The 72,089-nt window shown below is 34.3% G+C and overlaps 2 protein-coding genes and 2 pseudogenes across 3 annotated transcripts; 2 read left to right on the top strand and 2 right to left on the bottom strand.

Moving 5' to 3' along the window:
• Positions 1-8,330: 8,330 nt before the first annotated feature.
• Positions 8,331-21,025, bottom strand: LOC141544575 (centrosomal protein of 290 kDa-like). The gene is made up of 12 exons (XM_074270941.1): positions 20,875-21,025; positions 19,377-19,501; positions 18,914-18,991; positions 17,762-17,831; positions 17,395-17,441; positions 15,088-15,231; positions 13,453-13,506; positions 12,611-12,760; positions 11,865-12,035; positions 11,374-11,463; positions 9,751-9,873; positions 8,331-8,726 (listed from the first exon to the last, which is right to left on the bottom strand). The coding sequence occupies exons 2-12, from the start codon at positions 19,470-19,472 to the stop codon at positions 8,592-8,594; spliced, it is 1,158 nt and encodes a 385-aa protein (XP_074127042.1). The 5' UTR covers positions 19,473-19,501; positions 20,875-21,025; the 3' UTR covers positions 8,331-8,591.
• Positions 21,026-21,181: 156 nt separating this feature from the next.
• Positions 21,182-21,588, top strand: LOC141543025 (ubiquitin-conjugating enzyme E2 D1-like; annotated as a pseudogene).
• A 5,855-nt stretch (positions 21,589-27,443) lies between these two features.
• Positions 27,444-27,836, top strand: LOC141543983 (peptidyl-prolyl cis-trans isomerase NIMA-interacting 4 pseudogene; annotated as a pseudogene).
• Positions 27,837-37,518: 9,682 nt separating this feature from the next.
• Positions 37,519-51,478, bottom strand: LOC141544576 (centrosomal protein of 290 kDa-like). Of its 2 annotated transcripts, XM_074270942.1 has the most exons (12): positions 51,327-51,478; positions 49,756-49,880; positions 49,312-49,389; positions 45,400-45,469; positions 45,069-45,115; positions 43,909-44,052; positions 42,442-42,495; positions 41,598-41,747; positions 40,890-41,060; positions 40,284-40,373; positions 38,772-38,894; positions 37,519-37,903 (listed from the first exon to the last, which is right to left on the bottom strand). In XM_074270942.1, exons 2-12 carry the CDS (start codon positions 49,849-49,851, stop codon positions 37,769-37,771), a joined length of 1,158 nt encoding a protein of 385 aa, XP_074127043.1. In that variant the 5' UTR covers positions 49,852-49,880; positions 51,327-51,478; the 3' UTR covers positions 37,519-37,768. The 2 variants fall into 2 exon arrangements, with proteins under 2 accessions (XP_074127043.1, XP_074127044.1); XM_074270943.1 differs by lacking the exon at positions 41,598-41,747.
• Between the last annotated feature and the right edge of the window lie 20,611 nt (positions 51,479-72,089).

Below are 72,089 nucleotides of genomic sequence, written 5' to 3' on the forward strand. Positions count from 1 at the left end.
TTATAAATGAAGAAAGCCTAATTTTTCATAATATAAACTGGTGAAAGGAAACAGTAGCAGAAAGTGGAGACAATTACATTTTCTTGAATGGAGTCTATAATGAAAAGTTTCTCTCTCTTCTAATACTGCAAATTTATCTTATTCACTCTTAGGGAAGAATGGAATTATCAAAATGGTCACAGTAAGATGCAGAGAAACTGGAGTTCAGTGATAACTTCTTCCCATCTTTTTAATGGAAAGAGGAAGGAAAGGATAATTGCTTCTATTTCAAAAGCTCTTCTAGTGGCTGAGTCTGTCAAGAAGTATCAGGCAAATGTTAGATTGAATATACCCGAATCAGATGAATTGGATCTGGTTGGCAAAGTACATTAAAATTTATTAACATATCTCTGTGTAAAGGAGTTAAAGAATTCCCAAATGATATATTAAGAGTAAAATAAGAAACAATAGAAATACAATATGATTTAATCATAAAAACTCAACTATCTGTAAAACATATGTTAAGTATTCATTTTGAGAACTAATTCTATTTGCACTAAATGGTGTCATTCCATCTGGTATGTCAATTCCTTTGAATACTACATTGGATCTTTTAGCTTTACATAAGAGAAAAATTTCTTTTTCAAGATTTTCCATCTAAAAACAAACTAGAAAAAACAAATCTTAGAATTCAATAAGTATAGTAAGACTGCTTTGTCCAGATAAGAAAACATGCAAATAGAGGATCTGGAATGAATTGAAAACATACTTTAGTTTCCACTGTGGAAAAACATACAGTCACATTTTTTTTTCAGACTCACAGACAAATTTCTACTTATGTAAATGTTTTTTGAATTCTTAATAGGAATAAGAAGAAGCAAAGGGTTTTTTTTTTAAATAAATTACCACATGATTATCTAACCATGGCTGTTTTTTTTTTAATAAATTAAAAGCATATATTTTTTCATACTAATTCAATTTTAAGTCAATCTCACTACAACTTCCTATTATCTTTTAATTTACCAAATTACACCTTTAAATTTGCTTTTGCCAAATATTGAGAGTAATCTGTAGCCTCTTTTTGAGTTTCTTTAAACTCATCTCATAATTCCTCATTTTGTCTTAGAAGTTGAAGTTCGTCAACTTGCTCTTTCAAATGTAGGTTTTGCATCAGACCTTCTCCCTCCCCTTTCCCCCCGCCCCCACCGGCATTCTTCCAATCTAGAGCCTAATACATTAAGAATGCTTTTTAAATGAGAAGATAAATTCTTAAAATATTGCTAGAATCTTGGTATAATAATCTTTTTTCCTAATACACATAACACATCAAGACTGAATAATTAAGTTGTCTGCATTTTATACCCTATTTGGAATATGAGCTTCACTAGATTGGACATATTCAATTACATAATCGACACTGAAATGTCAAAGTTGTAAAAGTATGTGTGTGTGTGATTATGTGTACATATAGATACACATACATATTATCTCACATGAAACAATGTTAAAAGTAAAATAAGATTCTATAACAGGAAACTATGGAAATGTTGTTCAATAATCCAACAATGAATACTGACTTCAACTAAATTATAAAACACAATGTAGTTGTATAACATGTACACATGCACATATATATACATACATACCCATGCCTGTTATGCACCAGAACTCTGACCTTGAAAAAAGGATTCTTCCAAGGTGGTAAGTCAGATAGAGACAATGGTTATCTAATTTAGCATGATTCAGTATGATTGCTTTAATCCTACAAGGAGATGTTACGGGCTAGAACTTGAAACAAGGTACTAAGTGGAATTGAGGAGACAATGGTTATATCTAGTTTAGCATTGATTTAATCCTACAACAAATAATGGTTTCTCAGTGATATAATAATTGATTTGTACTCAGTGTACAGCATATAAGCTAGAAGCTTCAGCCAGGGATTCAGAGACAAGCAGACAGAAGGCTGGAGGCTAAAGTCTGGAGCATAAACCCTTGGACTCAGATTCATTCTGTCTCACACCGCCTTGATGGCAGGGTCTCCTCCTTTGCTTCTCCACTGAAACTAAGATTCGGGAAGGCCTCCAGAAAATTAGCTGAGCCCCAAGTGGAGATAGGACTTTGAAAGAGACAATAAAGGATTTTGACTTTAACACCTGGTTGTATTTGTGGTGATTACTGAACTGAAATGAAGGCTGCCTCCAGAGATCCCAAGAAAACCTCAACAGAGAACATTACATTTTAGAGAGAATATTATACATGCCCACCTAATGTGTTTGAAATATAGAATACAACTACCTTTTACACCAGTTATGTGACATTTCTCCCCAGGCTGCAGACTTCCGATCATGACTTGGAGCTGGGAACATTCTTTTTTCTAACTCTCCCCCAATTTCAGCTACTTTTATGGATTCCCTTCTCCCCTTACAACACAAGCTCCTTCAGAGCAGGGATTGCCATTCTTTGTATTTGCATTTGTATTCTCAGCACTTAGCACAATATGTGGTACACAGTCTGTACTTAACAAATGCTTGTGGACTGTCTACTGACACAACAAACAAAGATAAAGATGGTGGAGATGCCAAGAAGAGAAGAAATGGGAACAGTCAGCCAAAAGAACCTATTTGTGGAGACTGAATCCTCTCACATGGAACAAAAGTGTCTCTTTTCATGGTTGGAAGAAGGAGAATGTAGCTGGAGTTGGGAGGAAAAAAGATATGGAACAATAGCTACAATGGCTGAGATGGGCATTGACAAGGAGGAAGGAGGAGGAGGAGGAAGTAGTCAGGAGGTGCAGACAAAGCTGCCTACAGCCAAACTGCAGCAAGTGAAATCACTTGACTACATGCCTATTTCCTGCAAGTCATCACCCACCTTAAACAGTGGAAGGGTGAAGTGAGCAAGTGATAAGGTTGTGGAAGCTGACAGCAAGAGCACATCAGGGCACAGGAAGTCCATAGCAGTCACTAAAAGAGACAGTGTGCCCAGAACCCACTATAGAAATAGCTGAAGCCAGAACACAAGAGGGACAAGAAGAATGAGGCCAAAGATCTATGAGTGACAATGGGGGAAAGATTGAGGTTAAGTGTGAGTGACAGATGACAGAGATGAGGATTAGGAACTAAAATTCTAAACTCTGACTATGAAATCCTGAAACTTGGAGTTCTTTCCTGTCATGGGTTCAGGCTTGATCACCAATCCTTGGGTAACAATAAAATGGAGAAGGATGTTGTTCAAAGTGAAGGAACTAAGAAAGTTTATGACTGGGCTGCAGACAAATCTTTTCAAGAGAATATGGAAGTCTGAAGAAATAACAAGGATGAGGGGGAGGGGGAAATAAAGACATCACTAGTTCAGAGAATTGCTGCTCTCCCTTGAAATGCTGAAATAAATATATGCCAAATATTTAATTGTCACATGCTTGGTGATTATATATCTATTATATATCTATATCTATCTATCTATATATATCTTTTTATTTACAAGATATATGCATGGGTAATTTTTCAGCATTAACAATAGCAAAACCTTTTGTTGTACTTTTTTCTCTCCTTCCTCCCCACCCCCTCCCCTGATGGCAGGTTGACCAATACATGTTAAATTTGTTAAAGTATAAGTTAAATACAATATATATATATATATATATATATATATATATATATATATATATATATATATATATATATATATATATATATATATATATACATGTCCATACAATTATTTTGCTGTACAAAAAGAATTGGGATTTGAAAGAGTGTACAATTAACCTGTGAAGGAAATCAAAAATGTAGACAGACAAAAATATAGGGATTGGGAATTCTATGTAGTGGTTCACACTCATTTCCCAGAATTCTTTCGCTAGATGTAGCTGGTTCAATTCATTACGGCTCTATTGGAACTTATTTGATTCATCTCATTGTTGAAGAGGGCCACATCCATCAGAATTGATCATCATATAGTGTTGTTGTTGAAGTATATAATGATCTTCTGGTCCTGCTCATTTCACTCAGCATCAGTTGATGTAAGTCTCTCCTTTCTGAAATCATCCTTCTTGTCATTTCTTACAGAACAATAATATTCCATAATATTCATATACCACAATTTATTCAGTCATTCTCCAATTGATGGGCATCCATTCATTTTCCAGTTTCTAGCCACTACAAAGAGGGCTGCCAAAAACATTCTTGCACATAGAGGTCCCTTTCCCTTCTTTAAGATCTCTTTGGAATATAACCCCAGTAGTAACACTGCTGGATCAAAGAGTATGCATAGTTTGATAACTTTTTGAGCATAGTTCCAAATCGCTCTCCAGAATGGCTGGATGTATTCACAGTTCCACCAACAATGTATCAGTATGCCAGTTTTCCCACATTCCCTCCAGCATTCCACATTATCTTTCCCTGTCATTCTAACCAATCTGACAGGTGTGTAGTGGTGTCTCAGAATTGTCTTAATTTACATTTCTCTGATTAATAATGACTTGTAGCCTGGTTCTTTTCAACAATCTTATCAATGAATAAAAACTGAAATAATATACTTATGAAATCTCCAAATAACAGAAAACTGATAGGGATTGTTAATACTATACCAAAAATATTTTAAAAGATGTCCACTAATTCTTAAAAGATTATATGGAATAGGACTAAATATAAAGTCCTACAACCTATGTCCAGAAAATGAACTTTATAGGTTTGGGATGGGAAGGAGACATGGTTAGACATTTGATATTTTTAAAAATAAAAGTTTTAGTACTTTAAAAGCTTACTATAACTTAAAAATAATATAAACTTAAGATGTTTTAACAGAAGCAAAATATCCTGATCAAGATTGGTGACAGTAATTTTATTGTATTTTAGCTTGGCTGGACCATTTTGCAATTTCTTTGTACAAGCCCAGATACATTTAGGAAGTTGACAAAGCTGTACTGCACTTACAGGAAGGTCACTAGAATGTCCAGGATGATCAAACCCAATCAATTCAAAAAATATTTATTAGCTATTTTTAAAGGACTGATTAAAGAAATTGAAGATGCTAGCAAGAAGAAAATAGTTCAGGGAGTTTACTAAATTAAAACTATTTTCATATTTTTGTGTTAATAGATAAAAGATTAGAATTGCTTTGAGGTCTTAGAAGATAAAACTGAAAACAATGGTCACAACATGCAGAGACACAGATTTTAGAGATAAAAAAATCTTAGCAAGTGGAATGGTCCACAAAAGTGGATTGGGCTAGGATTTGACTAAAATTAGCATTTACAATAGTGCTTTAAGGTTTACAAAGCACTTTATTTTTCCCCCCACATTTTATCCTTACATCAACTCTTAAAGAAAGGGACTATTATTATCCCCATTTTACAGAAGAAAAAACTCAGGCTTAGACACCTTAGTGACTTGTCCAGAGTCTACAGCTAGTAAATATGTAACATAAGATCTGAAATAAGTTCTTCACACCAAATCCAATAAGCTTTGTACTGTGCCATCAAGTTGACATGCATACTAAGAATCTCCAATTCAGATAGGGGTTATATAAGCTTATTTATTAAGTTCCTTCCAACATCTTGTAAAGAACTTTTACAATACAGTATTTTCTTCCTAATTCCCTAGAAAAATACTTAAATATAATACCTAATTCCTCATTGATGCTAGATTAATATGATAAAATTGTATCATTTATTTAAGACTACTTAAACAAAAAAATTTGTATTGCTTGTAATTAACCAAACATGTAAATAGAATAGTTCTTTGAAAAAGCTTTAAAGAAAATTTGTTAGTTATAAACCTGTGTGAGTCAATAGCATTTTGCCAATAATTTTTTAAATTTAAAATCTTAAATTTATTTAGAATATAATGTATTTTTTTATTTATAATATTATCCCTTGTATTCATTTTTCCAAATTATCCTCCCTCCCTCTATTCCCTCCCCCCGATGACAGGTAATCCCATACATTTTACATGTGTTACAATATAACCTAGATACAATATATGTGTCTAAATACCATTTTCTTGTTGCACATTAAGTATTAGATTCCGAAGGTATAAGTAACCTGGGTAGATAAACAGTAGTGCTAACAATTTACGTTCAATTCCCAGTGTTCCTTCTCTGGGTGTAGTTATTTCTGTCCATCATTGATCAACTGGAAGTGAGTTGGATCTTCTTTATGTTGAAGATATCCACTTCCATCAGAATACCTCTTCATACAGCATTGAAGTGTACAGCGATCTTCTGGTTCTGTTCATTTCATTCAGCATCAGTTGATGTAAGTCTCTCCAAGCCTCTCTGTATTCCTCCTGCTGGTTATTTCTTACAGAGCAATAATATTACATAACCTTCATATACCATAATTTACCCAACCATTCTCCAATTGATGGACATCCATTCATCTTCCAGTTTCTAGCTAACACAAAAAGAGCTGCCACAAACATTTTGGCACATACAGGTCCCTTTCCACTCTTTAGTATTTCCTTGGGATATAATCCCAATAGCAGCAATGCTGGGACAAAGGGTATGCACAGCCCGATAACTTTTTGGGCATAGCTCCAAATTGCTCTCCAGAATTTGCCAATAATTTTAACCATGGAGATGTGACAAGGCCTCTAATAGTAAGTTAGAAAATAAATGAATTTACTTCTAATTTCTAGTTAATCATGTAGAAATGTTTTAATACTGTTAATAACAATATTTATGTAATACTGTACTAAATGCTTTATAATGAAAATAATTTACTTTACAAAATGTTTAATAAAAAGTTACACTTCACAGAAAGTTTTAGACATTTTTACCTAGACATTCCCAAAGACCTTAATTTTCATCAAGGAAATCATTCATCGTTAACTCAAGTTTGTTCATTTATATAGTTAAAGATTCAATTTCTCAGTCCTTTATTTTAATTTGAGACTTACAAGTATTATTACAGCAACAGCCTCTTCTAGAACACATCACTGTATTAGAATGAAAAGAAAGCAATTAGTTTTAAAATGGGAGTTTCTGATCTAATTTTAAAATACGTAATTCATTGTTTTTTATTTAAAATGTATACAAAACCACAGTACAGTTTATAGCATTAATTCCCTGATTTTATATTGTGCTTTTCATGTATTTCCTAATGATGGTAAAGAAGAAAGAGGTTTAAAAGTCTTGGCTTTGATAAGAAGAGAATTCTAGAAGCAAAACAATGCAGAGGTAATATTGATGAAAATCTTATCAGAAACAAAAAGAAAGAAATGGGCCAGAAAATATTTCAGGGGAAGGCATTGTTATAGACATTGTTGAGATACCAAGATGATACTTAAACTCCAAAATAGAAAAAGCAAAAACAAAGGCTGTGTTTATACATCCCAGTTTCTTAAACTCTGAGTTGTAACCCCAAATAGGGTCTCATATTTGTAGAGATTGTGAAATTATGATTCATTATTAGTAAATGTTTGATTTGTATGCCTATTCTACAAAATGATTCAACTGAGATGCAGTTGAAGAACCTAGTGAGTAAAAATACAAATTAACAAATTACAACAAACAACAAATAAAAAAATAAACAAATTAAAGGATGACTATTCTTCCCTTTAAATAATGTATTAATCAAGCTCCTGTTAAATGCTGAATACAATAACTCAACAAAAATACCACATGCTTGCATTTCCCCAAACTGACAAATAACTTTTCTCTTGCAAGTTTTACAGCATAATACACAAATATTTAACTGTGTGTTTACTATGTGCAAAAGGCTAGTAATTTTTAAAAAAAATACATAAAACACAGTCATCAAAGATTTAGTCTTACTTGGAAGTATATGTTGGAAGCATGCTATATGAGTGTTATAAGTTATGCCTTCTGCGGATTTTTCTCTTATTAGAATGTAAGCTTCTTGAGGACAGGGAATAGTTTTGCCTCTTCTTTACATCCTTAACACAATCACTGGCACATTTGTTGTTGAAATGTTTCAGTCCTATCCAACTTTTTGTGACTTCATTTAACAATTTTCTTGACAAAGATACTGGAGTAGTTTGCCATTTCCTTTTTCAACTCATTTTGCAGATGAGAGACTGAGGCAAAAAGGGTTAAGTGACTTGCCCAAGGTCTCCCACCTAGTAAATCTCTGACACCAGATTTGAACACATGAAGAGTTTTCCTGATTCCACCTCAGTGCTCTACATGCTGCACCAATTTGCTGCCCCTCACTGATAGATGGTAATGACTAAATAAGATGTTCTAAGGACCTACATATGTATAGTGCAGTAAAGACTTATTCAAAATGACAAGTCAAATTACCCTTGAAAACAAGGAAGTTTTCCAAAATTAAGAATTTTTTTCTATTCAACAGTAAAAAAAAAAAATTAAATTTAAATTCAAACAGTAGGCTATGTCAAGAGTTTTATTTATTGCTGTTGATCTGGTCCAAAGGATGATAGATAATATCCAAAAGAGAAGGAATAGATTGACAAAACAGTATGCTAAAATGCTAACTATACATTTGTTTAACTAATGACATTTATGCAATAAGTTTTTATGAGAGGAAGAGAGAATTCAAATGTTTTTCAAATAAAGAAGGCCCAGATCATAAATTTGTTGAGATTTGGTATGTATTCCCATATGAATGTAACACAGTTCATCAAGAATTACAGTGATGATTGGCTAGCTCTTTTGTGCTTTCTCAGGTCTTCAATAATTAGTGTATTTGTTTCCATTTCTCTTGTGTACTGTTTTACTTGTTCAATAAGTATCTTAATTTGACCATCTCTTTCTTGTATGCCCTGAAAGAAATATTTTAAAATCATTAATTCTATAATATCTGTATATGGCTTTGCTCTCTCATTACTAACACATGAATAAATCAGCTTCCTGCGTAAATTGGAAGCACCTTGGAAGTCAGCAAAGAAGTCTTATTTTACTTTATATACCCAACACTGCCTGGAATAATGTAAGAGACATCATTGAGTAATTAATGACCTAACTGATTGAAAATACCTTTAACACAGTGTCTTAAACTTTTTTCCTGGCTTCTTTTAAATTCCTCCACTCTTTTTTCATCTACTCAAAACAAAATCAAAGTTAATTTCTTTCTCACTGATTTTTCATTTATTTTATGTCAATAAAATTTGTCACTCCATGATAACTGATTTACTCATAAAATACTTCTTTAACTTTCTGTAATTCTTTGTTATGCTTTCTGAAGAATTAATTTTCCTCGATTTCACACCTCTTCTTAAAAAGGAGTATTTCTTTTAAGTAGTAATACTTTATTATCCTTTTATACTCTAATGGTCTTTTGCTTTCATTTATACAATATCTAGAGGACAGAAATGGTGAAAATTTAACTAACAATTAAATTCTATTTGGAAATTCTTTTTGTCAATTGATTAGAGTGCAAACTTAGTCTCTCATGAAAAGATATAATCAGCCACAGTTAAAATGTTAACAACATAAAGTCATGGTTACATGAGATTAAAATATCTTATTATAAAAGGTTTTTTTTTTTTTTTACTAATTTGCAAGTTGGCAATTTCACCAGACCATGCATAAATATTACATTTTTATTACTGTTTTTTTTTCCCCTTGAGGCTGGGGTTAAGTGACTTGCCCAGGGTCACACAACTAGGAAAGTGTTAAGTGTCTGAGACCAGATTTGAACTTGGGTCCTCCTGAATTCAGGCTGTACCACCTAGCTGCCCCCAACTTTTATTACTGTTAAAAGAGAAACCATTAAAATAAATCAAAATATGGCAAAATCATCAAATTTCTGAAAATATCAGAGGGAAATGGAACTTTGGAGATTACCTGTTGTAGAGCAATAACATTATTGTTGTCACCACCAAGTTGGGTATTCCTAATTTTTTCTCTCAATTTGCACAATATTTGTTGATATTCGATTATTTTATCATCTTTAGAAGCCAAAATACTCTGCCAAAAAATGTAGAATTTGTTCAAGTCTGGAATAACACATCCTTGGTTTTTTTTTTTACTCTCTATTATATAGTAATTTTATACCTCTAAAACATAATAATTGCTAATTCCATTTAAAAAATCTAATTCACACTGGTTTGTAGTTCAATTACTTTATTATTCTTCACTTATTTAAATGGTATCTAAATCTTCATAACCCTATTTGGAGATTTTTTTTGGCAAAGACTCTGGAATAGTTTGCCATTTCATTTTCCAGACATTTTTAAGAATGAGGAAACAAGGGAAAGGGGATAAATGACTTGTCAGTTAATAAGCATCTGAGGACAGATTAGAACTCTGTAATATGAGTCTTCTTAATTTCAGGCCCAGTGCTCTATCTGTGCCACCTACCTGCTCCTAAAGTTATTTCCACATTTGTTCTTCAGTTGTTTTTAGTGTATATGTCCCATTGTGACTCCATTGGGATAGTCTTGGCAAAAATACTGGAGTGGCTGGCCATTTTTTTTCTCATTTACAGACAAGGAAATTGATGTAAACAGGGTTAAAGTGACTTGCCCAAAATGTCTGAAGTTTGATTTGAACTCTGAAACAGGAGAAATTGTAAACCTAGGCTAGCACTCTATCCACTGTGCCACACAGCTGGCAGTTAAACAAGACATAATTACACAAAGTAACCTCTTCAATCAGATATTTTTGTTCAGTTGTTTTCTACCTGATAAGATGCAAATTTTAATTTCAGGGTTTTTTTGGTGGTCGTTATTTTTGTAATGTTCAGAGCCTATCATCTCCTAACTCTTCTTAAGAAAACTCTTCTCAAAGAAAAAAATTCCTCATGATTCCTTCCTAGTCTAGTGAAAAGAGCCCTACCTTTGAGCCAGAAGTACTTGGGTTACATCTCAATTTTCAGAAGTACTTGGTTACATCTCAGTTTTGCTACTTAATGTATCACTTGTATAACCTAATTCTCAGCTTGTTTATCTGTAAAACGAGGGTGAGATGACCTGAGAGGTCTGTCCCAATGCCCAAATGAAGATGCTGCATGCCTTGATTTTAGAACCTCCAACAGAAGATTGTCTACTAAATCTGAACAATTTCTAGGAGGTCAGAAACTACCAGAGATCCATTGCTATGTAGGCACCAGAATCAAGATCAGGAAGAGGCATTATAAGAGAGTTTCCATCAAGGATAAAACCCACAAATACACACACACACACACACACACACACACACACACACACACACACACACATTATATACATGCACAAATTCATGTAGATACATTCACATTTTTTTATACAATCAAGTAAGTGGTATAAGAATTTTTATAAAAATTAGAAAATTTCAGTCTCAAACACTTAATACTTCCTACCTATGTGACTCTGGGCAAGCCACTTAACTACAATTACCTCAGCAAAAAAGAAAAAAAAATTGGAAAATTTGAGGAACACTGCCTAAACTTAGACATAAGAAAACTGTACAAATATTTTGAAGAACTACCTTCCATTCTTCAACCTTTGCATTTACAGCAGCCACAATGAGATCATCTTCTTCATTTTTTGCTTTTAGAAGTTCTGTAAGTTCCTGAACCTGAAAATTACCAATTTGACAAATTTTGAAATGTTTTATGTATAATTAAATCTGTATTTATGAGAGAGAATTCTCATCTAGGACTTTTTCTATCAAAGGTCTGAACTCCAACCCTGTTTATAATATCTCTAAAACAACTACATATTTATATATATTCATCATTGATTACAAGTACATGAAATACATATTTTAAAATTAATTCAATTTACTCTAAAAAGTTTGACCAAAGATTTTTTTCTGATGGTGCTTTGGTGATCTATTTCTGTCCATAAAGGGAAATTAATGATATTTTGGTTTCATGTAGCAAGCTTCAAAAGTCAACTGTTATTAAGTGTCAAAATCACATAGTTCCTCCATACTATTATGTAAAAAAACCAACATATATTAAACATAATTCTTACCTGAAGTCTTTCTTTTTTTAATTGATCCTTTAGAGTATCAGACTGTTGAACATTAATTTTCATTTTATTATATTTATCAATCATCTTCTCCATTGCCTGTACTGATTCTTCCAAGTTTGTTTTCATTTCTTGGTTTTGAATTTCAGTTTTTTTATTTGCTTTTCTTAAATTCTTTTAAAAATAAAAATCACAGAAAGAGTAATGATACCGTTTTGTGAACAATTAATTAAATTTAAATGTTATAATTGATTTGTATTAATAAACTTTGGACCTTCTGAATAATCACTTGAGAAAAGACAATTCTATACCCAGGTGTATAGTTTGAATGTTGATGAACATTTAAATGAAAGAAAAATGTTAAAACTGAGTAGGAAAACCCTACTAGGTGCTTCCCAGTACAGGTCCTAAAATAAACCTAAACAAGATAGGCAAAGGAGGTAATAAAAAAAAATATATATATATACACATATACATATATATACACATATACATATATATATAAACTGACATTTCCTGTTTTTAAAGTAAACATTTAAAAATATTAATTCATGTATTAATGCTAATCTGATAGGTTCTTCCATATCACTATGTGCAAGAAAAAATAAAATATAAATAATTCTTATCTGAAGGTCTCAAATAACTGAAAGTTCAAGAATATAAAGTCCAGATCAAATTCATTTTCAAAAATCAGGAACATAACTTGAAATTTATTCTTAAATAAAACCAAAGAGCACTTTTTTTTTTACCTGAATTTCATCCAGATACTGCACAAGTGCAAAATTTTTTTTAGATAATTGTAATTGATAATCACTATCTTCTCTTCCGGGCATAAGTGTTTCTTTTTGTGAATCTATTTGTTTCTGATAGTCAGTGATGTCTTGACAAAGCTGTTCATTCTGTATTAAAAACAAAGCCCCCCTCCCTTATTAAAATTACTTACAATAAAAAATATCTAAATAATGGCCCCATTGCTTTTCTTTAAATGCCCATATTTTCTAAATTCTTAGATTCTCACCTTTTTTGGAGATGTTTATTCTCCCAAAAAGAGGATCGTAAACAATTAATGGAAATAAAGGAATCAATATTTAAAGAAGAGAAAGAAAAAAAAATATAACATTAAATGTGCTACTCTAACCAAAAATACAGTATTATTATTTATTAAAGAAAACAAGTAAAAGGTGACTATCCACCTTAAAGACAGATGAGAGAAATAATAAAAACGATTAAAATATTTTAAAAATTTGTGAGATTTTAAACAACTAACTTTTAACTGAGTGGATAAAATAAGTTAATAACAAAGTAAGTTTGGTCATATGTTTAGCCTGTCATCATAGAAATTACCATATAATAATCAATCATTTATTACTGAGAGTTGACAGAACTACTTAATATCTCCATTTCTCATCTTATTTCTAAGTCTTTGAGAAATGTTCAAATTTTAAAAAATATTAAGTTTGAAAAGAATGGGTACTTGGAATACATGTTTTGAAAACAATCTCAGTTCATTGTGGTACTGCTAACTATTGGCTTTGTAGGATCACCAACTACATATATAATAATGTCCTATTTATTTACTTATTTTACCAACCTTTCTCCTTAATTTGCTATTTGCATTTTCTGCCTCTTCATAAAGAAGAACCAACTGGAATGATAAAAAAGAAAGGTATTTATAAAACAAACAAAAATTAAAAGCTAGAAGCAATTTCATTATGAAAATTAAAATAGTAGCCTTATGAAACTGAAATACAAACCTCCTTTAAACCTGTAAATTCTTACATCATGACTTCAATTCTATCTGAAATGTGGATATGAAACTGAACCTTTTGGAAACCACTTAGGAATTGGATGAAGTAAGCAAACACAAAAACTACAAAGATAGAGGGAAAATATATATACTTATATATATATACATATATATGTGTATATACTTATATATACACACACATATATGTTGTTAGGGAAATTAAAATGAATAACTGATATTAGTTTTTAGCTCAAAAACTACTGTTTTCTGCTAAACCCCAAACACTTTTTACTCTGAATAAACATTAACTAAGGAAATACTGTTACTTAAAAGGATATGCGTTTTCAGTGACATGGTTTCACTTGCTGTACAAGTAGCAAATTGTTATGATGATAACATATTATGATAATAATGATAATAATAAATTATTTTCTCATTCTCTAGAAGCCTCCCCTATAGGCTTAAGAGAATAAGAAAATATTCCTACTTAACACTTTTTTTTTTCTTCCCTCTGACCAGACACAAGATCCCAAGTGCTCATGCCAATGTGCTGCTAGCCCAATTGGAATCCATGAACTAACTCCTAAGAGTGCCTCTGGAAAGATCAAAAGTCACTATGAGTCACTATGGTTAGTGATGTATATGTCAAGGATGCTCCCCTAACACTGTCATCCACTCTGCTTTCTTTAGGCAATATACTAGGGTTTACAATAATCGCAGGAGAAGCTACATTGGTAGTGCTACCAGACATAGTCACCTTAAATGAAATGAAGACATAACCAAGATATGGGCATTCAGTGGAGGAAGGGGAATATTTTTGTAATTGGTCATGTGATTTAAACTCTCCCAAAGAATGGTGAAACACAGACTGAGTCTGGTTCCTAGTTCAATCAAAATATAAGAGGGAAGCACAGAATTCGACAAACCTTAAACAAATAAAATACTATAAGTGAGTTCTTCTTCACCATAAATAGTGAATTGGATCCCTAAAGGTCATCAGTAAAGCCATATACCCTTTATTCACTTAAGTGACATGCTTTACAAATATCTTGTATCTTTATAAAATCCCGGGGGCACATGAGGCTTCCTATCTTACCAATGAAGAAACCGAAGCAATGAGCTCAAGTGTTTTGCTTAAGAGTCCCATGGCTAGCAAGGGTCTGAAACAGAATCAGAACTCAGGTTTTCCCAACAAGAAGACCACCTACTTTGTCCTTTACATATTTTTACATAATTCCCAATATACTTATTTTTAAAACAACAATTTTAAACATTTATTAGCTCCATTTTAAAAGATAAGAAAATCAAGTTTCAGAGGTTTTAAGTGACAGCCCAGGGTTACAGAGCTACTGGCAGTGGTAGGATTTAAATTCAGATCTTCTAACTTCAAGATCAGTCTTCTTCCCAAGATCCTACTAAAATGCCAAGGAAAGACAGACTTCAGAAAAATATAAAGAATGTGAATGGAAGTCTCCTTACTTGTTCATTGACTTTTTTCTCTTTTTCCATCTCTTTTTCCAAATTCTCTAATTCTCTGTCCTTCTGCTCCAGGTGTTTTTCCAGCTGAAGAATTTCATCTCGCAAAAACTGTGTATCCTGATCATCTGCAGAATGTTGTTCCATCTTAAAACAAAATAAAAATGTTTGAATATAATTTCTGAGGATGAATAGCCAGATATAATGACAAATCAGATTTTATTTGATTAGTCCAAAAAATTTCAAAATCTGTAATGATAGAAATTAAGAAAAAGAGCAATTTAAAATTTTAATCTATTTTAGTGACTATAGTTAAATTCAAATTTAGCAGACTTCTTTTTTCTAATTTTCTTTTTTTACATAGCATTTTATTTTTCCAAATACATACAAAAATAATTTTTTGACATTCACCTCTGCAAAACTCGTTTCTAAAATTTTCCCTTCACTTCCTTCCCAAGACAGCAAGTAATCCCACACAGGTTAAACAAGTGCGATTATTCTAATCATTTATCCATATTGTCATGTAACCCAAGCAAACAATTCCCACAACAACAAAAGATGAAAATACTATGCTTTGATTACATTCAGTCTCCATGGTTTTCCCTCTGGATGTGGATGGCACTTTCCATCACAAGTCTATTGGACTTAGCAAACTTTTTAATGGCTTTAAATAAAGTCTTTGCTTAAAAGCCACTATTTTTTCAAATTATTCTGGGAAACAATGCAAATTAGTTTTATGAAGAAAAGAAGTAATAAATGAAGTGGGTTGTGGTCCCTTTAAACACCTAGTCCTTTCAGATTGATTTATTCCTTTCTGATTCCCAACCCCTCCTAGCTGATGCATTATAAATTCAAGAAGCTAGGACATTTGATTCACACATCCTGGTCAAAACCACCCCCTTTGAACTCCAGTAGGAGATCAGGGCCTATCCCAGCCCCCATCAGATCTGAGCCAACTTGGGCTCTCCCAGCCCCCATCGTATCTGAGCCAACTTGGGATTCCTAAATCTCTAAATCTCTCATTAAAAAAGAGCCAAGCTGGAGTTCTCTCTTTGCAGAGACTCTAAACATGCCAGTACCATGCCTGGCACCAAGGACTCTCTGCCCACTGGAGTACTGTTTCCAGTGCTCCCTTCTTTTTACTTAACACCTTTTATTAACTAGACTTTAACCTTACTTCCAAACCCCATAATAAACCTTTTATCAATCTAGGTTTTCGGGTCTGTAAATTCCTTTACAGGGACTCTTGTGCCACTACTAGACCTTATTTAACTCCCTATCCTTGAACATGTGGGGAATGGTGAGATAAGGTGAAGAACTTACAGGAATGTTTAAATTCTTTTTTTGTATTTTATTATTCAGTATTTCTATGTCTCTGTGACCTGCATAAGTATGTTATGTGTTAACCAATATTTACTTAAACTTTAGATATATTTACTTAACTTGAAATGATGACATTTATCACTATTCAATGTTATCAATATTTAGACTATTAGTTGAGTAATCTAAATTTTGAAGGTCTGTTGGCACCCATGTCTAACATTCAATTAAGGGGAAAGGGCACCTATTTCTCAATGCTCCCCAATTTATGATGTAATCCTTTGTAACAGAAACCTTCCATTCCAATCTCTCCAAATAGCAACAACCAATTAGATGCCTCTTCCTCCCCTTCTCAATACTCTCTTTCTTATGGTGTAATCTCTTGTATAAAAGCTATGTATCTTTACTATTTCTTTAGCCCTCCTACCATGAGCTTTCGCTTTCTTATCTCATGATGGGATGGCTCATCCTCCAGAGCTTTTCAATAAACAATTTTTCTGTCTTCTACTGAGTGATCTCTGAGTAGTCATTTTGGGTAAGGGTCTTCTACATCCCTCACATGCCGAATCCAAAGGGATTGCAGGGGAGCTCTATTTGATTCCCTGTACTCTGAAACTGCCACTAAATCTCATTTTCATTTGGGTACTCCAAATCTAGACCTCATCAACAATGACAAGTTTGTATGCCTTACAATACGTATCTCTCAGTAAACATCTTTAAACAGAAAGGGAAAAAAAAATCACTAGATTGGTCAAACCCAATTACAGACTTCAAAGAATGATTCTCAGTAATCTAGGCTCAATTTGAGCTCAATCTTGCACACCTGACAGTAAGTGGAAAAACAATTTTGATTGACAATGACAGTTTCTCCCTCAAAAGAATTTTGCTAAGTATGAAAACAAATGAGATTTATGAAATTTCCCAATCAAGAATAATAGATTTCTTATTAATGATAAAGATGAGACTGACATAATTGCATGGTAGACATACCCCAGGCTCATTTTCCAGTTTCATAACTTTAGTTTTTAACTGATTTTCTGTTGAAAGAAAACAGAACAAACATTTAACTTCATTGAATTTACTAAGAAATACATGTTAAAGTCTATTTTTCTGTCACTAGAAAAATACACTTTAGTTTTTTTTTTTTTTTCAATCAGATTAAAAGTATCAGAAAAGTTGCTAGTATCAGCTAGTAATAGTAGGTACTCAACCATAGTGCTCAGTCAAATTGCATATGCACATTTTCTGATCCCAATTAAGTGAATTCTTCTTGGAGACAGGAAATCTATTCCTCCCTCATGATTCAAAATGTCATTATTCATTTTAAACTTTTTTTTTTTTTTTGCCAGGTACTCACCAAATCTGGTCTGTTCTTTTTCAGATTTTTCTACTTCTACTTCAGCGATTTCCACTTCTTGGGTTTTCATCTAAATATAATGTAAGTGATGTAACCTGATTTGTTTTCCATTTTTAGGGGGATTGGTTGGGATCCCTTTCACATTTTACTCTATCTCTATAAATTATAAATAATCACCAAGCTGCAGAGATAATTCTTTTGTGATATTGCTCAGAACTACCATGCCATATCCTGTTAATTCTATCTCCACAATGTTCTGGGTTTCCACTCCTTTCCCCACTACTACTACTATTGAAACGTCCTAGTTCAGGTCTTCATAACCTTTCCTGGTCCACAGTGATAGTCTTTTATGAGTCTTATGGCCTCCATTATCTTCCCTCTTTGATTTCATATGACTCAAGTAAGCTTCCTAATATACTTTTTTTATTTTCACTTTTTACTTAAAAAAACTTTCTATGGCTCCTTTTTGTGTCCCATATAAAGCATTCAACACCCACCACAATCAAATTGCATGTGTTCTTTTCTTATTTAATTTCTCTAATATCCTCTATGTTCCAGTTACACTAGATTATTTACTGCTGTCACTATCTCACTTTCTCCTATCTCCTGGCCTCTATCATATTGTCCCCTGGACTAAGGGTTCTTAAACTATTTTCACTCACAACCTCTTTGTGCCTAAGAAATTTTTATATGATCCCAAGTATATTAGTATATAAAATAAATATATAAATCAAACATTTACTAAAAATAAACCACAATTTCATGGCCCCCACATTCAATTACACTGCCCCATATGGAATCAAAACTCATACTTTAAGAAACTTCCCTAGGCCAAGAATGGATTCTCTCCAAATGTATTTCTTATAAGTGAAATCCTTCTCTTGTATTCTGCAAAACCCATTTTTAAATGTTATTCATAAACAAAGTTTCCTGGTGCACTTCAATTGTAAGTGGATTTCTCCCACCTCAAATCTTTTTATCCCTATCAAATTCTGGTCTTCCAGTAATATCCATATATGTGACAATCCATTTCCCCTCCCCCCCACCTTTTTTCCCCCTCCTATTGCCTTTAAAAGTAGACATTTAATTAATGTTAATGGAGTTGAGTTTTATTAATGTGAGGTAATATGAATTATTCTGCTTGATACAAACCTTCATTAAAGACTGAGTAATTTGGAAAAGATGGATCACATTTTCTTGATTTTCATCTTTTAAGTCTTTTACTTCAACCTATGTAAACAAAGTAGCAACCATTATTCATTATTCCTTTTTAAAAAAAAATATTGAAAATTTTATTCTATCCTCTCTTCAGTGAACCTTTTCTTGAGCAAAGAAAAACAAAGTAAATAAGCAAAAGTACACAATAGAATAATGGTTTTTGATTGAGTATCTAGTATTGTGATTCTAATACTCCCTCACTTCTTCAACGAGGAAAGAAGGTATTATTTTCATTATTGGGAATTATTTTCATTATTGGGAATTATTTTCTGCATAAAACTTAATTCAATCAAAAATACTAATAAAAGGACCCCTCCAATTCCAACAATTCAGAAGTCCATGACTTTTTAGAGTATTTACTTTAACCATGAATAGTTTAATACATTTTAAAAAATACCTTAGAGAGAGAAACCAGTAAATCATCTGCTAATTCTTCTTGGTGAGGCAAGTCATCTGGGTTAACTCTCCATAATGTTTTCCAATCCAAAGGCATCTTGCCTTCTTTCACTGTTGTGTATGGATCTACAACAACATGTACAATCAGCATATCCACAGTAAATATAACAATGGATATAAAATTTGATTTCCTAACGGTCATCCCTGAAGAGGTAAAGTTCGATGATATGCTGGGAACCTTCACACAAACACACACATACACCCATACCCACACACAAAACCCAAAACAGCAAAGTGGACAAAATTTATTAAAACAAAATTAAGAGCTCAACTAAAATTAGAAGCGGTTGAGCATAGTGGAAGGAATGCTATATTTCAAGTTACAGGGCCTAAGTTCAAATCGATTTTACCATTTACCACCTGTTTCACCCTGGCTCTCATTTAACCTATTTGGGTCTTAATTTCTCAATTGTGAAATGAGGAAGTAAAATTAAATGACAGATAAGATTTTTTAGATCTAAAGCTCTAACTTTCTACTGTAGATCTGAATTTAATAAACTAGCAATGAGAATTACTGGCAAAAAAGATGAACTTGTCAAGGAAAAATTTCTTAACAGAGAGAACTATGTAGCAGCAACAATAACAATAATAGTAACAAGGCCAGATTTAGTGGTAAATTTTGCAAGAAAATGGTGCAGTGAAACATTATTTGCTGTAAAAATTCAGCACCCATGGAATATCTAGCATGACCAGTTAGCTAGAATTAGATTAGGAATCCACCATCTTTCATGGATTAACAGACAACAAATGTCCATATGGACCTGCAAATGTCCTAGAGAACTCCACCAATATAAACACTGGAAAAGAAATCATGATCAGAGATCATATTGTTGCCTATCAGGTCCCAAATATTATTCATAAATATATTTTAATAGATATCACTACCACAAATACTTAAATTCTAAACACATAAAACAAAAAGCTTTTATAACATAGAAACCTGGTTTAATCACAATCAAGTGGAAATAGGGCTAGATACTACTATTTCTTATTGTCCTTTCCTATATTACAAATATAATAGAAGGTTGTACAATTTGTACAAATGAGGGTTTTAGGATGCCAACAATTTAGATGGATAGTGTGTCAAGCCTAGAGTCAGGAAGGTAAAACCTGGCCTCAGACACCTATTAGCTGTGTGATCCTGAACAATTCACTTAATCCTGTTTGCCTCAGTCTCCCCATCTGTAAAATTAGCTGGAAAAGAAAATGACCACTTTAGTATCAGGGCAAAGAAAACCCCAAACAAGAAGATACTGAATAAACAACAACCCACTAAAAAGATAATCACAACAATATATATTCATGTTTATAATGGCAAGTTATTTATTTTATTTTGTTCTTCACAACAGCCCTGTCAGATAGGAACTTTAGTACACCGATTTTACAGATGGAAAAACTGAAGCTCGGGGCAACAACTTCAACACTTTTTGCATTTTCACCTCTCTCCAAATATTGTCCCAAGGGGCAGTTACATCTTGAGGTAGGATGACCCTGAGAAGAAAAGACGTTAAGAAGATTCCTTATCGGGAGCCGGGGGAGGGGCGGGGGAATCCACCTCTGTCCAGAAGAGAAGGAAAGAACGGCCACTTGTCTAGGAGATGAGGGAAGAAAGGGGGAGGGGAAGAGGGCGCTGCGCGCGTGCCTCACGGTTAATGGCGCTTGCACACTTAGGTTGGCCTCGCCCGGCAGCCCAGTGGCCACCGGCTGGAGGAGCCCAAAGGCACTGTAGCGGATCCAGGATGAATCTTGAGATCTGCAGCGTGAGCCTCCTGCCCATTGCTCAGCACGACTTGTAGATGACCTGTTCTATTGGCAAGCAACTATTATGGGACCTCCCGACAGCGCATATCAAGGTGGCACCTTCTTTTTCACTGTACATTTCCCAATAGAATATCCTTTTAATCCACCAAAGATTGCTTTTACAGCAAAAATCTACCACCCAAACATAAGTAGCAATGGAAGTATTTGTTTTGATATACTGAGGTCACAGTGGTCACCAGCTCTGATTATAAAAAGTTTTGTTGTCCATATGTTCACTATTTTGTGATACAAATCCAGATGACCCCTTAGTACCAAATATTGCACACATAAATCAGACAAGGAAAAAATATATCAGACATGCCAGAGAATGGACTCAGAAATAAGCAATGTAAATTGCAACCTTTTTCCGTATTATCCCTGAGTACCGGTAAATCCCCCCCCCCAATATTAGAAGTAAATCGAGCCCCGTTTGCTGTTCCGGTGTACCCTGAAACCCTTTGATTTTTACCTATTTGAAATGTGTTTTTGGAGCAAGACAAAATAAACTTCCAAAAATAACCTTGACTATGATGAGAGTGAATGAAGTGAATTGTGAATGCTGTTTAAATTGAGTGAAAGTCAGCTGTGCTCCAGCCCAAGTTTCTTCAAAAATCCCGTGGTTCATAAAGAATGGGATCATACAGCCCTTTTCTTTGTGAGACTAAGTTATTGGCATTAAAATTCCCATATAATCTAGTAATCCTAAAGATGTGGTTGGGTTAGAAGTTTTTCTTCATTTATGATTTAGAATGTGAGGTCATTCGTCCTGACTAATCAGATGTCCAATTTATGGGGAGTGCTAAGCAAGACGTGTATATAATCTTTCCTTTCTGTACCTTGCCTCTCCTTGTCTGACTGTTTGTTGTTGTGGCGGTGGTGGAAATCCCTTTTCTTGAGAGATCATAATAAAATTCCTTTCTGCTTCTATTTTAAGGAATATCTTTGATTTATTTAATCCGGTGGTCTTTGTTCCACACAAGAGTATTTATCCTTTTGTATGCTTTGCAAAAGACATTTATTATTATTTTTTAAAGAAACTCGGACGCTTGCATCTTCAGCTTACAACATCCACAATGCAGACATAAAGCAACTTAATTAATTTTTGCAAATATTAGATGTTTTTACATGAGACACTGTTTGTCTAAGATGCCATCAGTTGTATAAATTTGTATTCAGAGTTCATTCTTTGTTAGCTCACTATATAATTTGTATTTTTTTACTTTGTAGATTAAATATGTTTTATTTACTATGTAGCTCAACTCATTAGACGTTCTCTTCCTGTGCTCAGTATTGACAAAATACAACTGCTAGTAATGAAACGAATGAACGCTTTGCCTTATTCTATTGCTTAGGATATTCCATAGATTAATTGCAAATTCTTAAAACCTAACATGAACTTTTACACTATAAATCTCAGTATGCTGATTATGAGACACACTTGATTTTCTTGCATACTTTATTGGAATGGGAAGTAATTGCATTGCTAAGTAGGAAGATGTGTAACTTATTTGTTGCTAGTATCCACATTTAATTTTTTTCATACCTACGGGCAATATTCTCAGGAACCTTTTACCACTCTTACAGTAGCTTCTTGCATATAAATAAAATGCTTTTTCTACTTAAAAAAAAAATCTTCCTTAACGAATTAAATCGTGAAGCATTCATTAGGCATCTTTTAGCTGCCAAGGCATGGAGGAAAATCTGGGGAAAATGGTGGCAATTCAACCCACAGCCTTAAGGAGCTCTCAGTCTGAGCAAGGGGAGGGGCACCAGCAAAAAGCAACAACGTTACACACCAGCTACACTTTGTAACTGATTGCGGAGCTAAGGCACCCCACCCCCCCCCCCAAGCCCTGGGGATAAGATTCTGATAGAGACCTTGGAGGAAGCCTGGGGACAGAGATGAGGCAGGTGAACAGTCGGGTCCTGGGGGAGGATCAGTAAAAACTCACAGTTCGGCTCTCACCAACAGTGACTGGAGGTGGTGGTGGTGATCACTATATTAAGGAGCTTCCCACAGCCCAGGCAGTGATGCTTATAAGCATCACTCTGGTCTTCTGGGAACAGATCGCGGATTTAGAGAACAAGAAATCTTCCGAGATGCCACCGGGGTTTTACAGAGGGAAACTAAGGGACGGAAAGATTCGGGATGCCGCCTGCGCACCTCCTGCACTTCCCACTCCTCTAGGCTGACTCCTAATGAGGGACTGGAGAAGCGGCCTCCGCCGACGGGCTCACGGGCTGCACTATCCGGGCAGGGGCGCCTAGCGGCGGCAGGGAGGGAGAATCGTGAGGGCTCTCGGGCTCACTGCACTGACCTGTGTCTGGAGGTGGCGATGGGAAAGTCCGCAGGGCGCCCGCCCTTCTTCTCTGGGCCTGGGCCGCCACACCTGCGCCCCGCCTCCCCCTTGGGTCTACTCAGGAGTTCTGGGTGGTTTTCATATATTATTGCAATATGGTATTCAGTGTTTGATTTTTTTTTTTTTTAATATCTAGAGAAGACCTATAATTTTTGTTACCTCTGCATGTATGTGCTGTCTTTAAAGTCGGCTACTTTGGCTTCTATAGATGTATGTTTTGTTTTTGTTTTTTCTTTTTCTTTAAATTCTTACCTTTTCAGATAAATTTTATTTTCTGTATCTTTGTGGTCAAAATCTGTTTTGTTTTTGTTTTTTGTTTTTTTCCAGAGCCTCTACTTCAGAACTAACCCATCTATTTATTGTTAATTTTTTTTTAAGTTCAACATCAAAAGCATCTGGTTCCTGATTTCTAACTTATTTTCATAATTTTATTTCACATTTAAATCACTCCTGAATTTGTTGCTGTTTCTTAATTTTCTGGGGAGTCTGCAGAGTTTTTTTTTTTTTTTAATCAGGGATTTTTATTTTTAGTTTTTTTTCAGTTTAACAGATATTCACAAGTATTTTAACTTCTCTCAGTTTTAACATTCTTCCCTCTGTCTTTATGAGCTTGTGAATTTATCTATTTGTGAGCTAGATTTTTAAAAAGAGCTCTCTTTTCTTTGGGCCTTTTGATTATCATACATCTATTGCTTTGTATTCTTATTTACTTAATCTCTGATATCCTTCCTCATTCTCTTCAAGGAGATAGGGGTTGAGGAGGAGGGGGGAATGGAGAAGAGGGGATAAAATTATGCTCTAGTTCTTAAATGGGACTTCCACTGAGTCCCTATTATGAGGTTGTTTCCTCACTAGAAATTCCTAGAACAAAGAATCACAAGATACCATTACAAAAATCAACTATATACTTCAGCTGTTAAGAATTTCTCTTTTGTAGGAGCAGCTAGGTGGTGCAGTGGATAGAGCACCAGCCCTGAATTCAGGAGGACATGAGTTCAAATGTGATCTCAGACACTTAACACTTCCTAGCTGTGTGACCCTGGGCAAGACACTTAACCCCTGCCTCAGGGGGGGAAAAATTTCTCTTTTGTGCCCAGTAATACCAACTCTATACACAACATTCTCAAAATTTGGCTTCCTCTAATTATCTGCATCTAATGAGCTAAAGTAGAATATTCACATTTTTAATACCCATATAGGATAAAATATGACCAGAAAGTTAAGTTCAAAGATTAAGACACTGTAAAGAAAAATTCCCATTGTTTCCATTTTAAAAATTAAATTCTATATATTGAATTTCAGTAGAATGAATAATAGTTAAATCATGCATATTGGCATCCCAGCATTGTATATTTTCCAGCTAACATTGAATAGATTTTGAAAAATTACAGACATCTCTAATTTCAGATCTGGAAAAGAAGTTGAAGGTAAACTATTTAATCAACGATTTTTTATGGTCTTGTAAATGATTATCCTATAGTTTCAGAATTACATTTGATACTCTTTAGCATTTATGTTAAGAAGCCAGCCATTAATGATCCTTATTTTGATAGTGAACATTTATAAAAACAAAAGATCTGAAGAAAAATGGAAAGTTAGGGAAATATTTTTATCCAGTCATAAAAAGTTATTAATCAATCTTCTGCAAATGATCCAAAATTAAGTTCCTCATAGGTTTTTAAAATGACTGAGATGAAGTTGATCTTATTTTAGCTTCTTTTATACTATCTCAGTATATGGTTTGCATGTATGAGTTGTTTGTATTAGTAACCAAATCAAAGGAGCGAGCATTCAAAGAATGCCTAGAGAGATATTTAATCTGAGAACAAAGACAACTTTTAAAGTAAATTCTTAATTCCTCCTTTCAATTGCCTAATGCCAATATATGCAAAGCACTTTAAAATGCTATTATTCTAAAATATGGATAAGCTAATATCCATTTAATTAAGTTAGAGAAAGAATAACCAAAAATCTAAAATAAAATCTTTAAATTTTAAATTAAAAAAATAGGGTAAAATTACTTGGGCATCCCCACATTTTTTTCATTTCAAATTGTCTTAAATATCAGTAAGATGTGGAACATAATTTATACAATAGAAATTTATAGATTTCATGAATGAGGATGATTATTACCTGTTTGTTAGAAACTTGCATTTGAGAAAAGCTTATGGGAAAAAAATGTATACTTTTCACAAGTGTCTATTTTTATGTCTAATTAATTTATAAATTACACCATTTTGTGTTGTTCTAATTTTCATATTTAGTCTACTTTTCAACTTGAATCCCTCATTTTTCAAAGAAATTGAAGACCTGAAGTATAATGTCCAGGCTAACTCCCTGGAGGGGCTCTTGATCAGTCAGAATCAGGATCAATCAAAGTCCTTGGTCGTTGGGAGGAGAAGTGAAGGAGGCAGGCAAGCTGCCACATGGCTTGCCAAAGATGTATTGTGGATTTTGGAGTCTGGAGTCCCCAGCCTCTCTCCTCCTCATCCTGCATCCAAGTGCCCAGCCCTCCAATCTTTGCCTCACTGCCAAATATTCAGCAAGCGCCAATCATGAGGAAAGACATCACATTATCATATCATAAATATAAGCTTGCAGAGCTATTATCTCACATCAAATGGATAATTAGCCTTACATGCTCTGCTGTTTGATTCAAGCACATCTTTTCAGAGTTTCATCCCTCTACACTGAAGTACAATTATGAAGAAGTTAAAAAATATATAATTTTGAAAAAGAAGTTAAAAGAACTTTCTGAACAGTTCCATATAGAACTGGAGAGTGCTGCTAATATTTTTAAACCAGTTGGAAGTTGAAAATAGATAGCAATCAACTACTATTTACAATTTCTATAAAATTTGAGAATAATCAAATGACACCCTTTGAACTAAAGAGTTTACTTTTCTTGTATAGTTCCAATCAATGAAGTTATAGTAGTGAATAAAGTTTGTACGTATATGCAACAATATCCTTATATGTTTTTATGATGAGTTTCCAAAGCTATCATAATGTTCTTGAAATTATAATACACATTAAATGTTGAGCTGATATGGGGATATGCATAGGCAAGTTATGAGAAGCAAACAATTGAACATTAAAAAAAAAATAAATGCTGTGGTGTTTCTTAAATTAGATTAGCTAGTTTTTCTACTTGATTCTCAAGTAATGTGCTTCTACAGAAAACGTCATGAAATAAGATAGCCAACATTTGTGGCCTAACTTTCTGATCTTTGTTAAAAACTGTTGCCCTAATATCCATATATACCAATTAAGTTTTTAATAGACTGCTTTACTGTGTAAAGTTTCAGTATTTATACTTGAAGGTATAAGTCTGTCCCTAATTAACTTTTAAGATGTATATAGTTGAAAGAACTGATCATATTTCATTTGGAAGACTAGCTGATGGCTCTTGAGATATTTCATTTTTCAACCAGGCTAAAGAATCTATATTCAACAGTAATATAAGCTGATTTTCTATCTTTGAGTCTGCCAAAGCTTTTTGAAAACTGATTAAACAAACACTTGGAATCAAAAGCATAGTCAAATTTGGTCCTGTTCATATTGATAACTAGTCATGAATTCATGTAAGTTTCTGAAATGGACCACCATAAAGCAAGATTATGATGGCAAACCTCTTAATAAAAAAGATACTTGTCCATAAATATTAAATTCAGAAAAAGAGAAAAATAACTTAGGCTAGTTCTATAGAAGAAATGAATTTGATGAGAGGGAATTAAAAGACTTGTCATCACTGATTCAAAACTTGATTCTGAGAGTTTGGCAGAACTACTTATTCATTCCCAGTCTAAAGAAGGTAAACAGGAAGATAGTGGCAGGAAAGTGGGAAAATGGAACCTAAGGGGAAGAATTCTGGCAGAGGAGAGAAAGAGGGAGCAGCTTCTGGAAGTGAGGGTGCAGATAAGAAGGCTCAGGACCCCAAAGAGGTGGAAATTCAGTAAAGATTCAACATATTCTGTTTAAAAAGCATGACAGAATTATCGAAGCCATGGGAAAACTGAAGGCTGGAGTGAGATTCATTAAAGTTGCCTTGGAGTACAGTGAAGATAAAGCCTAACATGGAGGCAATTTGGGTTGGATGACAAAAGGCTCCATACTAGGCCCATTCCAAGAAGGAGTATTTTCCTTGCCTGTCAATACCTAAGTACATAGATCCTCCAGTGAAAACCAAATTTGGATGCCATATTAAATATAGCAGGGGGATTAATTTCTTTTTTATTTGAACTGGAAGTGGTGTGCTTTTCATTCTTTGAGTTAAGGAGAACCCCGCCCCCACCCCAAAAAATACCCTGGAGTTTAAATAAGTTCTTTTCATATAATTACCCTGATTAAACAGCCATCAAACCAAGACAAAAGGTCTTTATCCCTCAGTGTAGGTTGGTTTTTTTATTTGAAATGTTCCATGTGGCTCAAGAAGATGCATTGGATGTTTTTTGCTCCTGAAAGACAAAAAATTAACTTATAGTGTTAGTTATATGTATTAACCTATAGAAAAGGCAGCAATTACACATACACACACAAACTTTTTAAAAGAGAAGAGTTAACTTAAACAAAAGTGATTTCTTAAAGTACTCTATGATAGCATTTCATTGTTACTCTTGTTCTGTCTTCAAATATTTGAAGGATTATCATGTGGAAAGAAAACTGTATTTGGCTGGTCCTAAATGGCAAAATAAGGACCAATGAGAAGTTGCAGGGAGGTAGATTATGGATCAACTAAAAAAAAAATCTTCCCTAAAATTAGAACCATCCAAAAAATTGAAGGAGTTACATCCTAAATTTACACCCTAACAAATCCCCCATCATTTGATGTTTAAGCAACCATAGAATATCATGGAGACATTCATGTTTAGATTGACTTTTCAAATCTCTTCCAATTTAAAGATTCTATTGATTCTCACCATCTTCAAATACATTCCCTACTAAATTATAAATCTGAGAGTAAGAACCACATTTCATCGAAAATTGTTAACCTTTATTAAAGTCATTCCTTAACCCAGTTCCTGGTTCCACCACTTTTGCTTTTCAGTTTGTTTCCCTTCTCACTCTTTTTTCTCTCCACCCTTGCTGAGTCTCTTAAATAGAGGAGATATCACTATAAATCACATAAACACCCCCCACTTACATAATGTTCAAATTCTACCACTTTAAACGTTTAAACAGACTATTAAGTCTTTAGTTATTTAACCTATGGAATTTTGTCTCTACAACTAGACTGAAAAGCCTATCTAGGACAAGGGATTTTCCCTTTTTCTTTTAGACACCTCCCATCCCTCTGATGTGTTGTAGTGGCAGAGCAGAGTTGTGGAAATCCCCTTTTGATCAGAGAAGCAGGTCCTTTGTGAAAGATTGTTGGATGAGAAATCAGCTTTGCTAGGAGACTGATTTCCTCAGTGGCAAGTCCTAAGAGAGAAATAACAAAAGGTTTTTTCCTCTGAGAAGAGAGCCTCTTCACAGTGGTAGGAGTGCTGACAAGCAGGTATACTAAGCTATGAGGCATAATCCTGCTTTGGACATTCTGCAAAGAAATGAGTTTAAAAGTGCTCTTTAATAGGAAATCTGGGGACTTCCGGCCAAGATGGCGGCGTGGAGGCAGACAGCTGCTTGAGCTCCTCGTTTTCTCTCAGAACTTACTTCATGACAAGCCTCAGACTTAATGCTTGACCCAGAAAGAAATCCACAGATAATCACCAAGAGAAGACATCCTTGAAAGTCTCTAGAAAAGGTCTGTGTTTGCTCGAGGGAGGGTCAATCAGACTGGGCGCAGACTGAGGGCAGGCAAGCCAGAGCAATACAGGCATCTGACACAACTCAGACCAGAGGGGGAGGGGTACGATCTCTGCCGTTTCTGCAAAAAGACTTTTTCCCCAGAGTGGATACTCTGTCTTGGCAGCAAGCCAGGAGCAGGGAGAGGGTGTAAACACTGGAGGTGAAGATTAAAACCCTAGAAAGCCAGCCTCTCTCAGAATCCAGCCACCTGCAACCCCCACCTGGACTGACTCAGAGCATTCTCAGAGCCTCAGAGCACAGACTCAGTACAGTCATTGCTGTTCTGTTAGTGGCTCTCTGCTGCCCTACCCCCAGTCTGTAGAGGAAGCCCATTAATACCATCCAGCCCCATGCCCCGCAAAACAGACCAATTGTTTCTCTTGTTAGTTTGTTTTCTTCGATTCCTACTCTGACAAAATGAACAAAAAGTTCAAAAGGGCTCTAACCATTGACAGCTTTTGTATGGAGAGAGAGCAGACTTCAAACACTGAGGAGACTAAAAACAGACTGTCCCCAGATGAATCCCCTAAGAGGGATATGAGCTGCTCCTCAATACAAAAGAATCTCATAGAGGAAATCAAAAAGGCTCTCACAAGATAGCTGGAAGAGAAATGGGAAAAGGAAAGGGAAGCTTGGCAAGAGAGCCTCAAGAAGTCATCCCATGCATTCAAAGACAGAGTGGATAAAGAAATCAAATCATTGAGAAACAAGATTAGTGAGCTGGAAAAGGTAAACAACTCCAAGGAAAACAGGATTAGTGAGCTGGAAAAAGAAAACAGCTCTCTAAAAAATAAAATGGATAAAATGGAAAAAAATTTCATAGAAGATAAAAACTCAATTGGACAATTACAAAGAGATATAAAAAAAGTGAGTGAAGAAAATACATCATTGAAAATTAGACTGGAACAAGTAGAAATGAATGACTCAAGGAGAAACCAAGAGGGAGTCAAGCAAAACCAGAGAAATGAAACAATTGAAAAGACTGTCAAGTACCTTACCAGAAAGACAACAGACCTGGAAAACAGATCCAGGAGAGACAATTTGAGAATAATCGGACTCCCTGAAAAATGGGAGGAAAAAAAGAGCTTGGACACCATTTTCGAGGAAATTATCAAAGAGAACTGCCCAGACATTTTGGAAACAGAGGGTAAAATAGACATTGAAAAAATTCATCGATCACCTACTGAAAGGGACCCTAAAATCAAAACGCCAAGAAATATAGTGGCCAAGTTCAAGAACCATCAGACAAAGGAAAAGATATTGGAAGCTGCTAGAAAAAAACAATTCAGATATGGAGGATCCACAATAAGGATAACCCAGGATCTAGCAGCATCCACATTAAAAGAACGCAGGGCCTGGAACATGATAATCCGAAAGGCTAAGGAACTTGGTATGCATCCAAGAATAACTTACCCAGCAAGAATGAGCATCGTTTTCCAGGGAAGAAGATGGACATTTAACGAAATAAATGAATTCCATCTATTTTTGATGAAAAAAACAGACCTACATAAAAGGTTTGATCTTCAAATACAGAACTCAAGAGATTTCTAAAAAGGTAAAAAGAAATCTTGAGAACTATACTTCTGTCAAAAAAATATGTAAAGAACATATGTACAATTTGTCTTAGAAACTAGAGGTGGAAAGGAGATTATATCATAAAAAAGTGTAAAGTGGTGGTACTACATCTCATGAAGAGGCAAAGGTAACCTATTATATCTGAGAGAAAGAAAGGAGGGAGATGAACATAGCGTGTATCAATAGACATATTCGATTTATGGTGAAACTTCTTCCACTTCATTGAAAAGTGAAAGGGAAGGAGTAAGCTAAGAGGAAGGGAATACAGTAATTTCGAGGAAAAGGGGTAAAATAAGGGGAGGATCTTTAAGGTGGGGGAGGGATCCTAAAAAGGGAGGGCTGTGAAAAGCAAGTGGTGTTCACCAGTTTAATACTGGATAGGAGGGTAAAAGGGAAGGAAAGGGGAAAAGCATAAGCAGGGGTTAATAGGATGGCAAGCAATATAGAATTAGTCCTTCTAACCATAAATGTGAATGGGGCAAACTGCCTCATAAAGAGGAAGCAGTTAGCAGACTGGATTAAAAGTCAGAATCCTACTATATGTTGTTTACAGGAAACACACCTGAAACAGGGAGAGACATTCAAACTAAAAGTAAAAGGGTGGAGCAGAATCTATTATGCTTCAGGCAAAACCAAAAAAGCAGGAATAGCCATTCTCATCTCAGATCAAGCAAAAACAAAAATTGATCTAATTAAAAGAGATAAGGTATGGCATTATATCCTGCTAAAGGGCAGCATCAATAATGAAGCAGTATCAATATTAAACATATATGCACCAAGTGGTGCAACATCTAAATTCTTAAAAGAGAAATTAAGAGAGCTGCAAGAGGAAATAGATAGCAAAACTATAATAGCGGGAGATCTCAACCTTGCACTCTCAGAATTAGATAAATCAAACCACAAAATAAATAAGAAAGAAGTCAAAGAGGTAAATAGAATACTAGAAAAGTTTGATATGATAGATCTTTGGCGAAAGCTAAATGGAGACAGAAAGGAATATACTTTCTTCTCAGCAGTTCATGGAACCTATACAAAAATTGATCATATACTAGGGCATAAAAACCTCAAAATCCAATGCAGTAAGGCAGAAATAGTAAATGCATCCTTTTCAGACCACAATGCAATCAAAGTTACATTCAATAAAAAGCCAGGGGAAAATAGACCAAAAAATAATTGGAAACTAAATAATCTTATACTAAAAAATGATTGGGTAAAACAGCAAATCATAGACATAATTAATAACTTCACCCAAGAAAATGACAGTAATGAGACATCATACCAAAATGTGTGGGATACAGCCAAAGCAGTAATAAGGGGAAATTTTATATCTCTACAGGCCTACTTGCATAAAATAGAGAAAGAGAGGGCCAACGAATTGGGCTTACAACTAAAATTGCTAGAAAAGGAACAAATTAAAAACCCCCAGACAAACACAAAACTTGAAATTCAAAAAATAAAAGGTGAGATTAATAAAATTGAAAGTAAAAAAAAAAACTATTGAATTAATTAATAAAACTAAGAGTTGGTTCTATGAAAAAACCAACAAAACAGACAAACCCTTAGTAAACCTGATTAAAAAAAGGAAAGAGGAAAAGCAAATTGATAGTCTTAAAAATGAAAAGGAAGAACTCACCACTAATGAAGAGGAAATTAGAACAATAGTTAGGAGCTACTTTGCTCAACTTTATGCCGATAAATTCGATAACTTAAATGAAATGGAAGAATACCTTCAAAAATATAGCTTGCCCAGATTAACAGAGGAAGAAGTAAATAGTCTAAATAGTCCCATCTCAGAAAAAGAAATAGACCAAGCTATTAACCAACTTCCTAAGAAAAAGTCCCCAAGACCAGATGGGTTTACATGTGAATTCTACCAAACATTTAAAGAACAACTAACTCCAATGCTATGTAAACTATTTGAAAAAATAGGGATTGAAGGAGTCCTACCAAATTCCTTCTATGACACAGACATGGTACTGATACCTAAACCAGGTAGATCGAAAACTGAGAAAGAAAACTATAGACCAATTTCCTTAATGAATATAGATGCTAAAAACTTAAATAAGATATTAGCAAATAGACTTCAGAAAATCATACCCAGGATAATACACTATGACCAAGTGGGATTTATACCAGGAATGCAGGGCTGGTTTAATATTAGGAAAACTATTAATATAATTGACCATATTAATAATCAAATTAATAAAAACCATATGATCATCTCAATAGATGCAGAAAAAGCATTTGATAAAATCCAACATCCATTCCTACTAAAAACACTTGAGAGTATAGGAATAAATGGACTATTCCTTAAAATAATAAGGAGCATATATTTAAAACCTTCAGTAAACATCATATGTAATGGTGATAAACTAGAACCTTTCCCTATAAGATCAGGAGTGAAACAAGGTTGTCCACTATCACCATTACTTTTCAATATAGTACTAGAAACTCTAGCCTCGGCAATAAGAGCCGAGAAAGAGATTCAAGGAATTAGAGTAGGAAATGAGGAAACCAAACTATCACTCTTTGCAGATGACATGATGGTATACTTAGAGAACCCCAAAGACTCTGCTAAAAAGCTAATAGAAATAATTCAGAATTTTAGCAAAGTTGCAGGATACAAAATAAATCCACATAAATCCACAGCATTTTTATACATTACCAACATAATCCAACAGCAAGAGATACAAAGAGAAATTCCATTCAAAAGAACAGTCGATAGTATAAAATATTTGGGAATATATCTACCAAAGGAGAGTCAGGAATTATATGAGCAAAACTACAAAACACTTGCCACAAAAATAAAGTCAGATTTAAATAATTGGAAAGACATTCAGGGCTCTTGGATAGGCCGAGCGAATACAATTAAGATGACAATATTCCCTAAACTAATCTATTTATTTAATGCTATACCAATCAGACTTCCAAGAAACTATTTTAATAACCTATAAAAAAGAACAACAGAATTCATATGGAACAACAAAAGGTCGAGAATTTCAAGGGAAGTAATGAAAAAAAAAATTAAGTGAAGGTGGTCTAGCTGTACCTGATCTAGAACTGTATTATAAAGCAACAGTCACCAAAACCATTTGGTATTGGCTAAGAAATAGACTACCGTGTTTCCCCGATAATAAGACCTATCCTGAAAATAAGACACCCACATACTCTTTAATATTCCGCTAAAATAAGCCCTCCCCCGAAAATAAGCCCTATCGAACTTACTATGAAAACGGTCATCATGGTGATCCCCTGCGCTATATGCTGCGTAGCGGTACCTTCAGTAAGCAGCGCCGCCCTCCCCTCCCGGGTGAAACGCACGTCGCGCTCCGAGCTGCATCCAATCAGAGCTGCAGCAGTGAGCGCGTCATCCTCTTCTTCCCTGGTGATTTGCTTGCTGGCGCTACTGAGAGCAGCGCCGCGGAGTAGAGCTGAGACAGGACCATCTAAAAACTCGGTAAGTTCAGTAAGCGATGGAGAATAAAATAAGCACTCAGGGGGCATGATGGAGGCTAAAAGGGGCATGATGGAGGCTAAAATGGGCATGATGGAGGATAAAAGGGGCATGATGGAGGATAAAATAAGCCCTCCCCTGAAAATAAGCCCTCTGGTGTTTTTTAGTCCCAAAAAAATAATAAGACAGTGTCTTATTATCGGGGAAACACGGTAGTTGATCAGTGGCATAGGTTAGGTTCACAGGGCAAGATAGTGAATAAAAATAGCAATCTAGTGTTTGACAAACCCAAAGATCCCAACTTTTGGGATAAGAATTCATTATTTGACAAAAACTGCTGGGAAAACTGGAAATTAGTATGGCAGAAAATAGGCATGGACCCACATTTAACACCACATACTAAGATTAGATCAAAATGGGTCCAAGATTTAGGCATAAAGAACGAAATCATAAATAAATTGGAGGAACATGGGATGGTTTACCTCTCAGACTTGTGGAGGAGGAAGGAGTTTGTGTCCAAGGGAGAACTAGAGACCATTATTGATCACAAAATAGAACATTTTGATTACACCAAATTAAAAAGTTTCTGCACAAACAAAACTAATGCAAACAAGATTAGAAGGGAAGTAACAAATTGGGAAAACATTTTTACAGTTAAAGGTTTTGATAAAGGCCTCATCTCCAAAATATACAGAGAATTGACTTTAATTTATAAGAAATCAAGCCATTCTCCAATTGAAAAATGGTCAAAGGATATGAACAGACAATTTTCAGATGATGAAATTAAAACTATTTCCACTCATATGAAAGTGTGTTCCAAATCACTATTGATCAAAGAAATGCAAATTAAGACAACTCTGAGGTATCATTACACACCTGTCAGATTGGCTAAGATGACAGGAACTAATAACGATGAATGTTGGAGGGGCTGCGGGAAAACTGGGACACTGATGCATTGTTGGTGGAGTTGTGAAAGAATCCAACCATTCTGGAGAGCAATCTGGAATTATGCCCAAAAAGTTATCAAAATGTGCATACCCTTTGACCCAGCCATACTACTACTGGGCTTATATCCCAAGGAAATACTAAAGAAGGGAAAGGGACCTGTATGTGCCAAAATGTTTGTGGCAGCTCTTTTCATAGTGGCTAGAAGCTGGAAGATGAATGGATGTCCATCAATTGGAGAATGGTTGGGTAAATTATGGTATATGAATGTTATGGAATATTATTGTTCTGTAAGAAATGACCAACAGGAGAAATACAGAGGCTTGGAGAGACTTACATCAACTGATGCTAAGTGAAACGAGCAGAACCAGAAGATCACTATACACTTCAACAATGATACTGTACGAGGATGTATGCTGATGGAAGTGGTTATCTTCAACATAGAGAAGAGCTAATCCAATTCCAATTGATTAATGATGGACAGAATCAGCTACATCCAGAAAAGGAACACTGGGAAATGAGTGTAAACTGTTATTTTTACCTTCTGAATCCAATTCTTCCTGTGCAACAAGAAATTCGGTTCTACACACATATATTGTATCTAGAATATACTGTAATATATTTAACATGTATAAGACTGCCTGCCATCTTGGGGAAGGGCTTGGGGGAGGAAGGGAAAAAATCTGAATAGAAGTAAGTGCAAGGGATAATGTTGTAAAAAATTACCCATGCATATGTACCGTCAAAAAAAAAAAAAAGTTATAATTATAAAATTAAATAAAAATTAAATTAAAAAAAAAAAAAAGGAAATCTGAGGCTCAGCTTTCAGGTTGAAAAGGAAGCCAATGCCCCCAGGCCTAGATACATGGAGTTTCAAGACACTCAGTATCAGACCCAGATGTCCCAAAAGAATTTGAATGGGGATCCAGCTATCAATGGGGAGGAGAGGATTATTTGCCTTAAAAAGGCCCAGCCTGAGAAATATGCTCTCTCATAGACTCTATGAAGCCTGGGAGACCAGGAATCTCCCTTCTTTTACAGATCAAAAGGGGGACACAATTTCAGAGTGATAATTTCACAGATTAAAGGGAACACAGTTCACACCATTCCCCCACCCCCCCCCCCCTCACCTCTGTCCTCATAATGTTAACTGGGCAAGTAGGAGGTGCTATAGACGAAGTTCCAGGTTTGAAGCCAGGAAGACTCAATTTTCTGAGTTCAAAAATGGCCTCAGATACTGACTAGCTATGTGACCCTGTGCAAGTCTCTTAATTCTGTTTGCCTCAGTTTCTCATCTGTAAAACGGGGTTCCAAAGAGTCAGCATGACTGAAGACCAAAAAAATTATGTTCAATTATTACATATGATAGTTACTCAGCAAACACTTATCTTCTGCTGAAAAGTTCTAACAGGGTAAATAAGTCAAGAACACAGATGAGAGGGAAATGTAGAATGGTAGACCTGGAAATGAGCAGGACCAGGATATCATTATATACTTCAAGAATACTATATGATGATCAATTCTGATGGAATTGGCTCTCTTCAACAATGAGATGAACCAAATCAATTCCATTTGTTCAATAATGAAGAGAACTAGCTACACCTAGCTAAAGAATTCTGGGAAATGAGTGTGAACCACTACATAGCATTTCTACTCCCTCGGTTTTTGTCTGCTTGATTTCCTTCTCAGGTTATTTTTACCTCATTTCTAAGTCTGATTTTTCTTGTGCAGCAAAATAACTGTATACATACACACACACACACACACACACACACACACACACACACACACATATATATCGTATTTAACATATACTTTAATATATTTAACATGTATTGATCTACCTGCCATCTAGGGGTGGGAATGAGGGGAAGGAGGGGAAAAGTTGGAACAGAAGGTTTTGCAAGCATCAATGCTGAAAAATTACCCATTCATATATCTTGTAAATAAAAAGCTATAATTTAAAAAAAGAAAGAAAAACAAAATTACAAAAAAAAATGTTTGTTGACTAAATGAGAAGTTCTAAGGACGTACATATGCACAGAGCAGTAAAGGCTTACTCAGAATGACAAATCAAATTACCCCTGAAAACAAGCATGCTCTCCAAAATTAAGATTCTTTTCTATTCAACAGTAAAAAAATCTTAAAATTCAAAGAAGAGGTTATGTCAAAAATTTTGTTTATTGCTGTTGATCTGGTCCAAAAGATAATAGACAACATCCAAAAGAGAAGGTTTAGATTGAAAAAACAGTATCTTAAAATGTTAATTATATATTTATGTAATTAATGCAATAAGTTATTTATCAGAGAAACAGAGAATTCAAATGTTTTTCAAATAGAGAAGGCCCAAATCTTATATTTATTGAGGTTTGATATGCACTCCCACATGGATATAACACAGTCCAACAAGAATTACAGTGATGATTGATTAGCTCCTTTGTGCCTTCTCAGTTCTTCAATAATCAGTGTATTTGTTTCCATTTCTTTTGTGTACTGTTCTACTTGTTCAATAAGCATCTTAATTTGACAATCTCTTTCTTGTATGCCCTGAAAGAAATATTGAAAAAAAAATTCTGTAATATCTAATATGGTTTTACTTTCTCCTTATTAAACATGAATAAATCAGCTCCCTGTATAAATTGCAAGCTCCTTGGGAGTCAGCAATGAAGTCTTATTTTACTTTGTATATCCAACATTGTTTGGAACAAACAATGTAAGAGATGTGGTTAAGTTATTAATGAACTAATTGATTGAAAATACTTTGAATATAGTCTCTTAACTTTTTGTAGCTTCTTTTAAACTCAACTCTTTTTTCATGTATTTAAAACAAAATCAAAGTTATCTCTTTCTCACTGATACTTAAATTATTTTACATCAATAAAAAATAAAGTTAATTTGTCACTCTGTGAGGTATAATTTGATCATAAAATACTTCTTTAACTTTCTATAATTTTGTTTTGCTTTCCTTAAGAATTCATTTTCCCCTCTTTCACTCCTCTTCTTAAAAAGTATTTCTTATCCTTTTATATCCTAACAGTCTTTTGCATTTACTTATAGCATATCTAGATGATAGAAATGATGAAAATTTAACTAACAACTAAATTCTATTTGGAAATTGTTTTTGTCAATAATTGGTTAGAGTGCAAACTGTTAAGTCTCTCATGAAAAAAAAAACATGCTCAGACACAGTTAAAATATTAACAACATAATGCCATAGTTCACATGAGATTAAAACATCTTATAATATAATATAATATAACCGGTTTTACTAATTTGAAAATTGGCAATTTCACTAGACCACCCATAAATATATCCTTTTGTTATGGTTAAAGAGAAGCCGTTAAAATAAATCAAAACATGGCAAAATCATCAAATTTCTGAAAATATCAGAGAGAAATGTAACTTTGGAGATTACCTCTTGTAGAGTAGTAACATCATTTTTGTCGGTATTAAGTTGGGCATTCCTAATTTTCTCTATCAAATTACACAATATTTGTTGATATTTGATTATTTCATCATCTTTAGAAACAAAAATTCTCTGCAAAAAGAATGTGGAATTTATTCAAGTCTGGAATAACACAACCTTGCTTATTTTACTCTCTATTATGCTGCAATTTTATATCTCTAAACAAAATTATTGTCAATCACATTTAAAAAATCTAATTCCCACTGGCTTTGTTATTGTTGTTGTTCACTTATTTAAGTGGTGTCCAAATCTTCATGATCCTATTTAGAGTTTTTTGGCCAAGATACTGAAATGGTTTGCCATTTCATTTTCCAGATCTTTTTAAGGATGAGGAACCAAAGCAAATGGGGCTAAGTGACTATTTAGACAGCTAATAATCATCTGAAAACAGAGTTGAACTCAGGCCCAGGGCTCCATCCACTGTGCCACCTAGCTGCCCCTAAACATATTTCCATATTTGTTCTTCAGTTGTTTTTAATGTACCTGGCCCTTTGTGATTCCATCTGGGGTATTCTTGGCAAAAACAAAACAAAACAAAACCTTTTCTCATTTTACAGACAAGGAAACTGAGGTAAACAAGGTTAAGTAACTTGCCCCAAATGTCTGGGGTTAGATTTGAACTGAGGAAGAGGGGACATTGTGAACCTAGGCTTAGCACTCTATTCACTGCTCCACCTACATGCCTCTCAAACCACTCACAATTATCCACAATAGGTTCTCCAATTCTTTCTTATATCTTAGTTTTCATTTTAACTCCTGGTTTAAACAGTCAATAATAAACTGTACACAGATAACTGATTTTGAACTGACAGATATTTGTGTTCAGTTGTTTTCTATCTGTTAAGACACAGTTAATTTTACGATTTTTATTGTTTTTGTAATGTTCGGAGCCAGTCATCTTCCATCTCTTCTCAAAAGAAAAAAATTCCTCATGAATCCTACCCAGTCTAAATAGTGAAAAGAGCCCTAGCTCTGAGCCAGAAGTACTTGGTTACATCTCAATTTTGCCACTTAATATCACTTGTGCAACTTAATACTTAGCTTGTTTATCTGTAAAATGAGGGTGAGATGATCTGGGAGGTCTGTCCCAATGCTCAAATGAAGATGATACTTTCTATGATTCTTGAATCTCCAACAGAAGATAGTCTATTAAACCTGAAGGCATTCTAGAGCATCAGAACCTACCAGAGATTCACTGCAGTGGAAGTGCCAGAATCAAGGTCATGTCTTTAAGAGGCATTTAAAAAGAACTTCCATGAAAAATAAAACACACACAGACACACATACACACACATATAAACATACACACCAATACATACATGCACAAATGCATGTAGATATACTCACTTATCTTATTCAATTTAGTAGATGGTATAAGAATTTTTATAAAAATTGGAGAATTTGAGGAACACTGCCTAAACTTAAACATAAGGAAACTGCACAACTATTTTGAAGAATTACCTTCCATTCTTCAACCTTTGCATTAACAGCAGCCATAATGGGATCGTCGTCTTCATCTTTTGCTTTTAGAAGTTCTGTAAGTTCCTGTACCTAAAAATTACCAATTTGATAAATTTTGAAATGATATTTTATTCCAAATGTACAAATAATTAGATATAGTAGATTTAGATGTACTATTTCCTTATGTTGCCACAGACCAGCTGAGTGAATCATGACATGCCAATCTGCATTTGTTAGAGAGAATTCTCATCTGGGACTTTCATATAGCAACTAAATAAATAAATGACATTTAGTGTATGAACCCCAGCCCTGTTCATAATACTAAAAATAACTACATATTCATTACATACTCATCACTGATTATAAGAACATGAAATATATTTATTTTTTAAAAATTAATTCAATTTATTCTAAATAGTTTGACCAAAGATTATTTTCTGATTTTGCTCTAGTGCTCTATTTGTTTCTGTCCATAACTAAGGGAAATTAATAAAATTTTGGTTTCATGTAGCAAGCTTCAAAAATCAACAATTGTTATATCAAAATTACACAGTTTCCTCTATACCATTATGTGAAAAGACAACCTCAATTAAGCATAATTCTTACCTGAAGCCTTTCTTTTTTTAACTGATCTATTAGACCATCATTCTGTTGGACAGTAATTTTCATCCTATTATATTTATCAGTCATCTTCTCCATTTCCTGCACTGATTCTTCCAGGTTCTTTTTCATTTCTTGACTTTGAATTTCAATTTTCTCATTTGCTTCTGTTAAATTCTTTTAAAGATAAAAACCACAGAAAAAACAGAATGGATATTTGTGAACATAGTTAAGTAATTTTAAATATTATAATTGGATTGTATTAATAAACTTTGGGCTTTCTGAATGATCACTAAAGAAAAGACAATTCTATGCAGGTGTACAATTGAATGTAGATGGATATTTACCAATAAAATGAAAGAAAAAATTTGAAATTGAGTAGGGAGGCTTTACTAAATGCTTCCCAATATAGGTATTAAAGTAAACCTAAACAAAACAGGCAAAGAGGGTAAAAATAAATACAGCATTTATGGACTGATTTATTTCCTGTTTTTAAAGTGAGCATTTAAAAAATATTAATTCATGTATAAATGCTAATCTGACAGGTTCCTCCATACCATCATTATGAGAAAAACATTATAAATTATTGTTACCTGAAGGTCTCAAATCACTTGAAAGTTCAAGAATATGAAATCCAGATCAAATTCATTTTAAAAAATCAGGAATACACCTTGAAATTTACTCTTAAAAAATCCAAAAAGGATTTTTTTTTACCTGAATTATATCCAGATACTGCACAAGTTCTGAATTTTTTTTAGACAATTGTAATTGATAATCACTATCTTCTCTTCTGGACATAAGTGTTTCCTTTTGTGAATCTATTTGTTTCTGATAGTCAATGATGTTTTGACAAAGCTGTTCATTCTGTATAAAAACCAAACCCCCACAACACTTATTAAAATTACTTGCAATAAAAATTATTATCTAAAAAATGGCCCCAATGCTTTTCTTTAAATGCCCAGATTTTCTAAATCCTTAAGTCCTTATCTTTTTTTTTTTTTTAGATGTTTGTTTTCCAAAAAAGGATAGCAAAACAAATAGTGGAAATAAAGAGATCAATATTTGAGAAAGAAAAAAATAAAACATTAATTGTACTACTCTAGGTAATCAAAGAATGCAATTTTATTATTTATTAAAGAAAACAAGTAAAAGGTGACTACTCTAAAGACAGATTAAAGAAATAATAAAAACAACAATTAAAATATGTTCAAAATTTGGGAGTTTTTAAGCAATTGTAACTTTTAACTGAGTGAATAAAATGAATTAATAACAAGTTTGGTCATTTGTTTTAGCCTGTCATCAAAGAAATTACCATATAATAATCAATTGATAAGCAAAACATCCATTTATTACTGAGAGTTGAGAATTGCTTAATGTCTCCATTTCTCATCTTATTTCTAAATCTTTGAAAAAATTTCAAATAAAAAATATTAACTTTGAAAAGAACAGGGGCTTAGAATACATGTTTTGAAAACAATCTGAATTCACTGAGGTACTACCAACTATTACCTTTGCAGGATGACCAACTACATATATAATGATATTCTATTTTACCAACCTCTCTTCTTAATTTCCTGTTTTCATTTTCTGCCTCTTCATTAAGAAGAGCCAACTGGAATGATAAAAAGAAAGGTATTTATAAAACAAACAAAAATTAAAAGCAATTTCATTATGAAAATTATAGTAGCAACCTTATGAAACTGAAATAAAATCCTCCTTTAAAAAATAGTCAATTTTTATATGATGACTTCAATTTTATTTGAAATATGAATTTTAAACTGAATCTTTTGGAAACCACTTAGGAATTAGATGAAGTAAACAAACACAATAACTACAGAGATAGGAGGAAATATATATATATATATATATATATATATATATACACATATACACATACAAATACATAAATGTATTGCTAGGGAAAAATGAATAATTGAAATGATTAGTTATTAGTTTAAGAATTATTGTTATCTGCTGAACCCCAAACACTTTTTACTCTGAACAAATATTAACTAAGGAAATAGAATTGCTTAAAAATATTTTTTTCAGTGACATGGCTTCATTTGCAGTACTTATAGCATATCAACTAAATGAGCAAATTATTATCATTATAATAACAGTGAATCTTATTTTCTCATTCTCTAAAAACCTCCACTATAGGCTCTAAAGAATAGGAAAATATTCCTACTCAACACTTCTTTTTTTCCTTCTCTGACTAGAGACAAGATCCCAAGCACTCATGCCAATGTGTTGCTCAGCCCAACTGGAATCCATGTACTACTTACTAAAAGTGGAAACCTCTGAAAAGGATTAAAGTCATGAGTCACTCTGTTTAATGGTATATATGTCAAGGATGCTCCCCTAACACTGTCACCCACTCTGCTTTCTTTAGGCAATATATCAGGGTTTATAAGAGAAGCCATATTTGTGGTGTCTACCAGACATAGTCAGAGTTTGACAATAACTTAAACAAATATAATACTATGAGTGGGCATTTCTTCACCATAAATAATGAATTGGATCCTTAATGGTAAAGCTAAATACCCTTTAGTGGCTTACATGGTAAGTGAAGTGCTTTACAAATATTGTCTCATTGTATCCTTATAAAATTCTGGAGGATATGAGGTTCCCCATCTTACCAGTGAATTAATTGAGGCAATGAACTAACAGTCTTGCTTAAGAGTATGTGTCTTGCAAGGGTCTGAAGCAGAATTTGAACTCAGGTTCCATCCACTGTCCTTTACATATTTTTATATAATTTACAACATATTTTTAAAATAGTAATCTTGTACATTTATTACCTCCATTTTAACAGATTAAAAAAACCCAAGTTTCAGAAATATTAAATTATAGCCGAGGGTTATAAAAGTACTGGTAGGATTCAATTTCAGATCTTGTGACTCCAAGATCAGTCTTTTCTGCACATGATGCTGTTTCTCAAAGGAAACGCCATCAAAACATCCTACCTAAATGCCAAGGAAAGACAACTTCAGAGAAATATAAAGAATGTGAATGAAAGGCTCACTTGTTCATTGACTTTTTTCTCTTTTTCCATCTCTTTTTCCATATCCTCTAATTCTCTGTTTTTCTGCTCCAGTTGTATTTTTAGTTGATTAATTTTATCTCCCAAAAAACATGTATCCTGACCATCTGCAAACTGCTGTGCCATCTTAAAACAAAACAAAAATGTATTTATCTGAATACAATTTCTGAGATGAATAGCCAAATATAGTGAGAAATCAGATTTGATTAATCAAAAAACTTCAAAATCTGTAATGATAGCAATTAAGAAAAAAGAGTAATTTAAAATTTTAAGCTATTTTAGTGATTATATTTAAACTCATTAATTTAGCAGATTTCTTTTTATAATTTTCTTTTTTAATAGCAATTTATTTTTCCAAATACATACAAAGATAATTTTCAACATTCACATTCACTTTTGCAAAACCTATGTTCCCAAAACTTTTCCCTCTTCCTCTTCCCCAGGATAGCAAGCAATCCAATACAGGTAAAAACGTGCAATTCTTCTAAACATATTAACATAAACAAATAGGAATATTTGTCATATAGCATAAGAAAAAATAACACCAAAAGGGGATAAAAAACACAAGAAAGGGAAAATAAAGCAAGCAAATAAACAACAGTCACGACAACAAAAGGTGAAAAATACTATGCTTTGATTCACATTCAGTCTCCATAGTTCTCCTTCTCAATGTGGATGGCATGTTCTATCACAAGACTATTGGAATTAGCAAATTTTTTTAATGGCTCTACATAAAATCTTTGCTTAAAAGCCCCTATTTTTCAAACTGTTCCAGGAAACAATCCAAATTAGTTTCATGAAGAAAAGAAAAGAATGGCAAATTTGTATACTTTATAATATGCATCTCTTAGTAAATACCATTGAACAGAAATGAAATATCACCAGATTGGTCAAACCCAATTACAGGATTCACACAATGATGCTCAGTGATCTAGACTCAATCACTATAGGTAATATATTTGTGCTCAACCTTACACACATTAGGTGCCAACACAGTTTTTATAAACAATGAAGGTTTCTCTTTCAAAAGAAACTGATTTTGCTAAATATGAACACAATGAGGTTTATGAAATTTCCCAATCAAGAATAACAGATTTCATATTAATGATTAAGATGTGACTAACATTGCATGACAGACATACCTCAAGCTCATTTTCCAGTTTCATAACTTTAGTTTTTAACTGACTTCCTGTTGAAAGAAACCAGAACAAACATTTAACTTCACTAAATTTACTAAGACATACATGTTAAAACCTATTTTTTTTTCTGTCACCAGAAAAATATGCGGGTTTTTTTTTTCAGTCTGATGAAAACAATCAGAAAATTGCTATAGTAGGTATTCAATCACAATGCTCAAACTTTAATGCACATTTTCTGACCTGAATTAAGCCAATTCTTTGTGGAGTCAGAGAAATTAATTCCTCCCTCATTATTCATTTTAAACTTTTTTTTTTTTTTTTGACAGGTACTCACCAAATTTGGCCTGTCCTTCTCTAGCTTTTTCTACTTTTTCTGAAGGTAATTCCATTTTTTGGGCTTTCATCTAAACATAATAAAAGGGATGCAACGTGATTTGAATTATGTACTTTAGGGGGACTGGTTTGAATCCAATCTTTTCCCTTTGACATTTTACTCTACCCCCATAAATGATAAGTAACTATCAAGTTGCAATGATAATTCCTTTGTGATATTGCCACTTTTTCTTTTCAAACTGCTACATCTTCTACAACCTCAATATTTCCAGCCAGGCAATTGCAGGAGCCTCCAAACAAGATCGGTCTCCTGTCAGAATCTTCTTAACCTGATCTAGATATAGGTACTTGAATATGCTAATATTTCACAGCTATTTTCTGACTTTCTGATATCTGAGGGACTTACATTACAAAAGAATCTGAAGAAAAGGGAAATTTTCCAGGTAGGCTGATGAGGTTGAGAAGATACCTCTCTGTTCAAGAACCAAACAAGCTTTTCTTAGGCTTTTACCAGGAGGAAATGTAACTGATGACATTCAGGAAGCAAATTTCCCTTGAAATTTTGCATGAATTTGCCTCCAAATGTTAGAGAAAGCTAAGAAACAGAGAGGGAAATCCAATCCACTTTAAACCAAATACAAAAGGAGTCAAAATAAAATTAAACCCCCTTTGCCCTGCAAGTGTTCATCACACTAGTTTCTTGTTCCTGTATTACAGCCACCTTTCAAATGTCAAAGACCTCTTACAGCAGAGTTCTGAAAGACAACATACCATAAGCTATTAATTACATGGTAACGACTTCCTTATTAAAGCCATCTTATAAATTAATGTAATTATGCCACAATAATAACTGGCATTCACATAACCAATGAAGTATTACAATATGATTTACAAATATTACTTCATCTGAATCTCTCAACAACCCTGTGGGATAGGCCCTAAATATAAGCTTTGAGATGGAAATTTTCTACATATCCAGAAAACCAGGGAGAGTCAGTGGGGAATGCACAAAGACTACCAGAGCCAGAAGACAAGATACTGCATCTTGGTTCTGAATGACCTTGGATGCTATGGATCTGTTTCCCCAACTATAAGATTAATGAAGAGACTGGACTAAATAGTTTCAAAGGACTAACTCTAACTCTAAATCTAATGATGATATCATTATTTTATTCTTTCAAAAATCTCTACAAAATCTGTCCTAATTATGGACAGAATAAAATGTAGAGATCCAAGGTCCCCCACAATCCAGTCTCATCCTATCTATTTTATACACGTTCAACTAAGCCATAAACTGACAGCAAACACAACAGTTCTACTTCTAGGATTTGGCACCAAGTACCCCCTCACTACCATCTCTGTTCTTCCTTACTTAACTCAGTCTAAACATCAGAAGAAGCATGGATTATTTCATTTTTTATCTTTATATATATATATATATATATATATATATATATATATATATATATATATATATATATATATTATATAAAATGGTACACTGGGTACCTTGTGCCACAACCCAAATCTTTTCAAGAGCTCCAGACTCCAGTGACATCTCCCCTCTTTTAAACTTTTGTAGACCATTGTCAATATGGTGATTGAATCAAATTGGATAATATTTGTAAAATGTACTTAGGAGTGGCTGGAACACAGCAAGTGCTCTATAAATGTTTATTCCCTTCCTTTTTCTTCCCTTCTTGTTATCATCTGCATAATTCTGGAGGCACTCAGGGAACCTTTAGAATTAACCTCTGTTGTTTCTCTCCAGATGGAATATAAATTCCCTATATTATCACTTTGTAATCTCAGGGTCTAGTATGGTGTCTGGAGTCAAACAGTAATAATCAGAATGTGCTTTACACTCTACAAAGCATTTTTTATACATTATCTCTTTTTGTCTGAAAGTTCCTTCTGACTACTTTGTGGGTTTCTATCTTCTTCCTCCCCCTTGAAAGTGGGCATGGAACCCACTGTGAATGGAACCAGGTAAAGATCTCTCAAAAAGTCTATGAGATGGAGGAGTCATACTTTTGGCTCAATTTTCAGGCTTGTCACATGATTCCCAGGGGTCTGAAAGGCAAGAAAGGTCAGACCCTAGGTTCCAGCTTCAGGAAGTGATACGAAGTGATGTGACACACAGGAAGCAGACAACATTGTTGACTATTGGTCAATAATGTTCACCTCCTTTTTAAGTCAGTCCAATGAAAAGACAGGTCTTTTGCTACTAAACCAGATTTACTATTTCTGCCAGGCCAGGACAGGCACATGCTGGAAAATGGGAGCTGATATCTGCCTAGGTGTGCTTGGGCTTCTACTGGCAAGGACTGAATAAATGCTTTCTCTTTATATCTGAAGATGTCTCAGATTAATTAATTTGGGCAAGGGAATCTAGCACCTGTCCCACACATCTCTATCCTGGCCCTGTTCTTCTTTCTCCCTTTCACTTGGAGATACCATTCAGTTCTAAGGCTTCGGTGATCACTTCTACAAAGAGCACATGCACTTCTTCACCTTTAATAGCAACATCTCTCTACAGCTCTAGTTCCATATTTATCTACTGACTACATTTCTAGATGTTCTAGTAGCACCCAAGCTCAACTTCTCCCCCAAAATTTATACCTATCCCCTTCCCTTGTTACTTCTATGAAGAATCCCACTAGACTCCCAGGTATCAAGGCTCAATGTCAATTATCTTTTATTTTCCTTGTCCTTCACTCCACACCCAGTCAATCGCCAAATCCTGTTAATTCAATCTCCACAGTGTTCTGGGTTTCCATTCTTTTTTCCATTACTACTGTTGTTGAAAGGTCCTAGTTCAGGTTTCATAATCTCTGCTGGTCCATAGTGCTAGTCTTTTATGAGTGTTATTGCTTTCATTATCTTCCCTCTTTCAGTTACTCAAGTAAGCTTCCTAATATACTTCTTTGTCAATTCTTACTTTAAAAACTTTCAGTGGCTCCTTCTTGTCTCCCATATCACGCATTCTTGATCCTGCTATTGACCCACCATAATCAAACTTCAACCTAATTTTATGTGTGCTTTTCTTATTTCATTTCCCTAATGTCCCTATGTTCCAGTTAAAATAGATTATGTACTGCTGTTCCTATCTCACTTTCCCCCATCTCCTGGCCTCTATCGTATTTATTGTCCCCTGAACTAGGGATTCTTAAGCTTTTTTCACTCACAACTCTTTGTGTGAGAAACTTTTACATGACCCAAGTATATAAGTTTATAAAATAAGCATATAAAGCAAACATTTACTGATAATAAACCATAATTTTATGACCCCCACATTCAGTTACACAACCCCATATAGGATCACAATCCACAGTTTAGGAAGCTTTGCCCTAGGCCCAAAATTGATTCTCTCCAAATCTATTTCTTCAAAGTGAAAAATCTTCTGGAAAATCCATTTTACATTTATTTATTTATTTATTTTTGCTGAGGCAATTTGGTTTAAGTGACTTTCCCAGGGTCATACAATTAGGAAGTGTTAAGTGTCTGAGACCAGGTTTGAATTTAAGTTCTCCTGAATTCACCATTAGTGGCCTATCCAGTTTCACCTAGCTGCCCCCAAAACTCATTTTTTAATCAATCAAGTCAGTTAAATCAATAAAAAATAATAGTAACAGGATCCCTCCAATTCTAACAATTCAGAATATTACTCTTACACAAGGCTTCCTAGAGCCCTCCAACTAAAGTGGATTCCTCCCACCTCAAATCTTATCACTATCAAATTCTGCTATTCCAGTAATATCTATCTATGTGACAGTCCATCTCCCTCCTTTTATTCCTATTGTCTTGTAAAAATAGGAATGTAATGAATGTTGATGGAGTTGAGTTTTATTAATGTATGTTGATGTGGATTATATGAGGCATAGTTTAAAGGATTATTCTGCTTGATACAAACCTTCATTAAAGATTGAGTTATTTGGAAAAGATGGACCACATTTTCTTGATTTTCATCTTTTAGGTCTCTTACTTCAACCTATATAAACAAAGTAGAAATCATTATTCATTATTCTTTTTAAAAAAATCATTGATATTTTTATTCTATCCTTTCCTCACTGAACCTTTTCTTGAGACAAAGAAAAAGTAAATAAGCAAAAATACACAATAGAATAATGTTATTTGATTGAGTACATAGTATTGCAGTTCTAATATTCCTTCAGTTCTTCTCTGAGGAAGAAGATATGTTTGTTATCAGTTAATGAGAATTATTTTTTGCATAAAACTTAAATCAATCAAAAAATAATAGTAAAAGGATCCCTCCAATTCTAACAATTCAGAAGTCCATGACTTTTTAGTGTGTTTTACTTTAACCATGAATATTTTAATATATTTTTAAAAATACCTTAGAGAGAGAAACCAGTAAATCATCTGCTAATTCTTCTTGAAGAGGCAAGTCATCTGGGTTAACTCTCCATAATGTTTTCCAATCCAAAGACATCTTGATTTCTTTCACTGTTGTCTAGGGATCTACAACAATATATACACATTAGCATATCCACAATAAATATAACAATGGATACAAAATTTGATTTCCTAAAGGTCATCCTTGAAGAGGTGAAGTTCTGTGATAAGCATATCACCTTCACACAAACATACACACACACCCCAAAACAGCAAAGTGGGTAAAATTTATTAAAATAAAATTAAGAGCTCAGCTAGAATTAGTAGTAGTTGGGTACAGTAAAGAAATGCTATATTTCAAGTGACAGAACCTGGGTTCAAATCTTGACTTTGCCATATACCTGCTTCATCCTTGTTGTCATTTAACCTACTTGGGTCTTAATTTCTCAAATGTGAAATGCGGAAATACTATGAGAGAGAATTTTTTTTTCCTAGATCTAAATTTCTTTCTACTGTAGATCTGAACTTAATATCACTTTGATTTGAAAAAAAAAAAAAAAAAAAAAAAAGAGAGAGACCAATTGGACATTCTCCTGAACTCCAAAAGGAAAAACTATGAGCAATGAGAATTGCAAAAAAGGTGAACTTATTAAGGAAAATTTTCTTAACAATGAGAACTGTAGTACCAACACTAACAATAATAGTAATACGGCTAGATGTAGTGATCAAGGTAAATTTTGCAAAAAAAAAAAAAAAAAAAAAGGGACAAACATCGAAACATTATTTGCTGTAAAAATTTAGCACCGGAATACCTAACAACACATGACCAGCTAGCTATAATTAGATTAGAACTCCACATCTTTCATGGATTAACAGACAACAAATGTCTATGTTATATGGACCTCCAAATGTCCTAGAGAACTCCACCAATATAAACACTGGAACAGGAATCATCACAGACCAAACTGTTGCTTACCATGTCCCAAATACTATTCATAAGTATGCTTTTACTAGACACCACCACCACCAATACCCAAACTCTAAACACAAAAAACAAAAAGCTTTTATAACATAGAGACCTGGTTTAATCACAATCAAGTGGAAATGGGACTAGATACTACCATTTCCTATTGACCTATCCTCTACTACATTTGTACAGATGAGGGTTTTAGGATGCCAACAGTTCAGATGGATAGTATGTCAAGCCTGGAGTCAGGAAATTAAAACCTGGCCTCAGACACCTACTAGTGTGTGACCCTGAGCAATTCACTTAGCTCTGTTTGCCTCAGTTTCTCCATCTGTAAAATGAGCTGGAAAAGAAACCAACAAACCACTCTAGTTTCAGGGTAAAGAAAACCCAAATAAGAAAACACTCTGAATAAACAATAACCCACAAAAAATAGTAATCACAAAATATAAACTAATATGTTTACAATGGCAAGTTATTTTATTTTATTTTGTTCTTCACAACAACTCTGTCAGGTAGGAATCATTTTACAGATGGAATAACTGAAGCTCAGGACAACAATTTATAGGATTCTTCCTAACTTTTAACACTTTTTACACTCCCACCTGTTGCCTCTCTCCAAACGTTGTCCCAAGAAGTAGTTACATTTTGAGATGGGATAATCCCTACTAAGAAAAGACGTTAAGAAGATTCCTTATCAGGAGCCCCGGAGAAGTCCCTGTCCATCAGGAGGAGAAGGAACGAACTGCGGCTCACTGAGTTGGGGGGGGGGGGGGAAGCGGTGTGTGCGCGCGCTCCTCACACTCACGCTCGGCGCTTGCATACACACGCTGCCCTAGTTCCTCAGCCTTGCTGGGGTCTGAGGCAGGAAGAACTCAATATTCAATAATATACTCCAATTCTTTGGCCACAAATTCCTTCTTCATTCTTCTAATTGCTTATAATATCACTGTTTATGTCTAAATCGTGAACCCATTTTGACCTTATCTTGATATACAATGTTAGGTGTGGATCAACGCCTAGTTTCTGCCATATTAATTTCCAATTTTCCCAGTAGTTTTTGTCAAATAGTTTTTATCCCAAAAGCTGGGGTTTTGGGGTTTGTCAAACACTGTTACTATAGTTACTGACTATTTTGTTTTATGAACCTAACCTATTCCACTGATTAACTAGTCTATTTCTCAGCCATTACCAAATGGTTTTGATAACCACTGCTTTGTAATATAGTTTTAGTTCTGGCACAGCTAGGGCACCTTCATTTGCATTTTTTCCCATAACCCCCTCTCCCTTAGCCCGATTGAAATAGACCTTTTCTGATGTTTTTCCAAAGTATCTTTTTTCTGGAAATTTGTTATTCTCCAAATACTTCTGGGTTCTGTCACTCCAAGTTACATTATTTTAGGATTTCTTGCCTTAATCTTGACTTAATCCACTATATTTTTATTCCCTTCTACTTTTTTTCATGATTCCTTAGTGTAACTATTAATAAATAATTATTGGATGAATGAAAGAATGAATAAGCTATGCATATTCTTCTTTTATGGAAGCAATCTGCTAGTGGCTGCTGGGGATCTAATTCTGACCAGCAGAATATATCCTTCATGTGAGAGGATGATGATAATACAAAGAGACTGAGAAGCAGTTTCATTCTCTGACCTCTCTCCTCTTTTCTCTTGCCTCCGATTTATTTCATTCCCAAACCACAAACAACATCTGAGTCAGTAAAGGTTGTTTTGCAATTCCTTCAGGGGCCTTAGGATTCATAGCTGTGGAGGCTTTCAGAGAATCGATCTGCCCCTTCACACTTAGGTTTGGTCCTTAACATTCTTCCATATGGACACACTATGTATTAGCTCCCTGGGATGAATTCTCAATAAGCTTTTAAATTATATCTCTAATGAAAATATATATCATCTTATAATTGTGGAACTTTAAGTGCTCAGGTAAAAGAGTTATCAACATGGGATGAGCATTAGTCACTTAAAGACCAGGATCCTAAGCTAAATTTCTCAGCAAGGAGAGAAAATATAGGCGAGAAGAGGGAATGGAGAGCATAGCCAAGATGGCAGAGAGTAGACAGACTTTAACTAAATTCATCCTAGTATCCCTCAGATCAACAACACCAAATCAAGCCTCTGACTTGGTCTTGGAGTGACAGAACCCAGAAGTATTTGGAGAATAACAAATTTCCAGAAAAAGATACTTTGGAAAAACATCAGAAAAGGTCTATTTCAATCGGACTAAGGGAGAGGGGGTTATGGGAAAAAATGCAAATGAAGGTGCCCTAGCTGTGCCAGAACTAAAACTATATTACAAAGCAGTGGTTATCAAAACCATTTGGTAATGGCTGAGAAATAGACTAGTTAATCAGTGGAATAGGTTATATGGCAAAGTCAAGATTTGAACCCAGGTTCTGTCACTTGAAATATAGCATTTCTTTACTGTACCCAACTACTACTAATTCTAGCTGAGCTCTTAATTTTATTTTAATAAATTTTACCCACTTTGCTGTTTTGGGGTGTGTGTGTATGTTTGTGTGAAGGTGATATGCTTATCACAGAACTTCGCCTCTTCAAGGATGACCTTTAGGAAATCAAATTTTGTATCCATTGTTATATTTATTGTGGATATGCTAATGTGTATATATTGTTGCCATATACCTGCTTCATCCTGGTTGTCATTTAACCTACTTGGGTCTTAATTTCTCAAATGTGAAATGCGGAAATACTATGAGAGAGAATTTTTTTTTTTCTAGATCTAAATTTCTTTCTACTGTAGATCTGAACTTAATATCACTTTGATTTGGAAAAAAAAAAAAAAAAAAAAAAAAAAGAGAGAGACCAATTGGACATTCTCCTGAACTCCAAAAGGAAAAACTATGAGCAATGAGAATTACAAAAAAGGTGAACTTATTAAGGAAAATTTTCTTAACAATGAGAACTGTAGTACCAACACTAACAATAATAGTAATATGGCTAGATGTAGTGATCAAGGTAAATTTTGCAAAAAAAAAAAAAAAAAAAAAGGGACAAACATCGAAACATTATTTGCTGTAAAAATTTAGCACCGGAATACCTAACAACACATGACCAGCTAGCTATAATTAGATTAGAACTCCACATCTTTCATGGATTAACAGACAACAAATGTCTATGTTATATGGACCTCCAAATGTCCTAGAGAACTCCACCAATATAAACACTGGAACAGGAATCATCACAGACCAAACTGTTGCTTACCATGTCCCAAATACTATTCATAAGTATGCTTTTACTAGACACCACCACCACCAATACCCAAACTCTAAACACAAAAAACAAAAAGCTTTTATAACATAGAGACCTGGTTTAATCACAATCAAGTGGAAATGGGACTAGATACTACCATTTCCTATTGACCTATCCTCTACTACATTTGTACAGATGAGGGTTTTAGGATGCCAACAGTTCAGATGGATAGTATGTCAAGCCTGGAGTCAGGAAATTAAAACCTGGCCTCAGACACCTACTAGTGTGTGACCCTGAGCAATTCACTTAGCTCTGTTTGCCTCAGTTTCTCCATCTGTAAAATGAGCTGGAAAAGAAACCAACAAACCACTCTAGTTTCAGGGTAAAGAAAACCCAAATAAGAAAACACTCTGAATAAACAATAACCCACAAAAAATAGTAATCACAAAATATAAACTAATATGTTTACAATGGCAAGTTATTTTATTTTATTTTGTTCTTCACAACAACTCTGTCAGGTAGGAATCATTTTACAGATGGAATAACTGAAGCTCAGGACAACAATTTATAGGATTCTTCCTAACTTTTAACACTTTTTACACTCCCACCTGTTGCCTCTCTCCAAACGTTGTCCCAAGAAGTAGTTACATTTTGAGATGGGATAATCCCTACTAAGAAAAGACGTTAAGAAGATTCCTTATCAGGAGCCCCGGAGAAGTCCCTGTCCATCAGGAGGAGAAGGAACGAACTGCGGCTCACTGAGTTGGGGGGGGGGGGGGGAAGCGGTGTGTGCGCGCGCTCCTCACACTCACGCTCGGCGCTTGCATACACACGCTGCCCTAGTTCCTCAGCCTTGCTGGGGTCTGAGGCAGGAAGAACTCAATATTCAATAATATACTCCAATTCTTTGGCCACAAATTCCTTCTTCATTCTTCTAATTGCTTATAATATCACTGTTTATGTCTAAATCGTGAACCCATTTTGACCTTATCTTGATATACAATGTTAGGTGTGGATCAACGCCTAGTTTCTGCCATATTAATTTCCAATTTTCCCAGTAGTTTTTGTCAAATAGTTTTTATCCCAAAAGCTGGGGTTTTGGGGTTTGTCAAACACTGTTACTATAGTTACTGACTATTTTGTTTTATGAACCTAACCTATTCCACTGATTAACTAGTCTATTTCTCAGCCATTACCAAATGGTTTTGATAACCACTGCTTTGTAATATAGTTTTAGTTCTGGCACAGCTAGGGCACCTTCATTTGCATTTTTTCCCATAACCCCCTCTCCCTTAGCCCGATTGAAATAGACCTTTTCTGATGTTTTTCCAAAGTATCTTTTTTCTGGAAATTTGTTATTCTCCAAATACTTCTGGGTTCTGTCACTCCAAGTTACATTATTTTAGGATTTCTTGCCTTAATCTTGACTTAATCCACTATATTTTTATTCCCTTCTACTTTTTTTCATGATTCCTTAGTGTAACTATTAATAAATAATTATTGGATGAATGAAAGAATGAATAAGCTATGCATATTCTTCTTTTATGGAAGCAATCTGCTAGTGGCTGCTGGGGATCTAATTCTGACCAGCAGAATATATCCTTCATGTGAGAGGATGATGATAATACAAAGAGACTGAGAAGCAGTTTCATTCTCTGACCTCTCTCCTCTTTTCTCTTGCCTCCGATTTATTTCATTCCCAAACCACAAACAACATCTGAGTCAGTAAAGGTTGTTTTGCAATTCCTTCAGGGGCCTTAGGATTCATAGCTGTGGAGGCTTTCAGAGAATCGATCTGCCCCTTCACACTTAGGTTTGGTCCTTAACATTCTTCCATATGGACACACTATGTATTAGCTCCCTGGGATGAATTCTCAATAAGCTTTTAAATTATATCTCTAATGAAAATATATATCATCTTATAATTGTGGAACTTTAAGTGCTCAGGTAAAAGAGTTATCAACATGGGATGAGCATTAGTCACTTAAAGACCAGGATCCTAAGCTAAATTTCTCAGCAAGGAGAGAAAATATAGGCGAGAAGAGGGAATGGAGAGCATAGCCAAGATGGCAGAGAGTAGACAGACTTTAACTAAATTCATCCTAGTATCCCTCAGATCAACAACACCAAATCAAGCCTCTGACTTGGTCTTGGAGTGACAGAACCCAGAAGTATTTGGAGAATAACAAATTTCCAGAAAAAGATACTTTGGAAAAACATCAGAAAAGGTCTATTTCAATCGGACTAAGGGAGAGGGGGTTATGGGAAAAAATGCAAATGAAGGTGCCCTAGCTGTGCCAGAACTAAAACTATATTACAAAGCAGTGGTTATCAAAACCATTTGGTAATGGCTGAGAAATAGACTAGTTAATCAGTGGAATAGGTTATATGGCAAAGTCAAGATTTGAACCCAGGTTCTGTCACTTGAAATATAGCATTTCTTTACTGTACCCAACTACTACTAATTCTAGCTGAGCTCTTAATTTTATTTTAATAAATTTTACCCACTTTGCTGTTTTGGGGTGTGTGTGTATGTTTGTGTGAAGGTGATATGCTTATCACAGAACTTCGCCTCTTCAAGGATGACCTTTAGGAAATCAAATTTTGTATCCATTGTTATATTTATTGTGGATATGCTAATGTGTATATATTGTTGCCATATACCTGCTTCATCCTGGTTGTCATTTAACCTACTTGGGTCTTAATTTCTCAAATGTGAAATGCGGAAATACTATGAGAGAGAATTTTTTTTTTTCTAGATCTAAATTTCTTTCTACTGTAGATCTGAACTTAATATCACTTTGATTTGGAAAAAAAAAAAAAAAAAAAAAAAAAGAGAGAGACCAATTGGACATTCTCCTGAACTCCAAAAGGAAAAACTATGAGCAATGAGAATTACAAAAAAGGTGAACTTATTAAGGAAAATTTTCTTAACAATGAGAACTGTAGTACCAACACTAACAATAATAGTAATATGGCTAGATGTAGTGATCAAGGTAAATTTTGCAAAAAAAAAAAAAAAAAAAAAAAAAAAAAAAAGGGACAAACATCGAAATATTATTTGCTGTAAAAATTTAGCACCGGAATACCTAACACATGACCAGCTAGCTATAATTAGAGATTAGAAATCCACATCTTTCATGGATTAACAGACAACAAATGTCTATGTTATATGGACCTCCAAATGTCCTAGAGAACTCCACCAATATAAACACTGGAACAGGAATCATCACAGACCAAACTGTTGCTTACCATGTCCCAAATACTATTCATAAGTATGTTTTTACTAGACACCACCACCACCAATACCCAAACAATACCCGACCTGCCTGAAGCTAGCATTCAGGAAAAATTTCAATTTCGACTAGAAGGCACAGTCTTCATCTGGCTCCCTCGCCATCCCGCAAACTTACTTTGGAGACTCAGAATCAGACCCCAGAGCAAGATACTTGATCCAGAACAAGAACCTGGGGAAGCTCCACAAAGCTGCCTTCTTTGGGGATGTGGTGAAGATGCAGCAGCAGCTGCTGTTCAGGAAGCACGATGTCTGAAATGAAACATAAACGTAAGAGCAGGGGTTATAGAAAGAGGGAGAGTAGGGAAGGCCCCCACAGGAAGAATAGAAGACATTCTCCCCCATCTCTCCACGTGGGTCCCTGTCCCCATGCCCGCTCTAATGCTCGGAAATGCAATCTCCTAAGCACCAGTAACAGGGTCAGGGTCAGGCTTTGCCTCCTGGAGATAGGATAGCAAGTTCTAAAAACTGGTGTCACCTCCTCCCTCCTTCCTGTCCATTTTTAATTAATGGGAAACACCTTTGTTTACTTTTAGCCAGAATCCAACTAACTTATTCTTATTCAGTGGGAGCAAATACTGTTCTCTTCTATTGAAATCTTGGTATATCTAAAACTATTGTTTGGGCGATTTTCTTTTTCTTTTCTTTTTTTATAATTTTTTATTTAATAGTTTTTATTTACCAGATATATGCATGGGTAATTTTACAACATTGACAATTGCCAAACCTTTTGTTCTAATTTTTCCCCTCCTTCCTCTCCCCCCGCCCCAGATGGCAGGTTGACCAACATGTTAAAGTTCAATATGTTAAAAGTATAAATCAAATACAATATATGTATACATGTCCAAACAGTTGTTTTGCTGTACAAAAAAATCAGACTTTGAAATGGTGTACCTTCCTGTGAAGGAAATCCAAAATGTAGGCAGACAAAATTAGAGGGATTGGGAATTCTATGTAGTGGTTCATCTCCTAGAGTTCTTTTGCTGGGTGTAACTGATTCAGTTCATTACTACTCTATTGGAACTGACTTGGTTCATCTCATTGTTGAAAATAGCCACATCCATCAGAATTGATCATCATATAGTATTGAAGTATACAACGATTTCCTGGTCCTGCTCATTTCACTCAGCATCAGTTCATGTAAGTCTCTTCAGGTTTTTCTGAAATTGTCCTGTTGGTCATTTCTTACAGAACAATAATATTCCATAATATTCATATAACACAATTTATTCAGCCATTCTCCAATTGATGGTCATCCACTTAGTTTCCAGTTTCTGGCCACTACAAAGAGGGTTGTTGGGTGATTTTTTTGGCAAAGTTGCTGGAATGTTTTGCTGTTTCATTCTTAAATTCATTTTGACAAATTAGGAAACTGAGACAAACCCAGTTAAGTGACCTTCCTAGGGTCACACAGTAAAAAAAGTGTTGAGTGTCTGAGGCCAGATTTGAAGTCAAATCCTCCTGATTCCAGGGCCAAGGTTCTATCCAGCTGTCCCTCAACTGTAAGAATCTGACATCAATTTTGAATTCAGAAAGTTGAATCTTCCTAACTTAAGGCCTAGAACTCTAATTCATTGTGCCACTTAGCTGTCTCATCTGGTGAAATATTGTCATGATATGTGAAGAATAAAAGTGTCAAGGCAGAAAATAAATTGCTGCTTTTATTAAGCATCTACTATACCTATCAGCAATAAGTACAACGAAATGGGAGAGCAGGGATTGTCCATGCATTCTAGGTCAATCAGATAGGAGACTTAATCAATAAGGGAGACTGCAGAGAAGTAAAGAAGATGAGAATTGAGAAAAGATTAGATACTAATGTATCTTTGGAGAATTTGGAAGACAGAACATAAACTGTTTAAAAAAACAAAAAACAAAAAACAAACCCGACAGGAGAGGAAGTGAAGATACCTGTTGTCAGGCCTCTTATGGCATTTAGCTACAAAAGACAGAAAAGATGTGGGATGTTAATGAGTATGGATTGATCAAGTGACATGAGATATAAGCAAAGGAGAAGACATAGCTGAAAGCATTTGAATGATATTAGATGGGAAGGAGGGGGAAGAGGGAGATCTCAGGGAATGGATTCAATTCGTTTTTTCAATAAAATATGAGGAAAGATGCTAGTTGAGAATGTTCAGAAAGAACTATGGAAGGTTTGAGGAGGGATGACCCATGGAGGGTTTGAGGGTTTGGAAGAGATTTTGTGCTAAGTGGCACAGTGAATTATTTAGGGAGATATAAAAAGATAGTCTTGTATCAGTGAAAGAGCAATTGAGGTTATGTAATATAAATTTGTAGTGGTTTTAATAAAAACATTTGCCTGATTTTCTCCACCTTTATGTAGCAGCATGTACATAGAAGCAAAGGCAACTTGGATTAGGTGTGATTCAAGGCTGAGCCTCAACTGAAATGCAGTTGGCAATATGATAATTGGGTAATGGACTCCAGGGAAGAAAATGTAAAGTTGGAGAAACATAACGAATGGTGACCAAGGAATGAAGATGGGCAAAGGGGGAGAGCTAATGCAGGAGTGATGGCCTGGGAGAGTTTAAGCTTTGGAGACAAAGAAAGAGGTGTAATAACAAAAAATGTGATCAAATAAGAGAAACTGGGAATTTGTAAGGGTGGCAATTCTGTATTTATAGATGATCAAAAGTCTATCTTCGCATCTGGCCAAGGTACAATGAAGAGGTATATTGTATGAAATAAGTTGAGGAACCATGAAGTGAGTGTGTTTCAGGGAGCATAAACATGCTTGTTGAAGAAATATAATGCATTGGAAAGGAAAGAGAGATTGTAAGATTACATGGTTGAAAATAACTAAGTATAAACCAGATGCTGCTGAAGTGGGGGAAGTCTCAGAGAGAGAGCACTACTTTTAAAGGTGGTGTGAATAAAGGCTTCTTGTAGAAGGCAAGACTTTAGCTGAAACTTGAAAGAAGCCTGGAGGTGGAAGTGAGGACCATTCTAGGCATGGAGACAGCCAGTGAATTCATAGGTTCAGAAGACTGAGGACTATGTGAGGAAAAGTCAGTCAACAATTATTATATTAACTATCTACTATGTAACTGCTAAGAACTGGGTATACAAAGAAAATCCTTGCTGTCACGGCACTCATATTCCAATGGAAGCAACAACATGAAAACAATTAAGTTCAAACATGATTATTCCATACAGGATAAACTAGAAAATCAACAGAGGAAGACATCATATTAAGGAGAACTAGAAAAACTTCTCGTAGAAGGTAAGATTTTTATCTGGTTCTTAAATAAAGTAGGTAGGGCAAAAGATGAGAGGAGAGAGGAGAGAACTCAATTAGTTGGGTGACATCAAGTGAAAATGCCAGGAGTCAGGAGGTAGAAATATCTTGTATTGGAATGGTCAAACAGTGTCTATTCCATGCTTTATACCTCAAACCAAACTACTGAAAACAACAGACTAATCTGTTGCACACAGTAGAGAGCAGAAGACCCTAATAATCATAGAAAATGCAACTCAACATATAATTTGTGCATTTTTATATCTACAGCTTTATCTACATATATTCTATTTTCCTTAAATAATTCTAAAAAGAACTCCCCTGCTCCAAAGAAATTTTTAAGTGTTTGGAAAAATTTTATTTGTCCATATTTTCAATTTAAGTCAAGATTTAGAACTTAATTTCCATATAAAGACAAGTGAAAAAGTATGTTTGAAGTTATAACTATAATAAAGATACTGGTTTTTCATGTGTAGTTTATAGAATCAGCTTTATGGCTCTCTCTAAGCATTTTATGCTTCTTTGCTTCCTTCCTTTTTTTCATTACTCATAAATTATTTTGATGCTTAAGCAATTTCACAAATGTACATAAAAACATTTTAATAGTTTCCCTTTTCTCTGCCCACTGTTTCCCAGGAACATCATCCTGTCTCAATTTTATTTTCCTTATTCCTTTTCAGAGTGAAAAAACAATAACAACCACCACCACAACCCGTTTTAATCATATATGATAAGCATGAGGTATACTTAGAATAAGAAAGGACAAATTAGCATTGTAAACTGAGTTTAAAAATTTCAAAATTATTTTAGAGATCCCTTCACAGTCTCTATAACAGAAGGCTTCATTTCATCTCTCCTTTTTCTTTTTTTTTTTTTTTTGGTAATACCTTTTTACTTTCAAAATATATGCAAAGATAGTTTTCAACATTCAGCTTTGTAAAACCTTGTCTTCCAAATATTTTCTCCCTTCCTTCCCACCACCCCCAGACAAGTAATTCAATATAAGATAAACATAAGCAATCTTCTTTATATATTTTCACAGTTATCATGCTGCACAAGAAAAATCCAATCAAAAAGGGGAAAAAATTAAAAAGAAAACAAAAAGGTAATAAACAACAAAAGAAGCGAATATACTAAGATGTCATACATACAAGTCTCCACAGTCCTTTTTCTGGGATGCAGATGGCTTTCTCCATCACAAATCTATTGGAACTGGCCTGAAAAGAGCCACATCCATTAGAATTGATCATTGTATATAATCTTGTTGTTGCTGTGTACAATGTTCTCTTGGCTCTACTCGTTTTACTTAGCATCAGTTCATGTAAGTCTCTCCAGGTCTTTTTGAACTCATCCTGCTGATTGTTTCTTAATAGAACAAAAATATTGCCTAACGTTCATACTATACTATAGCTTATTCAGCCATTCTCCAACTGAGGGGCATCCAGTTTCCTTATTTCTTTATGACATTTATGGTTAGCACAGAAACTAAGAGTATCTTCTAAATCCACAGAAATAAGCACAAGTGCTGGCTGAGTGCAAATGAATCTAAAATTCTAATTGAGCATCTAGAATAAGCCTTATCTTTCTCAATCTCAATAAAAAGCCCAGATAAATTCTGTTAATTCTGAGAGGACTGTGGGGAAGTAGGGGATAAATTGGAACACAAGATTTTGCAAGGTTTAATGTTGAAAAATTATCCATGTATAGCTTTTGAAAATTAAAAGCTTTAATAATAAAAATAATTAAACATAACTATATAAATATTGAATAAATATTTAAAGAAAGAACTGATGAGGGTGGAGCCAAATTAGCAGAGATTAGACAGGTCTTTTTCTAAACTCTTCCTGGATTCCCTCAGATCAATACTAAATCAAGCCTGTGAATGGGTTTTGGAGTAACAGAACCCATAAATATTTGGAGTGTAACAAATTTCCAGAAGAAGATATCTTGGAAGAACTTTAGGAAAAGTCTGTCTGAATCAGACAATTGCGGAGCTGGGGGGATAAGGTCACAGGCCAGCTCAGATGCAGCACAATGCAGTGCAGGGAGACCATGGGTTTAGAGGCTTCCCTGCCCTAGAAGAATCTAGTGGGAAGCTCTTATAGCCAAAATATAGCAGCATTTGCTACTCTGTCTTGGTTCAGAAGCTAGCCGATCAGCAGATTGCAATGTCCTATGCAACTACAGTAGGCAAACAGTGAGACCCTGAACCCCAGAATAATGTAGGACTTGGCCACACATACCCAGGACAGAAAGGAAGCCAGCAGGACTGCAGCTTCCTGGCTTTACTCCTCCATCTTGACTCCACTTTCCTCATCAAAAAAGTTTTTGCACAAACAAAGCCAACAGAAACAAGATTAAAAGGGAGGTACAAAACTGGGAATAAGTCTTTACAGCCAGTGTTTCTGAGAAAGGAATCATTTCTGTTTTCGTTTCTAACATATAAAAGAAAAAATTATTAAAAAATCAATTTTAAACTATATATGCTTTCCTTACCCATGGTAAGAAAAGGATTCGCTTTCAAGTTAGGAAGTGCTGGAATTCCATAGCAATATCATTTAACCTCTGAACTTTGTTTATTCATCTCTAAAATAAAAGAATTCAATTAGATGATTTCTAAAACTTCTAGTTCAAATTACATGTTTCTATGAAATCATTCTTTAATCTGGCAGGCAGTGATTGCTTATTAGATGAGTGTTAATGTTTTAAAATTTAATACTCGCAAGTATTTAAAACAATATTACTTTTTCAAAATTTATGGGGATTTAACCTATGTCTTTTTTGTCCAAATTAAGAGAGATTTCTACATTTCTTTAGCGACTATGAAAAGCTTACATACCAAATTTTGGGTATTCAAGGCAACTCAAAGAATTGTCATATTGGGGAAAGTAGTGGAGGAGACAATTAAGTCAAACATTCTCATTACCATCAAAAATTTAGAAACAAAGTGATCTATATTTGCTTGTATTTGGTTAAGCTGATTTTACTATTCTAAATAATATATTTAAATATTTATTTTGATATTTAAATAAATATCAAAAAAGATGATTTGTACTAACTTTCATTTCCCATATATCCATATTTCAATAATCATTTATTTCCATGATAACTATGTAAAAGTGATGATGGATATTATAAATTCTCTAGAAACTACATTTTATTAAATGTAGTTTTAGAGTGAAGTGGATTTAAACAAACTGTTCATTCCTTATGTAATGGAAAAAACCATGCCAGAGAAATAATTTATATTTTTTTCTAGGAAAGACAAGTTCTCTTAAAATTATTACTACTCATACTCCAAATGGTCATGGGAGGAAAGAGGCCAATTTACTTGAATTGGTTGGATAAATTGCTTTTTACTTTTTAATCCTACTTTTTTCTGTAATATTAGTACCCAATGACTTTCTTTGTACAACAGCATTACTATCAGAGAAGGAACAAGATTGGAAATACATCAAGAGAACCACATGATACATGATAAGTGGTAGATTAATTGTATGGAAGGTGATTATCTATCTTTGAAAATACAGATTGATAACCAAATTTTTGAAATGAGGAAGTAAATAAAGCATGATTAGTAAGAGAAAATCAGTGGGCTCTATTTTATTATGGTTTTAATAATAAACTTTTTTTCCTCTTTATGTACTTTCATAATTAGTTCATCCAAAAGACTGCACTGGAAATTCCTAAATTTCATTTGCAATAGAAGTTGTTTGTCTTCATATTTTTTTCTGTTTTCATTGTTTCATTTATTCCTGTCATGCCTATTCCTAAATGGAAATATAAATGCAAGAATCTCCAGTGCAGACAATAGGAAACAAATTTCAAGGAAGAGTAGTCTATGAAATAACCAAATAAAAAATTTTACTTAAAGAATAATTAAACTATTTCAATTACTGTCTATTTCATATTTCATATTTAGTGGTGTTTTTATCTTTTTTATTAAGCCACAACATTACATACAACAAAATAGGATGGGATCCATCATATTGATATTTTCTGACATTTGGCTAATGACATAATATTAGAAAGTAGTAACAATTTTTGAATTGTTTTGAATATTATGTTAAGAATAAGAGATTACTTCAGAAGGGGAAAATTAATAGTAAAATCTGATGAACATTTCTGGTATTTTTTTGGTATAATGATTTTTGTTTGGAATTCCTATTTTTTAAAAACTATTTTGCAATGATAATTTTTGTTGTTATTATTGGAGTGAATTAATTTATTGGCATTATTTTGATTATATATCCATTCCTATTATACACTCATTATATACAAAAATAAATTAAACAGATAGTTTTGCAGATTATCCTATTTTGTTTTTCTGTGTGTCAGCTTCAATTATATATGAGTTTCAAAAAGGGAAGGATCAACCTGCTGCTGCTGTGATTTTGATTCAATTTTCAATGTGACCATGTTATTGCAAACTGTAGTGATATTTTGCGGTTATTCTACAGTGCAGGTTGAGTGGTTTTTAATGTTTTTTAGGGTTTTTTAGGGACATAAGTTGCTTAAGATCCTATCCTAGAAGAGACTCTGGACAGGTAATAATGTAGAAGTCCACATAGCATGATTCTTCTACTTTGCCTTCTTATGTACAGTTCACATTGCCACATAACATAAGACTGCTTCTTTGAATTTTGTTTATGGTATGAAATGAGACTGGAGACAATATGCCATCTCTTCAGCATTGAGGGATTTAGAGCTTTTATGCTTTTTAAAAGCCCCGTATCAATCTTGACTATATCCACCAAAGGAGGAGAAATGGATACTTTGCTATGTAGGAATTTATCTGACTTTTTCTGATCCTCCACTCTTTAGGACCATGTCTCAAGGAATACCATTTTATCCCTCACAATATGGCATGACATTTTTATCTTAGTTACATTTTAAAGGGGATAAAAATGTAAGAGTCATATTTGTCACTCAGGAAATTGTTGCTAGGTACGCAGGATGCATTGCTCTCTATATGTCTTATTCTAAAATTCGTCAGGGAGTAGAAGGAACTTCAAATTATTAGTTTGTGTAAACAATGGGAACACTCTTTTAGGTCCTAGTCAGTTGGAAAGGCTAGATACAGAAGAGGACTTTACAATAATAATTAATGGGTTTAAAACCGATGTGTTATACACAATGGCTAGTTGACTTTACACAGGTTACTAAGATTCTAACTCACCAAGACTATAATTTGCAGAAAAATTGCCTGTCTATTTAAGTTCCAAACAAATGAAATCTCATATCTAGTTCAAAAGAAATCTGACAGCATCTTATTTTATGGATTGAAGAACATAAATTTTGGAGAAGGGTTATGAATCAAATAATAAAATAATATACTCATGAAAATGGGATAGAAAAAGTGTTAAATTCACTGTTCATTTCATTGTCTTTATACTATATTTTGGGGGAGAAGGTCAGAAGAAATGATATGCATATGCATTGTACATAATTGTAAAGTATGGGCTAGCTCCCTGGAGGGCCTCAGGGCCAGCCAGAGTCAGGATACGAGCAGCAAAAAAGACAGCCTGAGTGGTCACAGAATTCCTTATACAAGCATTTACAATTATGGGTGTGCCACAAGCAATTAAAACAGATAATGGACCTGCATATACTTCTAAACTTTTTGCACACTTTTATGTCTAAGATTTTATACAACACTGGCATACTCTTTAATCCTCAAGGACAGGTAGAGAGGAGAAACAGAGACATCAAGACACTCCTCCAAAAACAAAAGAAAGGGGGAGCCACAGGTAACCCTAAAGAACTTCTAAATTTAGCTCTTTATACAATTAACTTCTTGATTTTTGACAAAGATGCACTGGCTCCAGCAGACAGGTATTTTAACCCACCAGAAGGGCAGTGTCCAGTGCAAGCAGCTCTACTATCTTTAGATAATCACCAGGTGATGTGAAGAGATCCAGAAAGTGGTGAATAGAAGGGGCCAGATAGGTTAATTGCTTGGGGAAAAGAGTTTGCTTGTATCTACACAGATGGAGAAGGAATCAAATGGAAGCTAATGAACCGTATTCACCTTGTCCATCGCAGAGAGAGAGAGATGGAGCAGACCCTTGAAACAAAGTTGAAGACCCAAGAAACATCAGGTGGTTCCATTGCTGACTGTGCCCACCACTGAAAGAGCATGGCAATTATGGCAATTGACTCATGGACATCAAAAATTGTTAATGAGACTGTTGTAGGACTTGAAAAGCCTCAGGAATCATTGGATTCTCTGAGACATAAGACTATTGCAAGACTTCAAAATCTTCAGGAATCATTGGATTCCCTAACACATAAAAAGACTGTTGCAGGGATCATTGGATTCCCTGACACATGAAGTAATGGACAATAGATTGGTTTTGGACTATCTCTGCTGAAAGAGGCATATGTGTGATTGTTGTTTACATACCCTCCTTCTAGGACTTCTGGAAATCTTTTTACAACACCATGTTGATTCATATTGTTTGTTATATCACTACTTGCATGTACAATTCATGTTTGTTACACCACTTTGAGCCTGCACGGGCTGTGGGGAGAGTCATCACTGCTAGCCTGTGCTTTATTGTTATGTAATACCTCCCATGTTGATGGGTTTGTGCATATCTGTTTCTAGTAAGACCCTCCAGCCCAGAAACCTGCTAACAATATCTGGCTTGACTCCCCATTTCCCTTTGGTGCTTTTCATCTCTCTTCCTGAGAAGTCAGGGAGGGTGTGACCACCAGTCAAAAACAAAAGAAAAGAAAGGGGGAGATGTAAAGGGTTGAAACTCTGAAAAAGGTGTGCTTGAATCAGACAACTGAGCACTTAAGGCTAATTACTTAGTCAATATGAGACAATGACTCTATTAGCATATGTTTGGAAAAATGGCTTTTCTCACAATTGATGCTAGCTTAATGTTTTGTGTTAGATAATCATAGGCAAGGATTAGAGGATGGGGTGAGAGAGGGGCTAAAGAGTCACTTTGCAGCAGGACAAGGAGGAGAGAAGTTGGTGACTTTGGACTCAAGAATCCAAGATACAACATTGGCAAGCCTCGTGGCAGTTTGTCTGTCTCCTTCACTTCTCTTCCTAAAGACCAAGGACTTTTACTTATCTGGATTCTGGCTGACCCCGAAGTCCTCCAAGGAACTAGCTCATACTCCACATAATTCCATTTGAATCATAGGTGGTTGTCAGGTTCTATAAAACAGACTGTAACTTTGACCAAGAGAAGATACAATTCACTTCCAATTGATCAATGATGGACAGAATCAGCTACACCCAGAGAAGAAACTGGGAAATGAATGTGGACTACTTGCATTTTTGTTTTTCTTCCCAAGTTATTTTTACTTTCTGAATCCATTTTTTCTTGTGCAACAAAAGAACTGTATAGATCTGCACACATATATTGTATCTAAGATATACTTCAATATGTTTAACATGTATGAGATTACCTGCCATCTAGAGAAGGGGTGAAGGAAGGGAAGTGAAAAATTGGAACAGTGCAAGGGACAATATTGCAAAAATTACCCATGCATATGTTCTGTCGATAAAAAGCTATAATAAAAAAGCAAAAACGAAACAAAACAAAAAAAACAAAACCAAAAAACAATCACAGTATTAGTTTAGTTTGCATCATTGCCTCTTATGTAATTGCATAAAAAACTGCTCTAAATGTTAGATTAACTTTTAGCTAATGAGGAGCCATTAACTTTTTTATTAGCAATATTAGCTTTGCTAATAAATTGATCATATTTAATTATGGGTCTCAATTTTTCTTTATTGGAAATTTTTATCACAACCAATAGTTGGACTTATGGACAGAGCCAATACGGAATTGATTTGAATTGGCTATGCAGTTTTGATACATTGGCTTTGTTTTTCTTTCAAATTACGGGGAAGTGCTGGGAGGGAGAGAAAATTAATGCCTATGAAGAGGAAGACAAAATAAAATGAAGATTAAAAAAAGAAGTTTTGTTATATAAATTGCTCTCCCAATTCTGATTTTTATCTTGCACCATTTGATATGTCTCTTTGGATTTTTTGTTTCCTCCTAGAGTTGCCATTATCACTTCATTTTTTGTTTTATTTTTTTATAACAGATTTTATTTTTATGACTTTCTTCCCCTGAAAATTAAAATTTTCTTGAAGTCACTGTACCTTTGGTTCTATTTTTTTTTTTTCTGAGGCAATTGGCTTTAAGTGACTTGCCCTGGATCACACAGCTATGAAGTGTTAAGTGTCTGAGACCATATTTGAACTCAGATCCTCCTGACTTCAGGGCTGGTGCTCTGTCCACTTCAACAGCTAGCTGCCCCTTTACCTTTGATTGTTAATAAACACAGGATAATAGCTTTACAAACTCAAGGCAAGAGCCTTGTTCTTTCAAACAAAGTACAAACCCTGCTTTGTCTGGACAGAGGGGAATAGGAAGGAGAATTCAAGTTCATGAGAAATATTAAGCTGTTGTGCCACAGTTCTCTTTTAAAGTACCTACCCAGTTTCCCTAATTGTCCTATTCAGTTACTCTGCCTCAGGTTATAACCATTCCTTTTAAAGTTAGGATCAAGGTCTCAGACCTTAGGTTATATTTATTCCCTCTTAATGTTTGATGGGATAAAGTCTTTATCCATTTTAGACATCATTAGAATATCAGGAGCCTCTCCAGTACCTCCCCTCCTTCAGGTTATTCTAGGTGCCTCCCCCCCATTAGGTCATCCCCATCCAGGTACCTCCCCCATTATGTCATTGTTCTTTTTACTCTATAAAAGAATGCTGTATCTGATATTCAAGGCTGGATTCTTTGAGACAATAGTCTCCTTCAACCCTGGGACCAACCCTGCATCCATTGGTCCCAGTAAATCTCTCCATTTAATAAATTTTGTATTGAATACTCTCTAATCTCTATCTTACTCAGTTTCTCCAGCATTACAATTTTAAATTTGCCTAGCTCTTATGTCTAGGCATTCATCATTCAGTTATGTAAAGTGGTTTTTGTATAATTGTGAAGCATAATACTCTTTTCTAATAATGCATCTGCAATTTTAAAGATTAAAAGAATTGTGCTTTCATTATGATTTTCAACTAATATAAGCTATATTAATTAACATTTTCAGGAATACTGAGTAGTGTTGTTGATAATTATAGAGGTGGCCCAAGATATCTAAGATTGTACAATAAAGAAGGCCTAAGTTTCAATCCAAACTCAAATATTCTCTAATTGTGTAACCCTGGATAAATAACCAAACCTTTCTCAATATCAGTTATTTGATTTGTAAAAAGAAGATAAGAGGCTCCCTCACCACCAGGTTGTTGTAAAGATTAAATGAGATTTACTTATGCAAAGTACTTTGAAACATTATATACTATTATAATATAAATATATTATTGTGATAAGAATATTCTCAGCAAGATTTTACTCACTGGTTTACTGATCAAAAAAACAGACTTATGAACTGTATTTTTCCTAATTCTTAAATATTAACAATCCTTATTAAATACCCATTCAATTATTTCCAGAATTATAGGAGAAATAAAAATGGCACCATCTTTACTTTATTTTCTATTACTTTACTTTTAGATTCTATTACTTCAGATTAAATAAACCCTGAGCCTACATTGTCTCCTAAATTTTAGAATTTTAAAGTACTTGTTTTGTACAAAATTGAACTTATGCAATTAACTTTTAGTTAAGAGGAAGGACTACTTCTGAGATAGATTTAACTACCAAATTAAAAAGAAAAAAAATTGACATATTTCTGTGTACCTACAACTGGCCAATTTGTGTCTGGAGAAGTAGTTATAGAACTGCTGAAAACATTTGAGCAGATTTTGACATTTTTGAGACTAATCATTAAGTTGCTTAGCTCTGTCTGTCCAAAAGCTAATTTGAGTTACTCTATTATATTTTTAAGTAGGACAAATTTATATGACTAAAAGCATTCTGAGGGTCTAACTGAGGCTTTACAGAAAAACTGGAAAAAAAATTCCTCCCTGGGATTTTCCATGTTTCTATCCATTGAAAAGGAAAAGGCTTGTGGAATCTGTCCTGGTTAAGCTGGTATCTTTCAATGACCAGGATTCTTTTGGGGTTTTTGCTGATTTCTCAATATCTTTGATATAGCTCCTCAGCATGGAGGGTGGGCTAATCACTAAATCATATAGCCCTATGTAGACACCTGGATCCAATATTGTCTGACCCTCTCCCCCAGGATTCTGATGTCCAATAATTTCTTAAAGCCCTTCTTATAGCTCTTGCACCAGAAATGAGAGCTCTGCATGTTTGTGTGTGTGTGTGTGTGTGTGTGTGTGTGTGTGTGTGTGTGTGTGTGTGTGTGTAAGGATATTGTTTATCAGCTCAGCCATCCCTCACCCTCTTTCCCTTCAACTTTGTTGAATTGGATAGATGGACTTGAAGGGCAGTTTTCTGCCACCTTAAATTTGGGGGTTGTGTTTAAATTGGAATTTTGATTCTGAAATTTTATGAGATGATTCCCATTAACTAGTGCATGCTAAAATTGTGAACTTTATTCTGGTAAAAGATTTTAGAAACATGTGTACATTAATTTTGAAGTATTGCTACTACAAGTTTATATCTCTATTTGATTTGATTTTAAGTTTAAAAAAATGAATAAAACAAAGTTCTCTGGTAATTTAACTAAAGAGGTAACATTTTTATATTTCCTAATTAGATAAAATATCTTTAAGATACCATGTTGCTTTTTAAATTATATATATGTAAAAATTGTATGAGCACATCTGACGTTTTGTGAGCCTTGCTAAATATGTAGTATAAATTTTGTGAAATTTGGTCCAAAGTTTAGATATTACCCATATTCTGAATCTTAAGATTTGTCTTGCTTTCTCCCTTTAACAAAGAGATAAAAGCAAGAAAAATTGGCAGATATGAATATGTGTAATTGCAAAGAAATTGAAAAGTGTAATATGTCTGAAGATAAATAAGAAAATATTGCAAAGGTATTCCTTTGGAAAGAGGTAGCTCCAGAATATTTAACTTATTGACATTGAAGAAATGACTTTAATGGGAAAACTGTGATATTTACTGATTATACTGGGTCATTTGATAGGATGGGTGGATGTTTTCCCCTGAGCTCTGCTGCTTTAAGAGGGGTTAGTGGGATACATTGGAACAAATTGTTCCTAGGTATGGATTGGTAGAGGCTAATGATTCTGATAATGGAATATATTTTACTTTTTATAAATTTTATAAGTTTAAGGTTCTATAAGAAATAATGGGGAAAGATTCCATCTGCCCTCATCAGGGAAATTGGAAAGAATCAGGTTCTTAACAAATTATTAAATTGATGTTATACTAAATTGTCTTGGAACAAATGTTTTTCTTTTTTTTTGCTAAGGCAATTGGTGTTAAGTCATTTGCCCAGGGTCATACAGCCAGGAAGTATTAAGTGTCTGAGGTCAGATTTGAACTCAGGTTCTCTTAACTTCAGGTCTATTGCTTTTTTAAAGAAGTAAAACTGTCCCCAGAAGTGATCTGGGATTTCCCCCATATAAGATGGTTTACTTTATTTGGGAGGGAAAAAAGAAATACCCTCTTTTAAAACAAAGGATAAGTTTTTAAGGAATTAT

The sequence above is a fragment of the Sminthopsis crassicaudata genome, chromosome 5 (assembly GCF_048593235.1).
Source record: "Sminthopsis crassicaudata isolate SCR6 chromosome 5, ASM4859323v1, whole genome shotgun sequence".
Taxonomy (NCBI): Eukaryota; Metazoa; Chordata; class Mammalia; order Dasyuromorphia; family Dasyuridae; genus Sminthopsis; species Sminthopsis crassicaudata.

Excerpts from the sequence above, each read along its gene's own strand:
- LOC141544575 (XM_074270941.1), bottom strand. The coding sequence starts at position 19,472 with ATGCCTTTGGATTGGAAAACATTATGGAGAGTTAACCCAGATGACTTG. Across the intron at positions 12,036-12,610 it reads AGTATCTGGATGAAATTCAG|AATTTAAGAAAAGCAAATAA; the intron begins GTAAAAAAAAAA and ends TATTTTTAAAAG. Across the intron at positions 8,727-9,750 it reads ATGTTATTGCTCTACAACAG|GGCATACAAGAAAGAGATGG; the intron begins GTAATCTCCAAA and ends TATTTCTTTCAG.
- LOC141544576 (XM_074270942.1), bottom strand. The coding sequence starts at position 49,851 with ATGTCTTTGGATTGGAAAACATTATGGAGAGTTAACCCAGATGACTTG. Across the intron at positions 49,390-49,755 it reads TACTGGTTTCTCTCTCTAAG|GTTGAAGTAAGAGACCTAAA; the intron begins GTATTTTTAAAA and ends TTGTTTATATAG. Across the intron at positions 41,748-42,441 it reads ACAGGAAATTAAGAAGAGAG|AATGAACAGCTTTGTCAAAA; the intron begins GTTGGTAAAATA and ends GTTTTTATACAG.